At 36.5% G+C, this 72,089-nt stretch overlaps 2 protein-coding genes and 1 non-coding gene across 3 annotated transcripts; 2 read left to right on the top strand and 1 right to left on the bottom strand.

Moving 5' to 3' along the window:
- Positions 1-32,089: 32,089 nt before the first annotated feature.
- Positions 32,090-53,848, top strand: LOC129882792 (protein SPIRRIG). The gene is made up of 19 exons (XM_055957237.1): positions 32,090-32,796; positions 34,931-35,000; positions 35,098-35,183; positions 35,594-35,729; positions 35,834-35,890; positions 36,929-37,102; positions 37,307-37,498; positions 37,627-37,692; positions 39,154-39,268; positions 39,472-40,631; positions 41,363-42,062; positions 42,132-42,234; positions 43,774-44,885; positions 45,010-46,660; positions 46,765-49,806; positions 50,180-50,488; positions 50,610-50,916; positions 51,044-51,190; positions 51,806-53,848. Exons 1-19 carry the CDS (start codon positions 32,639-32,641, stop codon positions 52,982-52,984), a joined length of 10,764 nt encoding a protein of 3,587 aa, XP_055813212.1. The 5' UTR covers positions 32,090-32,638; the 3' UTR covers positions 52,985-53,848.
- A 1,885-nt stretch (positions 53,849-55,733) lies between these two features.
- TRNAE-UUC (transfer RNA glutamic acid (anticodon UUC)) lies at positions 55,734-55,805 on the bottom strand. Its single transcript has one exon. It is a non-coding gene; the product is annotated as a tRNA-Glu (tRNA).
- Positions 55,806-59,914: 4,109 nt separating this feature from the next.
- LOC129882791 (pentatricopeptide repeat-containing protein At3g63370, chloroplastic) lies at positions 59,915-64,443 on the top strand. The gene is made up of 2 exons (XM_055957236.1): positions 59,915-63,296; positions 63,881-64,443. The coding sequence occupies exon 1, from the start codon at positions 59,994-59,996 to the stop codon at positions 62,808-62,810; it is 2,817 nt and encodes a 938-aa protein (XP_055813211.1). The 5' UTR covers positions 59,915-59,993; the 3' UTR covers positions 62,811-63,296; positions 63,881-64,443.
- Positions 64,444-72,089: the final 7,646 nt, after the last annotated feature.

Genomic DNA, 72,089 nt, shown 5'->3' with positions numbered 1-72,089 from the left:
CTCAATTTAAGAAAGACTTCTCATATCATAAGGGCCGAAGGCCAGACATTTACAATCAAGACGATAATCAAAATAGGAATCCTCAGGATGACCGCTCGACCTCCTCACATCTCAGTCTATGAAGCCTCTATTCAAGTCTAAAAGGTGCCAATGACAAGCCCATGGCTACCGACAATCTAAATAAAGAAAAGACAATCAAAAACTGTACAGGAAGGCCCAATATCCTCCGGGATTTAGGAGGACTCACCTACTGGCTGAAAGTGTAAGTGGATCTTCAACGGAGCGCCGGTTGATGATCTCTAGTACCTATCTCTGCATCATGAAACGATGCAGGCCAAATGGCATCAGTACATGGAATGTACGAGTATGTAAAATGGCCGAATACAACGAACATCAAGGAAGAATAATTCAACCAACTCGGGAGCTCAACTCAAAAGGAATGACAATTCAATCAAATATCCTAAGTCTAAACAAGAGTATGATTTAGACTGGACCAATCATATATAATTCAACTCAATCTGACTCAGAGTGCTATCAAGACTTACTTGGGAGTTTCTCTTAACCGACAACCAACACTTATGAGCCAGTGAAGGTACAACGAAACGACGTCGTTGCCACGCCCGTTCATACCTTGCCAGGGCATGAACGACGAACACTCATGGATCCAATCCAACCAGGTCCTATAATGTCAGGACAAAAGCTCTCGGGGAAGCATCCGACTTTAACGGTTCATTCCCCCCTACGTTTGGCAACACAGGTATTGGGTGCGAGTATGGACTATACTCTTGCCCAATTCGGTGCTCGATACTCCTCCCAAGACTCAATGCTCATAAAACTCCATCAACTCAACTAAATCAACTCATATCAACAAGTCTCATTACAACCTTGTCGACTCATCAACTCTATCACAATCAAATCTCAATCGCAATGCTCAATCTCAATCATATCTTCAAAAAAGCTTTAAATGCACATGTAACATCATCTAGATATAAAATCAATCATTACCTCCACCTATTTGAGAAAAATCTTTGTGACTCATCACATCTCCAAGACTTCAAATCGACATTCTTATAATAGGCAACATTTTTAAGAAAATAGTATACTTTATAGAATCTATATAATTAACAAGACCAACAAAACATATTTAGCAACTCAATTCCTCATCATCTCATACTCGCATAAGGACTCATTTTAGGAACCTCTTAGCTCAACAACATTAACACATCAATAATTTGATAAGATGGGAACAATACTCATTCAAACATGTACCATACCAAGAAACTCCATTTTCATAAATATCTAACCTCAAAACAAGAATAGGGCACATGGGTGGGCTCAACCCATGTTTTGGTTAGCCTTACATACCTTAGTGAAGACTTGAAGAAAACCTTGAGGTTGGGTCTTTAATGGAGGACTCTAATCTTGAAGCTTCTTGGACTCATTTGTTGGAAATGGAGAAGAAGAGTAGAGAGAAGGGAGAGGAGCTCTTAGGGCTTTTTAGAGAGAGAGTGAGGGCTGCCAAATGAGTTCCCAAAAGGCCAAGGGCTACATATATATAATTGGGTAAGTTCCCAAATTACCCCTCCTTAAAATGTTCTGAAAATAGGCTAAAACGCCCTTGGCGCGATAGTGGCGCGTCGCGCCCTTACAGCACCAAGGCCGATTTCGCCTGAAACCTGCACAACTTTTAGTGGCGCGTCGCGCCAGGGACCAAACTACTGAGGCATGTTCCTGGCGCGATAGTGGCGCGTCGCGCCCTTACAGCGCCAGGCCTATTGTTCCAAATTCTGGGAATTTGGCCCCAAAAACCCTGCACACTTTTAGTGGTGTGTCGCGCCAGGGACCAAACTACTGAGACATGTTCCTGGCGCGATAGTGGCGCGTCGCGCCCTTACGGCGCCAGGGCCATTTCTCCAGCAGTGGTAACCCAAGCCAAAGTGAAATCCCTGTCGTGCTAGTTCGTCTTCGGATCGTCATATCTTTTGGCCCCGAACTCCAAAATCTACGTTCTTGGTGGCATTGGAAAGAAGACTCGACGACCTTTAATTTGATAGGTAATGGGCCACCCGGATTGACGTCTTCCAAACAATAGGGTCATTGAAAGTCGACCCTTACGTGAACTCGTCCTAAACTTATCCACGACGGATCCTTTGGACTTAGCTCGGTCCTAGGGGTCCTCAATGACCCCACCTCACCTCCAACGCTCTTAAACTCCTCAGGGACTCATCTTAACTCAAACACGTACTTCGAAATAAATACGATGGGCCCCACACGTGTACAAAGAAGGCCTGGATCTTAGGAAATTTTTTTTTGAGGGGTGTTACATTATCTCCCCCTTGGGACCATTCGTCCTCGAATGATGAGCAACCAAGAATAGACTCGGGGTACAAATCACAATCAAAATTCAGTCATTCAATCAATCAAATTTTCAATCAAATACCAATCAAAACTCAAAACGTACAAATGAATTCGAGTCAAGGGAATGGTCATTACCTTCAATATTCTCCTCGGCAGGCACGAATAAACGTGGATATTTATATTTCATGGCTTCCTCCGCTTCCCACGTGGCTTCCTCAACAAATTGATTCCTCCACAGAACCTTGACTGAGGCGACTTCTTTGTTCCTCAATTTGCGGATTTGGCGATCAAGAATTTGGATTGGGACCTCCTCATAGGATAAGCTATCCTTAATTCCAACGTTCCCAATAGGGACTACCAATGAGGGATCGCCCAAGCACTTTTTCAGCATTGAAACGTGGAACACCGGATGAATAGAAGCTAGCTCTGAGGGTAGGTCCAGCTCATAAGCAACACTCCCGATCCGCCTCAAAATTTGGTACGGGCCAATGTATCGAGGACTAAGTTTACCCTTCTTTCCAAACCTCATGACCCCCTTCATGGGTGACACTTTCAAATACACCCAATCATCCACTTCAAACTCTAAGTCTCTCATCCTTACATCGGTGTAAGACTTTTGGCGACTTTGGGCTGTCTTTAGCCTCTCTCGGATAACTCGTACCTTCTCCATGGCTTGATGAACGAGGTCAGGCCCAATCAACTTCGGCTTCACCAACTTCAAACCACTCAATGGGCGATCTACACCTCTTCCCATACAAGGCTTCATAAGGAGCCATTTGGATGCTTGCATGGTAGCTATTGTTATATGCGAACTCTATAAGAGGCAAGTGATCGTCCCAATTTCCCTTGAAGTCAAGCACACACGCTCTCAGCATATCTTCCAATGTCTGAATTGTGCGCTCTACTTGGCCATCTGTCTGGGGATGGAATGTTGTACTAAAATTCACCCTCGAACCTAATCCCTTCTGAAAGGATTTCCAAAATTGGGAAGTGAATTAAGCTCCTCTATCTGAGATAATAGACAAAGGGACCCCATGCAATCTGACGATCTCCTGTATATACAGCTTTGCATAATCTTCTGCGGTGTCGGTAGTCTTAACCGCCAAGAAGTGAGCTGATTTCGTCATTCTATCCACAATCACCCAAATGGAATCATGCTGCTTTCGGGACTTCAGCAAGCCTGTAATAAAGTCCATGTTGATCACCTCCCACTTCCATTCTGGAATTTCTATGTTTTGGGCTAGACCACAGGGTCTCTGATGCTCAACCTTCACTTGTTGACAATTCGGGCATTTGGAAACGAATTCCGCAATATCCTTCTTCATCCCGCTCCACCAATAGATCTCCCTCAAGTCATGGTACATTTTTGTGGAACCCGGATGAATAGAGTACCTAGAACTATGCGCTTCGGCCATAATCCTCTCTCGAACATCATCGACATCCGGCACGCACAATCTATTTTGGTGCCGTAACACACCATCTCCCCCTTGGGTAAAAACCATTACCTCTTATTTGTGAACTCCTCCCTTCAATTGGAGAAGGACGGGATCTTGGTCTTGCTTCTCCTTCACCTCTGCCACAAGTGAGGACGTAGACCCATCCTGAATGGTAACTCCGCCTTCATTATTCTCTTCCAGATGAACTCCCAATCGGGCTAATCTGTGTACCTCCTTCGCCAATTCCCTCCTTCCTTCCTCCACGTGGCTAGTGCTACCCATGGACAACCTGCTAAGAGCATCAGCAACAACATTAGCTTTACCTGGATGGTAGAGGATGCTCATATCATAGTCCTTGAGTAGCTCAAGCCATCTCCTTTGCCTAAGGTTGAGTTCCTTTTGGCTAAAGACGTATTGCAAGCTCTTGTGATCAGTGAATACATCGATATGCACTCCATACAGGTAGTGGCGCCAGATTTTAAGTGCAAACACCACAGCTGCCAGCTCGAGGTCATGAGTTGGGTAATTCGTCTCATGGAGCTTAAGCTGTCTTGAAGCATAGGCTATCACCTTCCCCCTTTGCATCAACACACAACCCAAACCAATTCTGGAGGCATCACAATAAATCACAAAACCTTCTGTTCCACCGGGCAAGGTTAGAACAGGAGCAGTGGTTAGCTTGGTCTTCAATTTCTGGAAACTCTCCTCACAAGCATCAGACCATTGGAACTTAGCCTTCTTTTGGGTCAGCTTAGTCAATGGTGATGATATGGATGAGAATCCCTCTACAAACCTTCGATAGTACCCGGCCAAGCCCAGAAAGCTCCTTATCTCTGTTGGGGATGTGGGTCTAGGCCAATTTTTCACAGCTTCTATTTTCTGAGCATCCACCTAAATACCATCTCCAGATACAATGTGGCCTAAGAAGGCCACCGATGCAAGCCAAAATTCACATTTAGAGAACTTTGCATACAATACCTGGTCCCTCAAAGTTTGTAGAACGACCCTAAGATGATAGGCGTGCTCCTCTTCGTTCTTGGAGTAAACCAGAATATCATCTATGAATACAATCACAAACATATCAAGGTACGGTTTGAATACCCGGTTCATGAGATCCATAAAAGCGGCGGGAGCATTAGTCAACCCAAAAGACATGACCAAGAATTCAAAGTGGCCATAACGAGTCCGGAAAGCAGTCTTCGGAACATCGCATTCTCTCACCTTCAACTGGTGGTAGCCGGATCTCAAGTCTATCTTTGAGAAACAAGTGGCACCTTGAAGTTGGTCGAATAAGTCATCTATTCTGGGGAGAGGGTATTTGTTCTTCACAGTGACTTTATTCAACTGCCTGTAGTCGATACACATTCTAAGGGACCCATCCTTCTTTCGCACAAATAGGACCGGAGCACCCCATGGCGAGACACTCGGCCTAATGAATCCCTTATCTAACAAGTCCTTCAGCTGCTCCTTCAACTCCTTCAACTCAGCCGGAGCCATTCTATATGGAGGAATTGAGATAGGCTGGGTATCAGGAAGAACATCAATCCCGAAGTCGATCTCTCTATCAGGAGGGACTCCAGGCAGATCTTCAGGAAAGACATCCGGAAACTCGTTGACAATCGGGACCGACTCAAGGGATGGAGACTCAATGCTGTCATCTTTCACTCGGACAAGGTGATAAATACACCCTTTTGAGATTAGCTTCCTGGCCCTAAGGTATGAAATAAACTTACCCTTAGGCACAACAGGACTACCCTTCCACTCTATGACAACCTCATTCGGGAATTTGAACGTGATAATCTGAGTTCTACAATCAATAGAGGCATAACAGACATAAAGCCAGTCCATGCCAAGGATCACGTTGAAATCAACCATGTCTAACTCAACCAAGTCAACCAAGGTGTCCCTGTGATGAATTGACACGGTACAATCTCTATAGACTCTCTCAGCTAGGACAGAATCACCGATAGGAGTGGCCACACTAAAAGGCTCAAGAAGACGTTCAAAAATTTTATTGAATTTGCTAGCCACATAAGGAGTCACAAAAGATAGGGTGGCACCTGGGTCCATCAATACATAACAATCAAAAGAAGAGACTCGAATCATACCCGTCACGACGTTTGGAGAGTTCTCCTGATCTTGGCGACTACCCATGGCATATAGGTGGTTTGTACCTCCACTCGTACCTGGAGTAGCGCCCCTCTGATTACCTCTAGCTGGTGGTGCGGTGGCAGAGGACTGGGCCCTGTTCCCCCATGTTGGGCATTCCCTCAGAAGATGGCCCATTTGGCCGCATTTATAGCAACCAACCCTTCCTGCTCTGCATTCTCCCAAGTGGAGCCTACCACACTTGCTGCATGGTGGCTTTCCCTTCGAACCTTGACTTACACTGGCCGGGGATTGAGAAACCTGAGGTCTGAAATTTTGGCGACTTTGTCCCTGCCGATCATACCTGTCCTGCGGCATCGGTGCGCTGGCGGTAGATGAGGCATAGGTGGAAGGTCTCTTCTGGAAGAAGGACCTGTTGACCTTGCCTTGCCTCTGCTCATTCTCATGCCCAGATGACCTTGCCTTTTTGCTCAGGTGCTCTTCTCTGTCTTTTCTCTTTTCCTCCTCTACCTGTTGAGCATACACCATTAATCTGGAAAGGTCCATATCCGAGATCAACAATGCTGCCTTGTATTCCTTCTTCACATGCCTCCCTAATCCGGAGACAAACTTTCTCATCTTCGACCTCACATCAGGAATCATTTCTGGAGCATACCTGGACAGCTGGATGAACCTTAGGCCATACTCCTTAGCCGACATTCCTTCCTGCTTCAGATTAACGAATTCCTCCACCTTCGCTTCCCTCAATTCTCGAGGAAAGAAGTGGTCAAGAAAAGCCCCCTCGAATTCATCCCATCTAGCAGGTTCAGCATCTTCACCTCTACTCTGCTCCCATTGGTTATACCAAATGTTTGCCACATCTTTGAGTTGATAAGACACCAACTCGACCCCCTCGATTTCGGTAGCGTGCATAGCTTTTAGAATCTTCCACATTTCATCAATGAAATTCTGCGGATCTTCATCAACCTTAGAACCCGTAAATGCCGGTGGGTTCATCCTCAGAAAGTCTCTAATTCTAGCGGCAGCAGATGGCTCCAGGGAACTAGAGCTGAGAGTCGTCGAGCTTTGATTGCTGCTTCAGGCGGCCATTAGTTGAGTGAGCATGGCAATTGCCCCTCGAAATTCAGCTTTTGATATAGGTACGGGTGGAGTAGGTGGCACTTAAGGTGCCTCCGCATATCTCGCGGGTCGGCCTCTAGCCCTTGCTGGGCGTGCCTCTGACTGTGGCATCCCTGCATTATCAATATTCCTCTGGCTAGCGGTACGTTTAGGAGGCATTATCTGTAACGTATGAACGCACGAATTAGAAAGGAAGTTTCATGGAGTTCAACTCCATCGCACGAATTTAGAGTATGAAAGAAGTGAAATAATTCCTAATGTCCTATAGCCTCCTGCTCATAAGTGTGGTGCACAACACACCCATAAGCAAGACTCTACTAGACACGGCTTCATAGACTCCCTAGGACACTTGAACTCTGTGCTCTGATACCATGTTTGTCACGCCCCGGGAGGGTACCCTAGACGTAACCGGCACCCAAAGGCCATCTCTGACCTCCGAGCGAACCACTTGTTACAATCACTCATTCATTCAAGCACATTCTATCAGCAGAAAACTCAATTTAAGAAAGACTTCTCATATCATAAGGGCCGAAGGCCAGACATTTACAATCAAGACGATAATCAAAATAGGAATCCTCAGGATGACCGCTCGACCTTCTCACATCTCAGTCTATGAAGCCTCTATTCAAGTCTAAAAGGTGCCAATGACAAGCCCATGGCTACCGACAATCTAAATAAAGAAAAGACAATCAAAAACTGTACAGGAAGGCCCAATATCCTCCGGGATTTAGGAGGACTCACCGACTGGCTGAAAGTGTAAGTGGATCTTCAACGGAGCACCGGTTGATGATCTCTAGTACCTATCTCTGCATCATGAAATGATGCAGGCCAAATGGCGTCAGTACATGGAATGTATGAGTATGTAAAATGGCCGAATACAACGAACATCAAGGAAGAATAATTCAACCAACTCGGGAGCTCAACTCAAAAGGAATGACAATTCAATCAAATGTCCTAAGTCTAAACAAGAGTATGATTTAGACTGGACCAATCATATACAATTCAACTCAATCTGACTCAGAGTGCTATCAAGACTTACTTGGGAGTTTCTCTTAACCGACAACAAACATTTATGAGCCAGTGAAGGTATAACGAAACGACGTCGTTGCCACGCCCGTTCATACCTTGCCAGGGCATGAACGACGAATACTCATGGATCCAATCCAACCAGGTCCTATAATGTCAGGACAAAAGCTCTCGGGGAAGCATCCGACTTTAACGGTTCATTCCCCCCTACGTTTGGCAACACAGGTATTGGGTGCGAGTATGGACTATACTCTTGCCCAATTCGGTGCTCGATACTCCTCCCAAGACTCAATGCTCATAAAACTCCATCAACTCAACTAAATCAACTCATATCAACAAGTCTCATTACAACCTTGTCGACTCATCAACTCTATCACAATCAAATCTCAATCGCAATGCTCAATCTCAATCATATCTTCAAAGAAGCTTTAAATGCACATATAACATCATCTAGATATAAAATCAATCATTACCTCCACCTATTTGAGAAAAATCTTTGTGACTCATCACATCTCCAAGACTTCAAATCGACATTCTTATAATAGGCAACATTTTTAAGAAAATAGTATACTTTATAGAATTTATATAATTAACAAGACCAACAAAACATATTTAGCAACTCAATTCCTCATCATCTCATACTCGCATAAGGACTCATTTTAGGAACCTCTTAGCTCAACAACATTAACACATCAATAATTTGATAAGATGGGAACAATACTCATTCAAACATGTACCATACCAAGAAACTCTATTTTCATGGATATCTAACCTCAAAACAAGAATAGGGCACATGGGTGGGCTCAACCCATGTTTTGGTTAGCCTTACATACCTTAGTGAAGACTTGAAGAAAACCTTGAGGTTGGGTCTTTAATGGAGGACTCTAATCTTGAAGCTTCTTGGACTCCTTTGTTGGAAATGGAGAAGAAGAGTAGAGAGAAGGGAGAGGAGCTCTTAGGGCTTTTTAGAGAGAGAGTGAGGGCTGCCAAATGAGTTCCCAAAAGGCCAAGGGCTACATATATATAATTGGGTAAGTTCCCAAATTACCCCTCCTTAAAATGTTCTGAAAATAGGCTAAAACGCCCTTGGCGCGATAGTGGCGCATCGCGCCCTTACAGCGCCAAGGCCGATTTCGCCTGAAACCTGCACAACTTTTAGTGGCGCGTCGCGCCAGGGACCAAACTACTGAGGCATGTTCCTGGCATGATAGTGGCGCGTCGCGCCCTTACAGCGCCAGGCCTATTGTTCCAAATTCTGGGAATTTGGCCCCAAAAACCCTGCACACTTTTAGTGGCGCGTCGCGCCAGGGACCAAACTACTGAGACATGTTCCTGGCGCGATAGTAGCGCGTCGCGCCCTTACGGCGCCAGGGCCATTTCTCCAGCAGTGGTAACCCAAGCCAAAGTGAAATCCCAGTCGTGCTAGTTCGTCTTCGGATCGTCATATCTTTTGGCCCCGAACTCCAAAATCTACGTTCTTGGTGGCATTGGAAAGAAGACTCGACGACCTTTAATTTGATAGGTAATGGGCCACCCGGATTGACGTCTTCCAAACAATAGGGTCATTGAAAGTCGACTCTTACGTGAACTCGTCCTAAACTTAGCCACGACGGATCCTTTGGACTTAGCTCGGTCCTAAAGGTCCTCAATGACGCCACCTCACCTCCAACGCTCTTAAACTCCTCAGGGACTCATCTTAACTCAAACACGTACTTCGAAATAAATACGATGGGCCCCACACGTGTACAAAGAAGGTCTGGATCTTAGGAAATTTTTTTTTGAGGGGTGTTATAGTCATAAGATGTATGAGCAATCATAATGAACATGAGTATAGCATAAAAGCAATTTAAAACAGAAGAAACTCTTGGTTAATGCATATCATAAAAATTCAACTTTCAACTTATAACTTGACACCCCATAGCTTAACTTGAACTTGAACTTGCATAGGATAAGACTGTTAACCGACAACTAAGACCATGCGAGCTACTACATAGAGTCTAATGACTCTTGCATCAAAACTTGGGAGGCTACCTTGCTAGGGCATACTCCAAGATAACTCAACTCAACTCAGTTGGGCAATGTTGATCCACTAGCTAGGCAATGAAGGCAACCTACGTGGAAAACGTAGTTTGGACTTTAGGTTGCTACTAGAATTCCCTTGGATAACCAATTGCGTTATCCAACCGAACCCCACCTAGAAATCTTCTCGGTGCTTAGTCAATATCCCCACGGAAACTCATAGAACATAATTATAACATAGTAAGAAAAGATAGTAACTGCCTATCAATCCATCTTTAAAACATTGAGGAATAACTCGTCTAACTTGGTGATTCATAAGAATCTATAACTTTGGTGAGAATTGTCCTTATCACCATCTCAAAATATCTAATGATCTTAACTCTGATCACCATCTCAATCTTTAACCTTAAAATCATAATTTTAGTTGTAACTCATTGAAAACTATCTTTATAAATCATTTAACTCATGATTAACTCATAAAATTATCTTTAACTTTGTTCATCATTATAACTTTCATCATAAAAATCAAAATCTCAACTTAAACCATGAAAACTTTACTTGAAGATCATTGAACTCATGATCTATTCATTAAAATCATCTTTAACTTCATAATCTTAACTTGGAAATAGCTTCATACATGGGGATTTATAATTCAACTTAAAATCATGCAATTCATATGAAAAACATGCATATGATGACTATTGATAACATCTAAAAATAGAATTAAATTAGCCCAATGCAATTCATCAAAACTAGGGTTCATAATTAATTATAAATTGAATGAAAACTTGATAAATCTTTGGGAATTCATGGGTGAAAAGGGACCATGAATCAATCCCCACATACCTTTCTTGAATTCACTAAGAATTGAAGAAGAACCTTAAGAAAATCTGGAAACCCTAGCTTGAATTTGGAGAGAAACCTTGAGAGACCTTGTGAGTTCTTCCCTTGGGAATTTTGAGAGAATGAATTAAATAGCAAGGGATTTTGAAGAATAGAGTATTTATAGACTTTGAACTTGGCCATAAAAGTATCTAGGTTTATTTAATCAAAATTGAGAAAAGACACAATTGTCCTTCATTAAATCTAAAAATTTGGCCCAACGGACCCTTTATATTAATCATCTTTGAGATAACGAGTCATCTAAATGACTCATCCTGCATTTCGGAGAAAAGCGCCTGTAAATCGAGTCTTTGTAGTTTAGAAATGGATAAGGTTTATGACTCGTCGTCAAGGAAATAATTCATCTTTTGGGCTCATCCCGCAGGTCTGAAAAACTGCAGAACACAAGTCTCTGAAGTTTTGTGAAAGGTGGTATTTACGGCCCGTCCTTATTTCTATGACCCGTCCAGCAAGTTCGTACACGTGGCCCTGAGGGATCCTTGAAACTTGGCCTCTGAACTTGGTTTACGAGGGTTTTCTACGACCCTTCATATTGAGGATGACTCATCCTGACAAGCCGTAGAACCTCTCCTGAGGGCAACTTCAACTTTGCTTGAAGGGTCACTCTACGACTCAACTCTACGAGCCGTAGGGATCTCTACGAGCCGTAGAGGGACTCGTTCACCTGGACAGGTTCATAATTTTGAGACTTTTCTCCTTGGTTCCATATTTCCGACTTACAGGGTCTTACACCTAGGTTGCCATACTTACCTTAAATACGGAAGACATATAAATGCATTTGGATGAATTTATCATACCCTGGCTCAACGATATAGTTGTGAGGCTATAATCTTGGTAGAAGATTATAACTAACGAGACCATGACCATATTATCAATTCTATGACTCGACAATTAGATAGATATCTTAAATATACTTAATAACGGCAAATAGATATGACAGAAATATGCAAGCTCCATAGCCCTATGCTCTAAAACTCTTTGAACAACTCATGTAATATCAATATTCATTACTTTACTTGCCCTAACACAATAATCTATCACAAATAAACTACCCAAACTTTTTTGATATTGGAAAACACTAATTTGCATAATTACAATAGTAATCAATAGTCTATCAACAACTAAGTACATGGGGGATCGACAAATTCGATTGTCTCAAAATAATCTCTTTACACTTGCAATCAAGTACACTTGCGTGTGTGTAGAAGAACAATAATACATTGAGAAAGTACTGAGAAGAAGTGATTATGCAAGACATGACATTGCTTCAGCTAGCCTAGGACTTGACCTTAAATAACAGGTTATGAAAAGTACAAATAAAAATAGAAAGTTAGGCAATTGATTGTTGTATCACTTATACTTCCACACTACTAGTTGTAGTATTACTCTAGTAGTTTCTTGTTATTCGATCTTTATTACTATTTTATATATATTATACTTCAATTATAATATTATTTTGTTGTAGTTATTGTTCTTCTATAAAAATGCTCAGGCGTGTTTTCTTTAGTGTTGTCATGACATCTCCATTTTCGTTGATTTGAAATATTTTTACTTGAGTCGGTGATCTATTCAAAACAACCTCTCTATCTCCCAAGGTAGGAATAAAGTCATTGTAAATTCTACCTTTCTAAACCCCACTTGTGAGATTATACTAGGTATGTTGTCAGGGGTGAACCCATGGTATCGTAAAAGGGTTCACTCGAAGCGCATTTGTTGAAAACTTACACTCTATATATATAAGTTCAAAATTATTTATGTATATAAACTACAGTTGAATGCCTTAGTTTATTTGTACTGTGTGTTTATTTTTTATATTTAAAATCTCCCCAGTTAAACCTGTCAAATGGGCCGATCAAACCGATCTTTGGCCCATTAAGACCGTCTCACTAAGGGCTCGGCACGAAAGGGTCCAGACCAGTGACCGGCCCACCCTAAATAAAAATTGAACCAGTCAGGTGAATTTTTAAGCCTAGACCAATTAGACAGGCCTGGTAGGAAATCGAGACACGGTCCATCGGTCCACCGGCCCGGACCAGCTGGGGTTAATTAAAAAAAAGGTCATTTTTAATTTTATTTTTATTTTTTTAAAATGATTTACAAAAAAAAATTCTACAAACAAATTATTTTTCTATAAATACCTCTAACATTTCATTATTATTTCCTACAACAATCACCTAATTCTCTCTCAATTTCTCAATTTTCTTTTAAAGTGATAGCAATACTTTATTATTTTTTGCAATTAAAAATATCAAGTGGAAGTTTACAACTTTCAAGTGTTCAACATAATCAATTTTATGATTTTTTTTATTCCAGCAATTTGATATAATCGTTCCTTGTCTTGCTTTTATTTAGTATATTAATTCTTGAATATTTAAATATTTTATTTTTGTATTTATAATTTTTATTATTTTAATTTATATGATGGATAAATTAAAAAAAAGTAGGTCCCGGAGGGAGTATGGTAGTAAGAAAAAGTGGTTTCGATAGAGGTAATGCAAGTAGATTTTATTTTCTTATATCTGAAGTACCACCTAATGAATTTGGAGAAATAGGTGCAAATGATATTACTGAATATAAATATCAAAAAACTTACGATATAAAAGAACCAAATGAACTTGAAGTAGAAATAGAACAAAACAATAATGATAATGATAATAATGATGATGGAGATAATACACCAACTAGGCGTGTTGTTGTTATAGGTAATATTCAAGCTCGAACTAGTAATCTTCTTCCACGACCTGTAAAACAAAGAAGAAAAACTTTTTTAGTATGACATTATTTTGAATGAATAGCCGGAACAACTAAAATTTAATGTTAAGTTTGTCAATAAATTTTTGAGCATAAAATCGGGGGTAATAAAGGTGGGACAGATCAATTGATTAGACATCTAGATAATGAGCATACTGGTTGAAGAGAACGATACAACAACCAGAGGTGTTAGTGAAACAATTCAAGGTAGATTAAACCCACAGGCCGAAAAGTTAATTGAAATGTATAGTAAAATGAGGGAACGTGAAGAGTTAGCAAAAATGATAGCTTGGTGTCACGTCCTTAGATTTTTACTAAGAGCACGTACGACACTTGACAACTTGATCACATTCTTGCTATGCCAAGTCAGTCTAAGACTCTAGGAATCGCTAAGAGAATGAAAGAGAGAACACAAGAGCATTGCTAGAAAAGATTGTATTGTAGAGAACATTAATTTTTGCTTGATGATTTTTACAAATAGATGTCCCTCTATTTATACTACTAACTTAAGGACTAATATAAAAATAATAATTATTGAGTAAATCCTAACATATTTACAATCAAGTCTCTTCTCTAGAATGCTCTACAATCCTAGAAGATTCCACTAAGTCTACTCTTCTTTCCTATGTAAGCTTCCACATAGACAACTTCATGCCACGTGGTACCTATGTGGTTTGATGATGTGGCGGGTCATCACACTCTCCCCCACTTAATATTTAACGACTAAGGCACATTGTTGTTGTATAAATTCTCGAATCTTATCTTTGAATTGCCACAAATCTTTATATTGCTCCCATGTGGCTTCCTCTGGTAATTGTTCCTTCTAATGGATGAGGAACATGGCGGTCTCCTTTTGCCCTTGTCTCCCTCTAGCTTGATAGTCAATGATATTCTCAATCTCTCGATCATGCGAGACGGTGATAGTAATGGACACACAACTCGATTGACCTCTGCTTGGGTCATCCTTGTCTTCGTGGTATGTCTTAAACATGTTGGCATAGAAGACATGATGAATCTTAACATGTGGAGGCATGTTAAGCTTGTATGAGATCTTGCCCACCTTAAAAAAGATCTTAAATAGGCCCTCATATTTGCGAAATATATTATGGTGCATGCTTCATAGCGTCTTAAACTGTCTTAGGTTAAACTTCAACATGACCATGTTGCCAACTTGATATTCCATGGAACGCCTCTTATGGTCCGCAAATTTCTTCATTCATTTAGCTTCCTTGTTAAAATAAGACTTAGCAGTGTCAAGCTGGCCCTACCATCCGTTGGCCATATGATAAGCTCCAATGCTCTTCCCTTCAAATGCGGCTGGTAGTGAATGTGGAGTTTGAGGCTATTGACCTATCGCTAGCTCAAATGGTGTACGCCCTGTGGATTCACTACACTACAAGTTTTAAGAAAATTGGGTGATGTCTAAGAGCTTTGCTCAATCCTTCTGATGCGCGCTTACATAATGCCTCAAGTAGCACTCTAATAAGGTATAGACCCACTCTGTCTGTCCGTCTGTCTATGGGTGAAAACTAGTAGAGAAGTGTAGTTCTATGCCAAGTATGTCAAACAACTCTCTCCAAAAATTCCCAATGAAGAAGGGATCTCGATCACTAATGATATGCCTCGGTAAGCCCCAATACTTTACTATATTCTTGAAGAATAGCTTGGAGGCTTCCCTAGCTGTGCAACATGATGAGGCATGTATAAAAGTGGAACATTTAAAAAATATATCCACGACCACCATGATAGTTCCATAACCGTCGGACTTTGGTAAGCAAGTGATAAAGTCCATAGTCATGCTCTCCCATGGATGCTCTGCAGCTGGTAGTGGCTCTAAAAGTCCTCAGGGTTGTCTCTGTTCAACCTTATCTTGTTGGCATAGAAGATACATCTGAACATAACACTCTATGTCCTCTCGCTTATGGAGCCAGTAGTAGATCGACTCAACCAAGGCTCTAGTGTGACGATGACTTGGATGGCCAGCCCACAAGGTGTCATGACTCTCCTTCATGAGACGTTGCCTAATATCTCCAAACTTAGGCACGTAGACTCTGTATCTAGTGGTGAGTAACAGATCATTCTCCACCCAAAAGCTTCTCGTCTTTCCTTGGGTGGACAACTCCATGAGTTACTTGGCTACTGGATCATATTGCATACCCTTCTTTATAGCGTCTCAAATGTCCCAGCTTGTTGTAGTAATGGCAACAAGTTCAGCTTTTTGTCTCAAGACATTAGCCACGATGTTATCCCTGCTCGGCTTATCCTCTAGTACATAATCAACCTCGGCTAAGAAGTCTTACCATCTAACCTGCTTTGGTGTAAGTTTTTTCTGTGTCTGAAAGTAACTAGTGGCCATATTATCAGTCTTGACCACGAATTTTGATCTAAGCAAGTAATGTCTCCATGTGTGAAGGCAATGTATAATGGTGGTCATCTCCTTTTCTTGTACTATGCAACATCATTCTGTATTATTCAATTTACAGCTCTCGAATGCTATGGGATGCTTATATTGCATAAACACACCTCCAATGGAAAAATCAAATATATCTGTATGTACCTCGAATGTCTTGGTAAAGTTGGGTAATGCCAAGACTGGCTCCTCTGTAACAACTGTCTTAAGGCCTTCAAATGCCTTTTGATGATATTCCGTCCAAACCCATGGCTTGTTCTTCTTTAGCAACTCGGTCAGTGGTGTTGCCTTGGTTGAATACCCACTGGTGAAATAGAGATAGTAGTTAACAAGGCCAAGGAAGAATCTCAATTCGGTTACCTTTGCAGGTGCTTCCCACTCTTGGATAGCTCGTACTTTAGCCTTGTCCATGCGTAGCTCACCATTTCTAATGACATAGCCCAAAAAGCGTGCCTTTGCTTGTGCAAACTTGCACTTATCCCTCTTAATTCAAAACTCATTCTCCCATAAGAATTGGAGAACTTTTTTTAAATGCCCTATGTGCTCCTCCAAGGTGTTACTATAGATAACTATATCATCTAAGTATACTACCACAAACTGATCAAGATATGGATGAAAGATCTTGTTCATGAGGGTGCAAAATGTAGCAGGTGCATTGGTTAAGCCGAAAGGCATTACTAGCCACTCAAAGGCTCTGTATCTCATCACACATGCTATATTCGACTCATCTCCTTCCGTAATGCGAACTTGGTAGTAGCTTTTCTGAAGGTACACCTTGGTAAAATACTTGGCTTGCCCAAGTCTATCAAATAGGTCAGCTATGAGTGGGATCGGATATTTGTTCTTTACTATGACTTTATTTAGTTTCCGGTAGTCTATGCATAATAAGTACAATAATCCATTCTTCTTCTTTAATAATTACACCGGCGCGCCAAAGGGTGCCTTCTATGGTCGCATATGACCGGCATCCAATAGTTTTTTCAATTATTTCTTGAGCTCCTCTAACTTAGTTGGTGTCATACGATAAGGAGTGAATGCAGATGGTTTAGCTCCTAGCTCCAACTCAATCTTATGATCTACTTCACGCCTAGGAGGCAGGTGCCTAGGTAGCTCGTTAGGCATCACATCTTTATTCTCTTCCATTAGCTTCTCTATGCAAGGCGGCAGTGTCTCCTCGAAACCTATGTCTTCCTCCAAGCTTGCAATGGTTGCCATGAATGTCGGTTCCCTTTCTTGAGCCCCTTGACTAAATGCATAGCCAAAAATTGTGCTTGTCTCGGTCCATGCAGCATAGTAACGGTAAGCACCATGTAAGCTCCTTCTCATTCCATTACCAAGAGAGGTTGGAGGTAGGGGTCGATCATGGTATGATAATGCCTAAAGAACTCTTGCCCTAGAACAATATCAAAGATATCAATTATTGTAGCAGTAAAGTTTGTCGTACCTTTCCAACTGCCCAATTTGACACCAACACCATTAGCAACACCATGAGCATTTTAATCCTCAACATTCACGGTCTTAACATGAGAGTTAGTTGGAGCGAGCTTCAACTTGAGTCTCTTTGCTGCAGCCTCAGTCATAAAATTATGGGTTGCTCTAATATCCACCAATGTACGAGCTGGCTTATTATTGATAGTGAGGTCCACGTACTAATTTGCATTATCATCGGGTTGGATATGTTGCTTCTTGACAACTCCATATAGTCCTATTGTACCCAACCGTATAGTGTATATACCCTCTTCTTGCTTTTTGCCATTCTGCTCATGCACTAAGGCACTGAGGCTCTTTAATTCGGGATAATTTTTGAAATTGTGTAGTCATCCGCATATGTAACATCCCTTCTTCTCGTCCTGTGATTTCTTCTCGTCATAGCTCTAGTGGTCGCTCAAGTTTTTGAAATTAGATTTATTGACCTCTTGAGTCTTTGGGAGTTGTTGGTGGGTCTCTTTTCCTTTTCCATGGTCTCCCCCACCTTTAATGTTGCTACCTTTCAAATTCTTACCTTTACCCTTATCAGACCTTTCATGTCAAAAATCCATTAAATACTCGGCCTCAACTATGGCTTGGTCGATATTCATGACTTATCGACGTTGCAACTCTTGCTTTGCCCAATTTTGTAACTCGTCCATAAAGTGGAATAATAAGTCATCGCTAGTGAGGTTGGGAATTTGGAGCATAAGGGTGGTGAACTCTTTGATATAATCGCGTATGCTCCTTGTCTGCTTCAGCTCTCGAAGTCTACGTCTTGCCTTGTATAAGATATTATTTGGGAAGAACTACCTCTTGAACTTGGTCTTGAACTGATCCCATGTGCCAATAGTGCACAAACCTCTCTCAACATCGGTCGACTTTTATCTCCACCATAGCAGGGCAGTCTCTGACAAGTACAACACTGTGGTGTTGATCTTGGCATCGTCATCCCTCACATTTCTATGTCAGAAATAGTTCTCTAAGTGCCAAAGAAAGTTTTCTACTTTTGGTGAATCACGAACCCCTTTGAACACTGATGGCTTGGGAGGCTCGATCTTAGCCTCCTTCGTTACGACAACATTTCTGGCGGTCTCAGTTATGCCAGTGTTGATCTGCTCTTCGAGTGTTTCTATCTTTGACTTCATGGCATAGATAGTGCTCAACGCCTCCATGAGTCTGCACTCTAAGGTAGCGATGGTCTACCTCATCTCTATCTTAGTCTGTGTATGCCCATCCAAGGCATTTCAGATGTTCTCGATCTATTCAAGAGTATTCCCTCAAGAATGCTTAGAGTGCCCTCTACCTTCCCTAAGCGTTGGCCAAATATCTCGATTGCATCCATCCCCACATTAACCTTCATCATCCACTCTTTACCAAGCAAGACGTCCTCAGGTAGGACCTCCACATCATCCTCGCTCGCCTCAGTAGTAGAAGGTTCTTGGAATATAAGCCCTTCATTTGGCTCAATCTCAGGCGGCACCTCCTAGTTCTTGTTGGCGTCATTCCTTTTTTTCTTGTAGTCATTCTTGCTAGCTACATCCTGGATGACATTGGCTTGGGTGTTAACAGCGTTGATTTCTCCATCGTTTACCATTCCCTTAGTTATAACCTCGCTCTGATACCACGTTGTCACGTTCTTAGTTTTTTACTAAGTGCACATGGGCACTTGACAACTTACTCACGTTCTTGCTATGCCAAGTCAGCCAGTTATCAAATATTTTAATTTGCATGTGGGACAAGTCTTTTACTTGATATGATACCGAAATAGTTATTTGAGATGAACTTGCTTTTATATGACATGTTTATTGAAAACCAAGACATGATTACCATTATCAAAAGGATTCAACATTTACTTGAAAAAAATATTTTGATTTGTGTTTTTCGTTAAAGTTTTATATAATATGATTCGATAAGAACTTAAGTGTCTTGTACTATTTTGAAAATGCTTCTACTGTTTACAAAGAAAAAGTATAGATGGGAGTAGACCTTGATGGATCCCATAGCTAACGGTGGGTTCGTTAGACCTGGTGCACCTTGTATTTACAGATTACCGATATAGCCTTCGCTAGTGGAAAGGTAGAACTAGCATATCGTTACCGATATCCCTTGAGAAACAATCTTTTGATATGAATATTTGACTCATTTACGAGGGGCCACACCGATTACATGATTCATTCTTTAAAATCTCCCAAATATAAGATTTCATATGAAAGTGTTTTATTGAATTTATTACTATATGTTTACATTCATTTTGCTTACAGGAGGCAAATAAGATTGAGTATTGTTATCTTTTTCTCTGAAAAAGGCATTTATTTCATGATGTTGATTATCATACTAGCATGTTTTCTGACTTGTCCCTCATTAAAACGGTTGTGGTTAAGTTTTATTACTAACTGAGATAGCGTCTCACCACCTCCTCCCCCTCCCCATCTTGCGCAAAATGAAAAAATTGAATTTATTGCCTAAATTCGAAAACAAAATGTCAAAATGTCAAATATGTATTGAATCTAAGTATTTTAAACATCCTTATAAGTCAGTTGAAAGGAATTCAAATCCCTTAGACTTAATTCACATATATATTTGTGATATGAAGTGTTTTTACAGATAATTCATGTGACATTGGCGAGGATTTCATTACCTAGAGCTAACGAGTTGGCAATCCATGGTGAATCCGCACTTGTTCGCGTGGCATCAATTTATTCATTTGTTGAGGACTTTTCTTTGAATTATTAGAGTTGCTCCGTAGTCATTCAATTATATGAGTCGTGAGTTTCTTTCATTATCATAGACTTGTGGTCAGTTTAGACTTCTTTTCATATTTGGAGATGAATTGATATTATTACATGACGATTGATTTATTGATGGATATGGTGTCTTGTTTTAGAGTCGTTGTTAGTTGTGTTGTTGATTCTGAGACAGAATTTTTTTTGGATAGGCCTAAAAACAGAGAAAACTCTGCCCGATTTTCTGTAGAATTTCTGGTAAGGCTTGCTTTGGGACTCTCCCCCTTATCGTCGGTCACGGTCTTAAATTGGGTCGTGACAGATAAGAGACTCCAGAGGAAACTAGGTAGTTGGTTTTTCTATGAAATCTACCACCCTCAATGCAATAAATGCAGAAATTTTAGCAATATATCACGGACTAAAACTAGCAACTATAATAAATCTATCAAATCTAGAAATAGCTACAGATTCGGATGAAGTAATACGCTTACTTAATCCAGGTAATGATCTAGTCTCTAACATCATTGTTGAATGCATGGAATTAATCCACCGGTTGAGGAACCCGCAAATCAAGCACAATCCTAGACAACATAACTAGGTAGTTGACCTACTAGCCAATCATGGAAAGAAATGGTATTTTTGTTACATGGAGTACACCTCCACCTTTTGTACTTAAGGAACTGGAAGTAGACAAAAGGGGAATCAGTTTTGCCTTTTTGAACGACAACCCCAAAATCCCCGAAGTATCTAGCATTAACGGACTAGAAATGCAGCCTTACTACTTTAATGTACCTATTAGTAGTTTAAATAGTGCAGTAAATTGTATGAATCTCAGTAGGCAATGTAGCCACCTGGTTGATATAGATGCTACTTAATATAATATATATATATATATATATATATATATATTTGTTTTAACCAAAAAAAATAAAAATAGATAGTAATTTTGTCATGCAAAAACGTATTTTATCATTTCAATATGTGAAGACTATAGACATACTGCACAATTTATTTTTGATTCTACATCAATAGTTGTAAAATATTACGGTCTTGAACACAAAATTTTATGTATTTCTTTTGACAATACTTTTAACAACACTGTTGCTATTAATTCTTTAAAAACTGAGTTTTCATCTCCTTTAGCGGATATTTTTCATATTAGATGTCCATATCATATATATAATTTAATTGTAAAACGCGATCTTTATTTTTTTAGCCAATAATTGAAAAAGTTAGGCACACAGTTGGTTTTATTCAAGGAAATAATAGAAAAGCTAGACTTAAAGAATTTAAAAGAAAATGTGAGAAAAATAATCTTAGACCAAGATTAATGCCAGAAGAAATTAAGACTAAGTGGAATTCTACTTATGATTTTTTAAAGACTTGCAATATTTATATAGCCCCTATAACTGCAACTTTTAATCAATATGCATATAAATTTTTCGAAGTCATGTTGCAAGAATCTGATTGGACTAAAATTAATGATGTTGTTATTTTTTTAGAAAAATCTTATACGGCTACTGTTGAATTTTCTGGTGCTTATTATCCTACTGTTTGTAATATTTTAGCATATAGCCGATCTTTCTTTATTGTTTATTGAATATAAACTTAAACAAGATAAAAATAAGTTGTAATTGAAATGATTGAAAAACTTTTAAAATATTTTTTTTCCTATTCCTCTTATTTATTTGATTGGTGTTATGTTAAATTCGTGTATAAAATTTGCTACTATATCTGAATTTTTTCGCATTATATATAGTTCTTTAGAAGTTAAAAATGAAGAAGAACCTAGTATGCTTAAGACAATTAATGATACAAATGATCAAATTCAAGCATTATGCAATCATTATGTCACTTTACTTGACAACGTTATCCCTACTCATACTGTTCTTCTATCTCGTCCTTCTGACGAGCCATCACTTTCTAAAAGACAGGCACAAGGTATGCCTGTCCATTGTGTTACTAATTTACCTGTTTAGAATAGAATACAACCTACATCACAAAGGAGCATAAATCGAGATGAACTTGATTATTTTTTGAGACAGGCCCCAAAGTCCTATCAAAACAATGTCAGCACACTGGAATGGTGGAAGAACAACCAAAAATAATATTCAGTATTATCAACCATGGCCAGGGATGTGCTAAATATTTCAATGTCAACTGTTGCATCGGAGAACGCATTTAGTCAAGGAAGGCAGCAGATCAGAGATAATAGACATTCATTGGGGAACAATGCCATAAATATTTTAGTTTGCCTCAGGATTGGATTAGATTAGAGCGAAGAAATAAAGAAAGACCACAAAATACAAAGAAGAAGAAGAACTTGAAGAAATAATGTCAATTGGAGATTCTTCGGCATAAGCTAGTTCAAATTACTGATTAGTTGATTTTGAAAATTATGAGCCAACTCTTGTTAATGTTAATACATAAGAATTGGAAAAAATAATTTGAAATATGTAAAACTTACAATTTATTATATACAACTAATTGTAAGTTTATAACTTTATATGTTTTGAATTTTATCAATATATTAATAAAGTCAAAGACACGTTGCGTCTTTGCATTTCTTAATTTTTTCCCCATAAATTTTGTATGATTCATTTAAATAATTTTATTTACTTTACATAATCATATATTGAAAATTAAATTTGTAGTCACTATAAGATTTTAATACTTGAAAATATATAATTATAATAGATAATATATTGTGAGTATATTTGGTATACATTATAAGTATATATATAATTTAATGTAAGTATATCATTATAATATATAGTATATTATGAGTATATTTTGTATTCGTTGTAAGTATATATAGTATAATGTAACTATATCACTATAATAGAAAGTATATTGTGAGTATATTTGGTATATGTTGTAAGTATATATAGTATAATGTAACTATGTCACTATAATAGATAGCATATTGTTAGTATATTATAATAGATAGTATATTTTGAGTATATTTGGTATACATTGAAAGTATATATAATATAATGTAACTATATCACTATAATAGATAGTATATTGTGAGTATATTTAGTATACATTATGAGTATATATAGTATAATGTAACTATATCACTATAATAAATAATATACTGTGAGTGTATTTGGTATACGTCGTAAGTAACTAAGTATATATAATATAATGTAAGTATATAATTATAATAGATAGTATATTGTGAGTATATTTGATATACATTGTAAATATATATAAGATAATGTAAGTATATCATTATAATAGATAGTATACTATGATTATATTAGGTATACATTGTACATATATATAATTTAATATAAGTATATTGTGAGTATATTTTGTATACATCATAAGAATACATAAAACATACCCATTTACTATTGAAAATAGTTTAAATATACACCTCGTTATACTTTCGAGCTAAATATACTCCTCCTGTTATACTTTTAGTATCTAGAAATTTCATGTATTAGTACTTAAAATCATGCAATGCATTTTGTATTGTCATTTATAAGAAAAAAAACTCAAATTAGTACTTGAAAATTTTATTTATTCCTAAAAAAATTAGATATTTAAAATTGGGGATGATTTTTTTAATTTTGAGCTTTTCAAATGCTATTCCGTTAAAATTAAGTTTTTTTTTAATTTTGAGCTTTTCAAATGCTATTCCGTTAAAATTAAGGGCGAATTTGTACCAAAGTATAATGAGAATGGTATATTTGAACTGAAAGTATAACAGGAGGAGTATATTCAGCCCGAAAGTATGACGAATGATATATTTAAACTATTTTCAATAGTACAGGGTATATTTGACCATTTTCCGTATAACGTAAGTATTTCATTATAATAGATACTATATTGTGAGTATATTTGGTATACATTATTCGTATATATAATTTAATGTAAGTATATCATTATAATAAATAGTATATTTGCTATACATTGTAATTATATATGAAATATCATGTAAGTATATTATTATATATTTTAAGTCTATAAATTGTTATCTAAATTAAATAAATAACGATATACTATATCTATGATTGACTCAAACTTTCAAATGCATAAACGTTGAAAAAAAAATATCGATCAGTCCAACAGGCCAAAACCCGACTCGATCAGTTTACCCTTAATGGGTGGCTGGGTCGTCTGACGTTTTGGTACTGTTGGGCCCGGATTAGACCGATCCAATAAAAGCAAGACCAGCTTAGCCCGATTAGGTAAATCGATGGCCATTCTCTTTAGTGGGCCGGTCTAACCCGGCTCCGCCCACTTAACAACTTTATCCCTAATAACAATTTTTACTTTGCCAATGTATATATGTTGTTATTGATAAACATTAGTTGTCAATATGATAAAAATGATAACTAATATGATACTATCACACGTTAACTATAGTGATTGTGTAAAAAATAAAAATACACCGGCAAGGTGTATAATTAAATCATACTCCCCATGTACTACTATAGAAAGATTTCAGTGCAATGCTAGTTTATCTTTTTATTTTTTTCATACAATCAATCACTTCTAAGGTAATTAAATATACATTTTTATGACGTACGCAACCCGATAAAAAGGGTAACATGGAATGATGATGTTCGAAAAATCTTTACATTGATTATGCATATAATTTAAGTCTTTTGTTTAAAATAAGAAATTTCTTGTGACATTACCTTTCCATTTTGTGTAGGTAGAAGTTTTTAGATGTATTTTTTTAATTTTAATGTTGAGTAAGAATATATCCTTATTAACTTCAAAATCTTGTTTAATTACAAACGTAAATTTTCTTCTAAATTTTTGATACACACTTTACCGATGATTGAACTATTGGCAAAAAACAAACAGAATAACAAATTAAAAACCAAGAAAAATCAAACATCGCCAACAGACTAGAATGATGTTATTGCACATTAGCACATAAAAAGAAATAAATCAATTTTATATTCTTATATTTGAAAAATAAGTTGGATGAATTTGACTTTTTTTAAGAGCCCATATTAATTATTATAGTCAATTAATGGAGTTATAAGAGCCAATCATGGGCGAATTTAAGGCTGGGGCACGTGAATCCATGAGTTCGTCGCAAAACTAGATGTTTTATCTAAAAATTGATACTCCTTCTCTTGTTACTTTTTACTTATCAAATTTTAACGTGACACACCTATTAAGAAAATAATGATTGATATAAGAAGTTTATTATTTTACCCCCATTAACTGATAGAGTTTTAAATATATTTACTCAGTATATTTTTTAAAGATATTAACTCAATGTTAATAAATTGAGGGTATAATAGAAAGAAAAAAATTGTCATTTCTTGATCTGTCAAAATTGATAAGTCATAAGGGAAATCAAATCATGAAATATTTGACAAGTAAATAGAAATAAAGGGAGTATGATATTATCTGTTGGTATCCATATTATTTAAAAAAAAACTAAATGACACATTTGGTTAAGTATTGAATTATTTATCTAGAATTTTAGGGATTCATTTTCATTTAATACATTTTTATTTTTATTTTTATTTTTATTTTTAGTGGTGCACTTATTTGTTACGTATTCTAGATTAGCCATCGGAGCCAATACTATTGTTTTATGTTATAAGCTATTTTAATTAAAGAAAAAAAAAACACGAAGAAGGATGCTAATTATACTGTTTAAGATAGTATTAGATTATTAGGATAACGACGGAGGCCAATTGAATACTTAGACATTTAAAGGGCTTAATTTGCTTTCCAGCAACTCATCAACGGTGAGTTAATGTGAACATATTGTTGTTCACACCATATTACACCTAGTCTTCTAGTTGAAACATTCAGCCATTCACCAAACATTGTCATCACTTCAGCATAAAGAAAAAGAAAAAAAAAAACATGCAGTGATGTTCAATTAATTGACCTAATCCACTTCAACTAGATTGCTTTATCAATACAAGTATAGGTTTCTTCTTGTGGAAAACTTGGATAAATTTGTCACAAAAAAAAAAGAGCATTCAAAGTGTGACCTAGTAGTTAGGTCTCAAAGGAGATAAAAAAATACTAGCTAGACCGACAATTTTTTATGGACAAATTAGTCAAATATAAGTAATAGTAAAAAGTAACAAGGTATTTATAAAATTAATCGAGATTATGATTATTTAAAAAAAGGATGACTTGTATTTAGGGCTGAACACGAAAAATCAAAAAATCGAACCAAACCGATAACCAAACCAAATCGGAAAAAAAACCCGACATTTATTTGGTTTGATTTGGTTTGGTTTTTAAATTTAAAAACCGACTATATTTGGTTTGGTTTTGGTTTCAAGTCTAAAAAAAACCGAAAAAAACGAACCAAACCGACTTTATATATACATATTTTAAAAATTAAATTTGTATATATATGTGTGTGTATTTTAATTTTTTTATGAAAAAAAATATAATTTATATTGATTTTTTATATTTTTGATCTTGGGCCATTCTTTTGAATTATACTAAATAAAGTAAAAATAAATAAAATATAGACTTCATACACAAAAAAGCTACTCACAATTACAAATAGTAAAACTTTAGGTGAGTCATTCTCTATTGTTAAACATGTATGCGTCAATCTTGGCTAGTAGCTACTGGCTACAATGAAATTTATAATAAGAAAATACTTTTGAAATTTATTTTCTGTTTATTTAAATAGTGACTACAAGGTATTTTAAAAACCGAAAAAACCGATAAAAACCGACAAAAACCGAATAGTAAAAACCGATATCGTTTGGTTTGGTTTGGTTTGACAATTTGAAAAAACGACTCAATTGATTTGGTTATTTTTTAAATAAAAACCGATCCAAACCGAACCGTGAGCACCCCTACTTGTATTGGATCTCAATTCTCAGGTCAATCTCCACTAATTAATGGACCATGTCAAGCTATACGACGTCGGCTTTGATTTTGACTTCTCCAATATGACGGTTTGGCTTTTTTTTGAAATCTTAAAAGGGAGCCAATGTACTTCTATTAAAAAATTGGTAATGACAAATTTGGAATAGACATTATAGTCTCAATCTTCTTCCTAGTGGGGCTAGTGCTAAATATCTACTTCCAGCATAAAAATAAAATTAGAAGCACTTTGATCCCCACTTACACTTTGTTAAATTTCAGCCGCGAAACCTCTATTAATTGGGGGCAAGTTATAAAATATGAGTTACGAATTTGGTTGAATTAAATTGTTTTGATTTAAATTTTATATTTGACTTACGAAATTTATTAAATATATATAATTATTAATTCAAAATTTAATCATAATTTAAATAAACTAAAATTTTAAATTTTATAAATTGTTGGAGCAAAATACATTTTAGTATTAAAATAATAATATTAATTTATATGAGTTAGTAGTAGAATGTGGCAATAAGTTTATATGTAACTCCTATAACCTCTAACTCTTTATTTGTCCATAATCCTACTTCATTATGTCTGGTAACTTATGTAACCTCCGAGATATTATTCCTCCATTCATTTACTTACATTATTATCCATTTTATTTTTATTCAAGACAAGAAAGAATTCATTACCTATAAATAGCGGTGTTTCTTCCTTTGTGAAGTATATATCAAATGAGATGAAATATGTTTAAGTGTGAAAAAATATTGTAGTATGAAGTAGTGAAAGAGAGAGTTGAGACAAGAAAATATTCTAAATTTTCAACTATATCCATATACAAAAGAAGGTATCTATATGTTGAAGGAAAGTGCTTTTTTGGTGGAACTTTTGACTTTTCAATTAATCTGGAGTTGATTGAGTTGTACAATTTTGTTGAACTGTTGTAACTTGGAGGGGAAAAGTCAAGAGATATATTGCTGGATCAGTGTAGATTATGCAACAGTGGACTTGAATCTCCTTAAAGAGAGCGAGATATCCATGCCTCAGTCTGAACATATTTTTATTCATTTTTATTATTTTATTTTCAACTATAATTTAGTATATTTATGGTATATTATAATAACATAAACTTCTGATTTTGCTTTTACAATATTAACTTTGTTATAATAACAAGCATGTTACTAATAATGGACAAGTAGATACGCTTACTTTTTTTCCAACTTAAAATTCGACACATTTACTTAAACAATGAGCTCATCAAACGAGAGAGTATGACCCAACAAATTCAAACCTTGAAGTTAATTAATTTCGAATCCTTTCTCTTTTGAGTACTAGATTTTAGATTAACAATTTATATATATTAAATATTTTTTTAAAAAAAATATTTGAACCAAAATTATCAATGCATTATGTTAAATTCATATCATGTATTGCACTGCCCTATTTATAGATATCAAAAATAAACTCATAAACTAGTGACGTTGCATTTAAATTCAAATCATACTGTTCAAAATATTTTATTTAAGTATCTAAATTCAATTTTCAAGTCCATGTATCAAATTGAAATAAGTAGTATAAATTCACATTAAATTCCATTAACATGCAAGTTTTGCCTACCGCGAAGGTGCATGAACGCCAAAGCAAAGCAAGTGAATAGTACCATCGTTATCTCCAAGCAATTCAAATCATAGAGGGCATCTATAGTTGCTATATAAAATCTTGTCATGTTTAATAAATAAATAGGATATATTTCTTTCCCTTTAATAGGTACTGTAATAGAAATTTATATTTTTGTTCTTGATAGGTGACTAGACAAAAACATTTAGCATTTCTTATCTTCTATTTCCTCATAAGAAAATACGCAATTGTACAGGCAACAACCCCTCCACCCCACCCCCCAAAAATAGTCCAATGTATATAATATATCGATATTATATAATCGTGTATATATGATATATAATTATGTATCAAAAATATATATACATTTATATGTTATTATACATTGCAACAATTGATCATCTTCCTCAACGAGCTAACTTTTTCCAGTAAAAGCACGTAAATATTAGTATAATTTAACCTAAAGTTAAAAAATATATTTAACCTTCATGTATGTTTCAAAATTTATCTCATATGCCAATCTGAAAATTATTATTAAATATTGAAATGCACAAAATAAAAAATACAAAATACACAACAAAAGAAGTAAAATAAAGAAAACGAGGAAGTGAATAAGAAAGAAGTGTTATCTCATGTATTAAAGTTAGCAAATCAGAAATATTAAAAATGAAAAGAAAAAAATAGTATCCGAATCTACAGAATTCACTGTGTGTCCTTAAGAAATTTATAGCATGTTTGGCTTAACTTATTTTAAAGAGTTTATAAGCTGAAAACAACTTATAAGCTGCTTTAGATAAGCTAAGTCAAACAGATTCAATTATTTTTTGGGGCTTATTGTAAGCACAAAATGACTTTAAGTTGGTCACCCTAATATTAAAAAAAGGTGACAACAACTTATAAGCAGGTTATAAGTCAATCTAAAAGGGCTTTTAATCTCCTCACTGTACCCGAGGTTATGGATTATTTCCTTGCAGGGTAAAATGGATAAACCATTAAAGAAGTGACGGTACCTCAAACTTCGATAATTCCAGCGAACTCAAAAGTCAACAACGAAATCACACAAAGACAACTTTGTTTGTAAAAAAATATATGCAAAAGAGAAAAAAATTTCAATGTTGAAAAATGAGAGGAAGTCTCTCTATTTATAGCCAACAAAGGGTGCGAACTCACCTGTTCCGAACAGTCTCATATGTTTAGAACAAACATAGTGTCTTTTGGGGAAGGAAATATTTGTTCGGAAGGAACAAATCCTTTTCAAATCCGCAAATTTCAAATTAATTCCGTTTCACGAATTAATTAGTTAATTCTATTAATTAATTAATTCCACAATTTAATTATATGAATTAATTAGTTAATAAATAATTCAGCGGATTAATAATTAATATTAAAGAAAAAAAATCAATTAATGAGATTGATAAATAAATTTTATCTAAAAAATTATCAATCAATCACATCTGAAGTCGAGCGACGACGCGAGGGGCCGCTCTTGCTGGTGTTGTTGGAATAATCACCCTCTACTTAACCCTTTAAGAGCTAAATGAAGTGTTTTCTAATATAATGACAAAACTTTTTCTTTCTTCCATTAATGAGAGAGAAATGACTTTTCATTTTTACTTCACTAGGTTCCCCACATTTCCAATTCTTATTTTTCATTCACAGCTCACTCAAACCCAACAAGAAGCACCAAGTGATAAGCAGTGCACTTCGCCCGCAAGATGGATAAAGTAGATAAAGTGGGCAAGGTGAACTTTGGCAGAAACAAGTTTTGTCTACTTTTTCCGTTAAAACTCATGTATATGCACTTAATAGCTATATGTATAAGTAGATTTAGATGAATTGGAGACAAGTTTTGAATTAAATAATTCAATTAAGTAGATGGTACGATTCCTAAAGATATTGTTTCATAGACACAAAGACAACACATAACACATCTATAATGAATATTGATAATTGCTGATTATCCGCATATGAATCTATTATTGGTAGTATTATTCATTTCACGAGAATAATTAGGCAATCTTATAAGCAATAGTTAATTAAAGGTATCAATATGTGTTCTGGTGTAGTAGTAGGACTGCTTCATCCTTAATCAGAAATTTCGAGTTTAAGCCATCGCTGTGGAGAAAATTCTGTCGGGAGTGTCATTCCCGAATGGGCTCTGCATTGCGCAATTCAGATTTTATCAAAGCTCCAATGCGACTCCAAATATCGAATGGAGGAAAAAAAAACTTAATTAAAGGTACACGTAGATGGGCTAAAAAATATTGAAAACTAGCAAATACGTAGTCCATGGACAATAATCAACTGCTCTTCCAAATCCGGCTTCCTAGTTCCTTCTGCTTGAAGCATCATCAACGAAGACCAATAAAAGGCAAAACGCACACAGGAAACAAACTCATATGCCGAAAGACGGAAAGAAACAAAAAACAAGAAATCAGTTTTCCACGTCAAAGGAATAGTCAGTACTATGCTTTTGTAATTTTTTTGATCAGAAATATTTGGTGACACAAATATGAACCATATTGTTATCATTAACAACAGCAAATATAAACCATGTCATCAAATATTCGAATTAGTGACATCGAAACAATTGTACAGTTCAGGTTGTTCTATTCCCTTTCTATATCCATAAATCGAAATCTAATAATAGAAACCATGTAAATTACTTTCCGTTATTGTAGGCCATTTCATTTGAATATTTTATTCACGTTTTATGCAACACCATATATCAAACTATTTTTCAAATTTGAATGTAAAAAGATATAATAATTTAGCCTCTAAATCAAACTCAAGAATTAGATGTCTTAGGAGGAGTGGTTTGGTAGCTACTAGCTAGTTAGGAGAAATATTATATATGTATTAAAATCCGCATAAGTAATATCATGTTTGATAATTGATTAGGACTACTATATAAAATTAATATGATATTTGATTTGCAATTTAAAAACTTACATAAATAATATACATATAAGTTATGTATAATTTTATGTAGAATAAAAAGTAAAATAATTAATACTTAAATAACTAATTTTTACATAAAATTCTTCATAATTAACGTATATATTACTAATAAATTTACAACTCTAACTATTTACCAAATGACCCCAATACTTTTGAAATAAAAAAGGGGTAGTAATAGTATAATATATGCTTTAATATTCAAAATTTAAAATGTAGGGTGAGAGAGAGGCCGTCACGTTGGGGTTAATCATCGCATGAAGCCACGTGGAGAACTGGTAGACGTGGATCCCACAGCTGACGTGGTAATAGAAAAAAGAGATTTATGGTAGAGGGTTTAGAGATAGGGGAGAAATATTAGGGAGCGATTCATGTTATATTGATAGAGAGAGAAAGTAAAAAGAGAGGAGGAGCAGACTTTAGAGCGAGAAACAAGGCGCGGAGAGGCCGTCCGAAATCAAGCACGCCGAGAGGAGAGAGAAAGAGAGAAAACTCTTTGCCATTTTTCTTCTTTCCTTCTTCGTCTTCGTCTTCCTTTTCTTCCTTTCTTCTAGGGCACAAATATTCCTCAAACTTCTCATCCCCCAGAAAAATAACGTACATATTCAAAGCAGCAACAAGCTAGATCACTATAATTACAATTTACTCACTAAACTAATCTTTTTTATTTTTAATTTTGTTAATTAAATAGATCTTGCTGCTTTGAATCTCCTATTTTTAGTTCAATCAATTGATTGATATTGTACCTATCACATTTTGTATGTGCGATTCAATCCGTAGGATTGATTGAGCTAAGCTAAGGAGATCTATCTAGAAGGTTCCGGACCGGATCTGTGGGAGATATTTAATCCGCTGTTGGTAGCGTCTGATGATAGAGGTAGTGCAGGTTTAAGAAATCCGTCGGGAAAACGATGAAATGGGCAACATTGCTTAAAGACTTCAAAGAAAAAGTCGGTCTCGCTGCTCAGTCTCCTTCTGCTGCATCATCTCCTTCATCTCCGGCTTCCTCACCTTTTCGGGATAGCAATGTTTCTTTTCCCATACAAGACTTCACCTACTCCCCTTCAAGGTTTGACATTATTAGTTTCGTGTATATTGATTTTTTTAGTTTTTGTATTTGAATTCATGTTGCAATTAGTTTTAATATTTTTGACTAGTTCTGATTTGCCGTGCAATCCATGTGCTGAATTGGAGGAGTTATTTTTCATTAATCTTTGTTCAATCGGATGATAAATTTCAAATGCACTCTGTTGAAATTGGCTCGTTAATCTTAACCTGTCAATGATCAGAATTATTTATATTTCCCATAGAATTTCATTTATACTGAGGATAGTAACCAATTTATCTTTATAGCCAAGCTCGACTAGTTTGGATTGAGGTTTAATTTTTGCTAAACAGTAGGCCTGTTTCAGTTTGTCGAGGAAATGGTTTCTGAGTGCCAAATGAAGCTGCTGCTCGATTTGGCTGGCTAGTTTGTGGGTCATGTTTTGCCTACTTGTGCACTTTATCGTGCTGCTTATCGTTATGACATAGATGCGATTTGCTTCGATGAAGGAGTTTTCACTTGAATTTATTGATCAGTGATAAATGAGAACAGAACATTTTTTTCCTCCAATCAAACAAACTACATCAAGTCCATGCAATTTGTGCACTCTTTAGTTCAATGATTTTTTTCTCCAATCAAACAAACTACATCAAGTGCATGCAATTTGTGCACTCTTTAGTTCAATGATTCCTCCCCCCTCTCCTCCACAATCAAAATCGTGGGGAAAATTTGTTCTATGGTTACTGATAAAAAAGGCTCAATGACTGTTCAGGAGTCAATTTCTACTGGTCCCTACCTTCTCTTTGCTTTTGAAATCATTTAAATCTGCAAGTGTCATAAATATTAGAGAACTGCTTACCTAAAAATTGAAATTAAGATGAAATTGGTGTATGCTTTTTTTCTTCACAAGTAAGGACACAGTGTATGATTGATGATTTTACATGGAATTAGTTGTGCTGTTGGCTTTTACCTTTGTTAACTGGAATATGAAAGATTTCCCCGAGAGCATTTTGTCACTGTCGCTTGTGAACTAATGGAAAGAAGTCTAATTTACCAATAAGAAACCTATGTGGTAAAACAACTTGAATTTGTAGGTGTCACTGGATTTCTATTTTTTTTAATGTAGGTGTTGGTGAATCAAACTATAGTAGCAAGTGGATCTGTAAAATTAAATTATTGACATTATGGCCTGAAGTATGGGTATGATCTAAATTGCTTGTACTCTTCACTTTCGGTGCCACACCCGTGTCGACAAGACGTGTGTGTGGGATCCGTACCCGATCTGGTCAACTTGGTTTGGATACTTTGACCAAATTCGAGGGAGAAATTTTGCACAAATTCAATGATTGATGTAATCAAAACAAAAACTAAGGTGAAATAGAATGTAACACCTTGTATATATAAATTTCTATGCACTCCCTTCCCTTTTATCTCCTTCCAGGATTCTCCTCTTGATCAATATTAGTTCCTCAAGTTTTCCACATATCTCTCAGAATTTAGGTTTTATAACTCTATTTTTAGATATTTGAATTATTTTTAGCCAAATCCCCGGACCCATATCCATACATGGATCCGTATCCCCGAATCTTAAAATTTAGATCATAGAGGATCCGACTTCTAGATCCGCACCTGTATCGGACACCGGCACCCGAGTCTGAGCAACTTAGGGTATGATTATATGGGGCATTTTTGAAGTACATTTGCTAAGTTTCAAGGGTTTTGTAGTTGAATGGTTCCTCCTTCATGTCTGTCCTTGAATAATATTTTGTATATGTAGTAGTAAATTGGACTTTTGTTGCGTGTTTGCCTGTTCCTAGTTGCACTACTGAGTGAAAAACTGGTATAATTATTATCACAGAGAGTTTTGCAAATGACAAAGCATATTAGTCCTATATTACTTCTATCTCCTTAGAGGTGGAATGATCTTTGCCGTAACTATCCCGTCACTACACTGTACACCAATGACTTCAGTTAATGTGTTTAACCTGTTGTAAGTTCCTCCAATCATGTGGACCCTTTTTTTCTCGAGATTGTACTATGATTTTTCAGGTTAACTTTGAGTGATTTTTCATACGAAATAAGCTCCTGTTGAATAATGTTTAAGGAGTGTTAGATCTGATCTTCCATTACCTTGTTTTTGTTCTGTTATTTAAAACAGTGACAAACATGAACTGGAGTTGGATTTTAAGAGATATTGGGAAGAATTCCGCTCCTCAAGCTCGGAAAAGGTTATTTATATATATATATATATATATATATGAAATAAAGTAATGCTTGCTCTATTCATCAAAGTTATTAATGGATCATTTCTTTTCTTTGTTTCAGGAGAAGGAAAAGGCCTTGAACTTGACTGTTGATGTTTTCTGTAGATTAGTGAAGCAACAGGCAAATGTAGCACAGTTGATTACTATGTATGGAAGTTGTAGTTATAGCTATTTGTGCAATTTCTTTTTTTGACTTTTATTTTCCACTCCATGCACCTGAATCTGCGCTGCTGTCAACACCTCTCTCTCTTCCACACTGAAAAAAATAAATGAAAATTAGCACAGTTGATTACTATGTATGGAAGTTGTAGTTATAGCTGTTTGTGCAATTTCTTTTTTTGACTTTTATTTTCCACTCCATGCACCTGAATCTGCGCTGCTGTCAACGCCTCTCTCTCTTCCACACTGAAAAAAATAAATGAAAATTACAGCTGCCCATGGTTATCTTATTATTAGTCTAACCCCGTCAAATGCACTGAAACACCGATGATATTTTTATATGCTTTATTCTGTTGTCAGCATATGGTTGTTAATCAGTACTTTGTTTCTTTTTACAGGTTAGTAGAGACGCACATATTTTCCTTTGTTGTTGGAAGAGCTTTTGTAACAGATATTGAAAAGCTGAAACTTAGTAGCAAAATAAGATCTTTGGAAGTTGAAAGAGTGTTAAGTTTTTTCTCTGAAGTTACCAAGGTTGTTTACTTTTCTGTTTATATCGGAAATTCTTGTTTCCTTCTGAGTAAATTCCTAGTTTGATTTATTTGTCTATGGATGTATGTTTTGATTATATTAAGCAGGATGGTATCCGGCCTGGTGCAAGTCTGTTGTATGCAATTGAGGTCCTTGTCTCTGGTGTATGTCCTCTAGCCTCTTGACTTCTTAATATTTTGATTACTCTCTCATGCTAATGAATTTTCGTAGTATTTAGACTTTAGGTAATTTGTGTCTTTAAATGTCACTGGCATATGTAATATCTTCATCAAATTGGCAACCTTAAATATAGATATAGATACACTTTTACCAAGGTAGTAATTTGTGACTTAGTATTGTAGTCTAAATTTCAGTCGTATATGAATTGTGTTGCTTGGACTCTTCAATATCTTTTCGCACCCATGTCGACATGACATGGGTGTGAGATCCACATCAAATTTGATCAACTTACCTTGAGTGCTTTGACTACATATATGAGCGAGAAGTATAGATTGCTTGGATATGTGTTTTGATTTTTGGATTTGTCAACAACGACATACCAAGTATAGTCCCACAAATGGGATCCGGTGAGGGTGGGATCTACGTAAACCTTATCCCTACCTTTGCCAGGTGAGTATGAGAATGTTTTGCTATTACACGAGATATTTTATGAATAAATTTAAGGTATTTATAAATAATTAAATTTTTATTAGTTTTAGCTCAATAGCTTTAATTAATCGAGGTATATACTTTATATGCCCTACATTTATCTACACTCATTGGTGTAGCCTAGTGGTCAATGACGTGGGTTAGGAACCATGAGACAGGTTCAAATCCCAACAGAGACAAAAAAACTAAACTAGGTGATTTCTTTTATCTGTCCCACCCTTGGTGGACAGAGTTATCTGGTACTTGTTGCTGGTGAGAGGTAGCAGATATCTCTTGGAATTAGTCGAGGTGCGTGAAACCTAGCCCGAACACCCCGGTTATAAAAAAAAAATACATTAATTGGTCGCATCCCATGATCTGTATATGTACCCGAATCCTATGTGATGAAGAATCCGACCTTTAGATCCACACTCGAGTCCGAGCAACTTAGGGATGGTTTGGTGCTTAAGGTTCATGAGAGGATAGAGAAGAAACTTAGTTCTTTGATGTAAATCAAACTTTCCCAATTGTAACAAATATATATGTATCTACAGCCTGTCGACAAACAATCTCTCCTTGATTCTGGAATCTTGTGCTGTCTCATTCATATTCTCAACTCTCTTCTTGGTCCTAATGAGGGATATCTGAGGCAAAAAGTTAGTAATGATGAGGAATTGATACTGACAGAGGCAAATCAGGATAACATGGAATCAAGCCGCCGGCTTGAGGTACCTTCCTTGAATGTTCTTTCTTTGTTATAACTTTTTGAATTTTTCCGGTCTGTGCAGTTCAAAACAAACATTGTATTATGTTGTCAAGAGTTGTGATTTATTTGAGGATAATCAGACCTTCTTGAAGCTAAATTTCAATATTGTCTCTTCATTTGCTTAATTGTATGAATTTTCAGACGTCAGATATTCTCATCCATGCAGGTTGAAGGAAGTGTGGTGCATATTATGAAGGCATTGGCCGCCCACCCTTCTGCTGCACAAAGTTTGATAGAAGACAACTCCCTTATGTTACTTTTTCAAATGGTTGCCAATGGTTCTTTAGTTGCTTTTTCTCAGTATAAGGAAGGCCTCGTGCCACTGCATACCATTCAGTTACACAGACATGCTATGCAGGTAAAGCTTATCTTTGCAGCTGTAAAAGAGATTCAGCATGCTGAAGCAGTGGGAGTAATTCTTTTTCAATTATATGATCAAATTTCAGTTCTTGATTCTCTTTCTGTTCTATATTGTTTACTCTCCAGATTCTTGGTCTTCTTCTGGGTAATGACAATGGTAGCACTGCCAAGTATATTCGGAAGCATCATTTGGTATGCCTTTCTAACTTGTACTCTAGCTAATGATGTGTTTAAATAGTTTGTTGTGATCTTATACAGTTCTTTTTGTTACGTTTTGGTCCTTTGCAAAAGTGGATTTTTTTTTTCCTTTGCGGATCTATGAATAAGGTTAGATAAGGCTTAATTATGTATCCTGCTTTCCAGAGCATAAGATCATTTGATTGATCTATACTATCTCTGAAGGTGGTACACAAATTTCATGAGCATTTACAAGCTTTTTGCCAGACTCTAGGATTGCTGTTTCATAATTGATGAAATGCTGTTATATTGATTTGTTGTTCAATATTTGAGGCGTACATGAAATATGGAAACACATATCCAAAGTGAACTTCAGTGTGTGTTTAAAAATCTCGTTTGTGAATATGAAAACTAACAGTTCAATTGGATATCTCTTTATTTTCATTTAGATTTGGTATTTGTTCTCTGTTGAAAGGTTAATGCAGGTTATTTTCTCGGGATGTTGGATAAGAATTTGGTTCAACCATTTTAGATCTTTTCATTGATGATTATGTTCTGTTTCTCCGCAAGGGTTATTCCTCTCTTATGTGTGGATAAATTCTAGTCTCTCCTCAAGAAGGCTTGGGTTCCGTGCAACAAATTTTCATTTTGAGAAGTCCTTTATAGGATTTCTTTACCCTTAGGTGCTTGTCTCAATCATCATATGTAACCATCAAATTTGGGAATCTTTTCTATACTTGTGTTCTCGAAGGAAAACATGCTTGTAGTGATAGGTTCTTGAGAAACTACTTTCTGTAGTTGTTTCTTGAGTGCTTTTGAGATTCAAGAAAAGCTATCCCATCATTATACTGAGGGCTTAATATCTGATAACAAGTGGGCTAATATTCAGAAGTCCTTGTATTGTCTGCATTTTCTTCAGAACGCGTTGAAATACTCTTGTTTGTACTTGTCAAGAGATTTAAAGCCTTTGTATGCTTAATCTTTCTTTGGGGTTTGTGTCAGCAGGTAATATGCACAATTTAGTAAAGCCACAGTGCACACTTGGTTGATGATGCTTTTAATTGAAACATTGATGTCCACGGCTTGATTGTTAAGTTGGATGCATTAACTTGGATGTTGTACTGTCATGATTCAGTGTGAAGTCTCTTTTTCTTTTGTTCTTTCTGATTTTAATAATAAAGGAGTCACTTTGAGCTTGTTCAGCGTTCAAGATACTCATATATAATTTACATGAGCAATGTGCCTCTTTTCATTCTTTTTGAGTCAGGAATTACTTTCTTTTTTCTTGGTGACTTGCTGAATATATTTTACCATTTGTAAAATGAATGTCGGAATATTGTGGTGAAGTTTGTGTATACATCATTATCTGTATCATTGTTTACAGAGTTATTATCATTTAGCACTGCACTGTTTGTACTCAGGAATTTGATATTCTTTGCGCTTCTTTGCTGATGCTCATCATCTTTGATGCCTCAGATAAAAGTTCTTCTCTTGGCTGTTAAGGATTTTAACCCTGATTGTGGAGATTCTGCCTATACGATGAGCATTGTGGACTTGCTTCTTGAGTGTGTTGAATTGTCGTATAGGCCAGGTAACTCACTTACTTTTTCTTCTTGTAGCCAATGTCCTCATGTGATTATTGAAGGCTTGAAATGTCCTCTTAAACTGTTGGGCCACCGTTCCGCGGTTCTGCAGACTATACTTCCAGAAAATAATCCGTTGGGTCCTTTATCCGTTCATAGCCTTATTTTTTGTCTCTGTTTGTTGCTGATTCTAGAAAACTTTGACCTGTAGAGGCTGGTGGGATCAGGCTTAGGGAGGATATTCACAATGCTCATGGTTATCAGTTCTTGGTTCAGTTTGCTTTAGTTCTCGCAAAGGGTCAAGATCAGAATTCCCATTTTAAGTTCCTTCCTGATCAAGGAGTTACTTCAGATCATCCACATTTGGCTAATCATGTGGGTAAAAGCGATTTGGAGGAAAAAGGAGGGGAGACTTTATCACAAGATGTGTCCCCTACACTCTCTAGGTTACTTGATGTACTAGTTAGTCTTGCTCAAACTGGACCTACTGGTGCATCTGGCTTAAAAGCTTCTCATGTTAAGCCTAGTGGGCATGGTAGAAGTCGTACGTCATCATCTGACAGAATCGTTGATGATGTTTGGGATAAGGATAATGACAAAGTTAAAGACCTGGAAGCTGTTCAGATGTTGCAAGACATTTTTCTGAAGGCTGATAGCCGGACGCTGCAGGGTGAAGTACTCAACAGGATGTTCAAAATATTCTCAAGCCATCTTGACAATTACAAGCTTTGTCAGCAGTTACGGACCGTGCCTTTGTTGATCCTTAACATGGATGGCTTCCCACCATCCTTGCAAGAGATAATTTTGAAGATACTTGAATATGCAGTGACTGTTGTAAATTGCATACCTGAGCAAGAGTTGCTTTCACTTTGTTGTTTGTTGCAGCAACCAATCACACCCGATTTGAAGCATACCATTTTGTCTTTCTTTGTTAAGCTCTTATCCTTCGATCAACAATACAAGAAAGTTCTAAGGGAAGTTGGTGTATTGGAGGTTCTGCTGGAGGATCTGAAACAACACAAGTTTCTTTGTGGTTCGGAGCAGCATGCTAATGACCCTAATCATTTAGAGAGGAAATCAGGTTCAAGCTCAAGCAGTTTTAAGAAACACTTGGACAATAAGAATGCTATACTTTCTTCACCCAAACTAGCGGAATCTGATTCAGATAAGTTCCGTCTTTTTGAAGTTGAAGGCATAGTAGGAGTTGCCTGGGACTGTATGGTATCATTGTTGAAGAAAGCAGAAGTAAATCAAGCATCATTCCGATCAGCTAGTGGGGTGACTATTATACTCCCTCTCTTGGCATCTGACATTCATCGTCCAGGTGTCCTTAGGGTGTTGTCATGCTTAATTATTGAAGATGTTGCACAGGTAAAATCTGAATATTTATATTGTAGTAATCACCAAAAGTGCTCTTATATTTTTTGTGCCTGGCATTTGATGAATTATCAATGTTAAATCTTTAGAGTTACTTTTCTTACAAATCCTAGTTCCGTAAGTTACTATTCTAAAAGCTACCAAACTTTCAAGTCCCGCCTAAAATTGATGGATCTTACTTACTTTGATGCATATTGTTTGTATTATTTCTAAATATGTTCTTCCGTAGTTGATGAAGTGAACTGTACCATTGGTGAAATTTCAGATCAGGTTGCTTAGCATGAAATCATTTGGAAAATAAAATTCCTGCTGATATAACCACGTTTCTTGATTGTCGATATGCTTTTGCAAGTGTGAAGAGGATGCAGACAGAGCTAGAAATTACTTGGAAACATAAAGATTGTTGAACTGTTATATTAACCAACAAGTAGCTTTGGTATTCTTGTAAGAACATGGTGCCTTCCAAAATAGCTGCTATCTCTTTAAGTTTTAGTTTCTGGCAATCTACCTCTTCAGCAGTTGGTTGCTAGTATAGTCCTCTTAGCTTATAAGTTCCTCCCTTGTACTGTAATAATAGATTAAGTTCATACTGGCGTGTATATCTGATACGTCTTTTGTTAGTCATATAAGTTGTATTGGTTCCCCTGCATATTTTTTGATCCTAGATTATGCCTTGTTTTGAACATTTGCTGCAAACAAAGGTTGACGGTATCTGTTTCTGTTAGGCCCATCCGGAGGAGTTAGGAGCACTGGTTGACATTTCAAAAAGTGGGATGATTACAAGTGCTTTGGGAACTCATTACACACTTCATAATGATGCTAAGTGTGACACTTTCGGAGCTTTATGGCGCATCCTAGGAGTTAATAGTTCAGCTCAGAGGGTCTTTGGTGAAGCCACTGGGTTCTCTCTTTTGTTGACCACACTTCATGGTTTTCAAAGTGATGGAGAACCCGCAAATCAGTCAAATTTGACAATTTACTTTAAAGTGTTCACATACTTGTTACGTCTAATTACAGCAGCTGTTTGTGATAACACTATTAACAGGACAAAGATGCACGCAGTCGTATCTTCTCAGACATTCTACGATCTTCTGTCTGATTCTGGTTTGATAAGTGTTGATTGTGAACGACAAGTTGTACAGCTATTGTTGGAGCTTGCTCTTGAGATGGTGCTTCCTCCCTTCATGATGTCTGAGGGTGCCACATTATCTAATGCCTCTGATGAGGAAACAACTGGATTTATTCTAGTTACCCCATCTGGAACTTTTGTCCCTGACATGGAACGTGTCTATAATGCTGGTGCTGTGAGGGTGCTCTTGCGTGCTTTGTTGCTGTTTACTCCGAAGCTGCAATTAGAGGTACTAAGCCTTGTTGATAAGCTTGCTCGTGCTAGCGCCTACAACCAGGAAAACCTTACTTCTGTAGGTAAGAAGAGATTTTACTTTCTGTCAATCTTTCTGTTCTAATCCCATATTAATAGTTGATGATCGTCAGGTTGCGTGGAACTTCTCCTTGAAACAATTTACCCCTTCCTATCGGGGTCATCGCCGATACTTTCTCACGCTTTGAATATCATCGAAGTTCTTGGGGCATACAGGTAATGACACTCGACTGCTATTGACCAAGTCATAAAGATGTAAACTACTCGTGTTGGGACACAGAGACAGGTTTTGGATAAGTGCAAAATTAGTGTTAATATTAAAGGAGTTTAATTTGCAAATGTATCTAAAATAGTCTCATCTTAACAAGGAATACTAAATTAATGACCATCAAACCAATGGTGTAAAGAACATACTCCATATATTTAATGTATCTCAACAGAAATTTTAATGACTATCACACCAAAGGTTAATTAACACACTTCTTTCTAAAAAAGGATTAATTAACGTACTCCATATATTTCGTGTATTGTACAGATAGTGGTATTGCTCATTCCTTTTGAATACAAAGACAACAAAATTTTCAAAATAGTACTATCAATAAAACTTGAAGTAAGCAAGACATAAGATTTGGTGGAATCTAATCCCACATTGCATCTGGGGGACAGTGTGTAAGGAGAGGAATATCAAATTTTTTGAAGATATATCCAATTCCATTCACAAGGTTAAATGGAATGGCGTTGTATCTCTATTTTTTGGTGTAAACAGATAGGATTAGAGGATTCTGATCAATTTCTAGAATTCCTAGGATCCTTGTAAGTATTACTTTTCTGTTTTTTGTTCTTTTTTAAAAAGGTCTCTGGCATATCCTTAAATGCTGAAGTATACAAAGTTGCCAATTCTAAAAAACAAACAAACAAACTTGAAGTATAATCCTTATGGTCAAGTCTAACCCAGTGTTATGCATTATGAAAGACTCGTTGGATGAAATTTTTTCCATGCTGTGTCAACACCATCATCATTGTTGAATTGGCGTACATTGGTGGGATGTGGATTTCTTGGTCTCCTTATATGGTCTTAGGCAATCCTCACCTCATGAACTATTTTTTGGGGTTGAGTTAGGTCCAACGTCCATTTATTATCATGGTTTTCGGGCCTGACTCATCCCAATGCTTGGTTCTCAGTTTTGGGCCCTCAAAATATGTTGTCCAAGCTCTATTTTGCAGGCCTGGGAGTGTTGAATTGTCCCACATCGGTGGGATGTGGATTTCTTGGTCTCCTTATATGGTCTTGGGAAATCCTCACCTCATGAGCTAGCTTTTGGGGTTGAGTTAGGTCCAAAGTCATTTCTTATCAATCACCATGACCATCCTTTTTTTTTTTTGATCAAGTTCATTCAGACATATGACCAAATGGCCGTATACAAGGGGTATGCCAATAGGTAAAGAATCAACAAAAGATATGATACTCTACAAATTCCACTCAATCTAGCCTCCCATCCTTCTGAGTGCCGGGAAGTGTCTTTTTTTCTGTCTAGTAGAAAGACGGAGGTGTTCTAAATGAATGAGCTGAGGTTCTGACTTTAAAAGCATTTCAGGAAGGAACATGCCTATTTTGTTTTTGGACACTTTCTTTGTTTGTCCTTGAATATGTAATATCGTTTCTACCTAAAGTGTTGTCCATGCTTCCTACATTGCTGGCAACTGTTGTTTGCGTTAGTGTGCAGATACATAAACTAACAATAGTCATGATGGCAGGTTGTCTGCATCTGAACTTCGAGTGCTTGTTAGATACATTCTGCAGATGCGACTAGCCAATTCGGGTCGTTATCTAGTTGATATGATGGAAAGGTTGATTCTTACAGAGGATATGGCCTCAGAAGATGTCTCCCTAGCACCGTTTGTCGAGATGAACATGAGCAAGATTGGGAGTGCTTCAATCCAAGTGCCCTTGGGAGAAAGGTCTTGGCCACCTGCCGCTGGTTATTCTTTTATTTGTTGGTTTCAGTTCCGAAATTTATTCAAGTCACAGGCAAAGGAGAATGATGCTTCAAAAACGGGATACACTAAAGGGCAAGGCGTAGGTGGGCAGCATCATGGGCCACATGTCCTGAGGATATTTTCTGTTGGAGCAGTAGACCATTCAAGCACTTTTTATGCCGAACTTCGTCTGCAGGAGGATGGTGTTCTCACCCTTGCAACTAGCAATTCTTCCTCTTTGTCATTTTCAGGACTAGAATTGGAGGAAGGGAGGTGGCATCACCTCGCTGTTGTGCATAGCAAACCAAATGCGCTGGCTGGCCTCTTTCAGTCTAGCTTTGCTTATGTTTACCTCAATGGAAAGTTAAGACACACAGGTCGATTAGGATATTCTCCTTCTCCAGCTGGCAAGTCATTGCAGGTGATTGTTGGTACCCCGGTTGCTTGTGCACGGGTTAGTGACTTGTCATGGAAGCTTAGATCTTGCTATCTTTTTGAAGAAGTTCTTTCCCCTGGCTCAATCTGCTTTATGTATATTCTTGGAAGAGGGTATAGGGGTCTCTTCCAGGACACAGATTTGCTGCAATTTGTTCCTAATCAGGCCTGTGGTGGTGGCAGCATGGCAATTTTAGATTCTTTGGATGCTGACTTGCCTCTGGCTTCCAACCCACAAAAGCCAGATAATGCAGGAAAGCCAGGGAGTGTTCAGTGTGATCGGAGTGGATTTGTGTGGGATTTGGACAAATTAGGGAATCTCTCCCTTCAACTTTCTGGTAAGAAGCTCATTTTTGCATTTGATGGGACAAGTACAGAGTTACTTCGAGCTTCTGGGACATTCTCTGTGCTCAATCTGGTTGATCCAATGTCAGCTGCCGCTTCTCCTATTGGAGGTGAGTAGATTAATTTAATCTTTGTTTTTTCTTGTTGCTGGTAAATTTCTCAAATCAAAGTGAGAATTACAATTTATTTCATTGGTTTTCTCTCTTTGATTTCCTAAGTCCTGATTATCCACAGGTATACCACGCTTTGGACGACTTATTGGGGATATCTATATTTGCAAGCATTGTGTTATCGGTGAGACAATCCGTTCCATTGGTGGCATGGCTGTTATTCTAGCTCTTGTAGAAGCAGCTGAAACGAGGGACATGCTGCACATGGCTTTGACATTACTTGCTTGTGCTCTTCATCAAAATCCACAGAATGTTAGAGACATGCAGCAATACAGGGGATACCATCTGCTTGCTCTCTTTTTGCACCGGCGAATGCCATTATTTGACATGCAATCGCTTGAAATCTTTTTCCAGATTGCTGCATGTGAGGCCTCTTTCTCTGAACCAAAGAAGTTCTATAGTTCCCAGAAGACACTGCCACCTGCCACACCCGTCAATGAAGGAAGCATTGAAGACCTTACTTTGTCCAAATTCCGGGAAGAATTTTCTTCAGTTGGATCTCATGGAGACATGGATGATTTTTCTGCACCTAAAGATTCCTTGAGTCAAATTTCTGAGCTTGAAAATGCTGAAATGCCAACTGAAACATCTAATTGCATTGTTCTTTCAAATGCTGATATGGTTGAGCATGTTTTATTGGACTGGACTGTTTGGGTAACGGCCCCAATTCCAATACAGATTGCTTTACTGGGCTTCCTTGAGCATCTGGTTTCAATGCATTGGTATAGGAATCATAATCTGACAATTCTGCGCAGAATTAATCTTGTTCAACATTTACTAGTAACTTTACAAAGAGGTGATGTGGAAGTACCGGTGCTAGAAAAATTAGTTGTATTGTTAGGTGTTATATTGGAAGATGGATTCTTACCCTCTGAACTGGAGCAAGTGGTTAGATTTGTGATAATGACATTTGATCCACCAGAGCTAACATCACGGCATCAAATTATGAGAGAATCTATGGGGAAGCATGTTATTGTAAGGAACATGTTGCTTGAGATGCTGATTGATCTGCTAGTGACAATAAAATCAGAGGATTTGCTTGAGCAGTGGCACAAAATTGTTTCATCAAAATTAATAACTTATTTTCTTGATGAAGCTGTACATCCTACAAGTATGAGGTGGGTCATGACTCTTCTTGGCGTGTGTCTTGTGTCTTCTCCAACATTTGCACTTAAATTTCGCTCGAGTGGAGGCTATCAAGGTTTGGCAAGAGTACTTCCAAGTTTCTATGACTCCCCTGATATATACTATATCCTGTTTTGTCTTATTTTTGGCAAGCCTGTATACCCAAGACTACCTGAAGTTCGGATGCTAGACTTTCATGCCCTAATGCCAAGTGATGGCATTTATGGAGATCTGAAGTTTACTGAGCTGTTGGAATCTGTGATTGCTATGGCAAAGGCAACTTTTGATAGGTTGTCTATGCAGGCAATGCTTGCCCATCAAACTGGCAACCTTTCCCAGATCAGTGCTGGAGTTGTTGCAGAGCTGGCAGAAGACAATACTGACATAGCTGGAGAGCTTCAGGGTGAAGCTCTTATGCACAAAACTTATGCGGCACGGCTGATGGGTGGAGAGGCTTCAGCGCCTGCTGCTGCTACCTCTGTCCTTAGGTTCATGGTTGATCTTGCAAAAATGTGTCTTTCTTTCTCAGCCGTTTGCCGAAGAGCAGATTTTCTTGAAAGTTGCATCGACCTTTATTTTTCTTGTGTCAGGTTCATTCAAAATTTCCTTCCTGTATGCTTATAGTTATTTATATTTGACTTATTGAAGGAATTCTTTGCTTGCTTTTCATTTTTTTCTGTTCTTTGACATGTAGGGCTGCACAAGCTGTGAAAATGGCTAAAAAACTTTCTGTAACAGGGGAAGAGAAGACCTTAAATGATGGTGATGAAACTAGTAGCTCCCAAAATACTTTCTCTAGTTTGCCTCATGAACAGGAACAGTCGGCGAAGACCTCTATAAGTATAGGAAGCTTTCCTCAGGGACAGACTAGTACAAGTTCTGAAGATATGCCGGTGATGTCGAACAATGTAGGTACAACAGATATTGATGTTACTTCATCCCAGCCAGGTTTTGACAAAGCAGTACAGGAAGAAGCACAAGCCGTTGCAACTATAGACAATGATGTTGTTGACCATGTGTCTGCTGTAACATCCAGCAGCAATCATCATAGCTTCCGCAATGTGAGCCTCACAGTAGATCCCGTCCAGCAAACTGATTCACTGAGTTCAGCATCCTTTAATATGTTGGAATCACCTATATTGTCGGAGAGATCCTACTCCCAAACGGCGCTAACCTCTTCCACGTCTCCAGTGGTGACATCTTGGATGGGAGGTGAATCAAAAGTCAACCTAGCATCAACCCCCCTGATGGAGTCTGCTGCATCTATCAGTGAATTGGATTCCTCTCCTGAGATGAAATCCGCTTCTCAAGGACAATCTGCTGCAAACACAATGTTTATGATTGGTTCAAATTTGCTTCTTGAGGTAGACGACTGTGGGTATGGTGGAGGGCCATGCTCCGCTGGAGCTACAGCTGTTCTTGATTTTATGGCAGAGGTTTTGTCTGGTTTGGTAACTGAACAAGTGAAGGCGGTACCTGTCATCGAGGGTATTTTGGAGAGTGCTCCATTGTATGTTGATGCTGAATCTGTTTTGGTATTTCAGGGATTGTGCATCACTAGACTACTGAACTTCCTCGAAAGGCGTCTTTTGAGGGATGATGAAGAAGATGAGAAAAAGTTGGATAAGGGCCGTTGGTCTCTTAACTTGGAAGCATTATGCTGGTTGATAGTTGATAGAGTTTATATGGGTGCTTTTCCTCGGCCTGCTGGTGTACTGAAGACTCTGGAGTTCTTGTTGTCTATGCTACAATTGGCTAATAAGGATGGGCGCGTTGAAGAAGCTGCTCCAACTGGGAAAGGGATCCTGTCCATTGGTAGAGGAAGTAGACAACTCGATGCCTATGTACATGCGATTCTGAAGAACACCAACCGAATGATTTTATTCTCTTTCCTCCCATTGTTCTTGATAACCATAGGAGAAGACGAACTACTTTCTTCTTTAGGTTTGCAAGTGGAACCAAAGAAAAGAGTACCCTTGAACCCATCCTCAGAGGATAGTGGAATTGATGTTTGCACGGTATTACAGTTGCTAGTAGCTAATAGAAGGATAATATTTTGTCCCAGCAACATTGACACTGATATGAATTGCTGTCTTTGCATAAATCTAATTTCTCTTCTTCGCGATCATAGGCGTCATGCACAGAACATGGCTATTGATATTCTCAAGTATCTCCTAGTACACCGAAGGGCTGCACTTGAAGACTTTCTTGTCTCTAAACCGAATCAAGGACCTCCTTTGGATGTTCTTCATGGTGGTTTTGATAAGCTCTTAACTGGAAACTTACCTGCATTTTTTGAGTGGCTTCATAGTTCTGAACATGAAGTTAATAAAGTGTTGGAACAGTGTGCTGCCATTATGTGGGTTCAGTATATTACTGGGTCAGCTAAGTTTCCTGGGGTGAGGATTAAAGGCATGGATGGTCGACGTAAGAGAGAAATGGGGAGGAAACTAAAGGAGATCTCAAAGTTGGATGGAAGACATTGGGAGCAGATAAATGAACGAAGAATTGCTCTTGAGTTGGTTCGCGATGCAGTGGCCACTGAACTAAGAGTTATTCGCCAGGATAAGTATGGGTGGGTGCTACATGCAGAGAGTGAGTGGCAGACTCATCTACAACAACTTGTCCATGATCGAGGAATCTTCCCGTTGACTAAGTCCTCTCATAGTGAAGAACCTGAGTGGCAGCTTTGCCCCATTGAAGGTCCATATAGGATGCGGAAGAAGCTCGAGCGGTGCAAATTAACAATTGACACTATCCAAAATGTTCTGACTGGACAATTTGAGTTAGGAAGGCTAGAACTTTCAAAGGAGAGGACTGAGGATGAAGCTAATGCCTCTGACGGTGAGTCTGATATTTTTTTCAATCTCATGAGTGAAAATCCACAACAGGACTCTTTCAGTAGCGAGCTTTATGATGGATCAACTTTCAAAGACTCGGATGATGTTAGAGATGCAGCTTCTAGTAGAGCTGGATGGAATGATGACCATGATAGTAGCATCAATGAAACAAGTCTCAGCTCTGCTCTTGAACTTGGACCCAAGTCGAGTAGTGCTTCCATTCAAAAAGCTGAGAGTGTTCAACGGAAGTCGGATCTAGGATCTCCCAGGCAATCTTCTTCTCTAAAAGCTGATGAAACAAGAACACAGGAGGACAAACCGGAGAAGGAACTAAGTGATAATGGTGAATACTTGATTAGACCTCATCTGGAACCTTCTGAGAGAATAAAGTACAAATATAACTGCGAGAGAGTGGTTGGTCTTGATAAACATGATGGTATATTTCTGATTGGAGAACTATCATTGTACATCATTGAGAATTTTTACATCGATGACTCTGGGTGCATATGTGAAAAAGAATGTGAAGATGATCCATCTATAATTGATCAGGCTTTAGGTGTAAAAAAGGATTTTTCGTGTAGCATGGACTCCCACTCAAAGTCAAGTTCTTCCTGGGCTGTAACAACAAAGGCCTATGTTGGGGGACGGGCATGGGCATATAATGGTGGCGCATGGGGAAAGGAAAAGGTTTGTAATAGTGGTAATGTGCCCCATCCTTGGCATATGTGGAAGCTTGACAGTGTTCATGAGATTTTAAAGCGTGATTATCAACTTCGGCCTGTTGCCATTGAAATCTTTAGCATGGATGGCTGCAATGATCTTCTGGTTTTTCACAAAAAGGAGAGAGAAGAGGTTTTCAAGAATTTGGTGGCCATGAATCTTCCCAGAAACACCATGTATGTTTTACTCTAATTTGCTCAAGTTTTCTGCTTCTCTCATCTAACAATTGAATTGCTGGTTCCACTCTTATTTTGATTACTTTTCAATATGGTCACCAAAGATTAATTATACATAGCTGCAAACCAACATGGCTCCTTTCTGGAATGCTATGATGGTATTAAGTACAGTGTTGTGGATGGTTTCCTACGGATTAGGTGTACCAGTTTGTAGGTTATTTTTGTGATTAAAGAACACAGGGTTAAATCAACTGACTTTGTGCTTAATTGATTTATCCTTTTGCTTTAATCAATCTTCATAAATCTTTCTCTTTGTTGTCTTTTAAGTTTGACAAGTGTTTGAGCTTCAAGGAAGTCATTACCTATTTTACAGGTTGGACACGACAATATCAGGGTCCGTAAAACCAGATGGCAATGAAGGGAGCCGTCTTTTCAAGGTTATGGCAAGTTCATTCTCTAAGAGATGGCAAAATGGTGAAATTAGCAATTTCCAGTACCTCATGCACCTCAACACGCTTGCAGGGCGTGGTTATAGTGATCTCACCCAGTATCCTGTGTTCCCCTGGATTTTAGCAGATTATGAGAGTGAGAATCTGAATTTCTCAGATCCCCAAACTTTCCGAAATCTTGATAAACCAATGGGCTGTCAAACTGCGGAAGGTGAAGAGGAGTTCAGGAAAAGGTTGGTGCTTTACCACTCAATTAGAAATTCTGCTGAGTTTGCATTTTATTGGAATCATTTGCCCTTCTTGATCATTTAACTTCCTCGTGATTGTTATATTTTATGTTTGTCCATGTTTCAGATATGAGAGCTGGGATGATCCCGAGGTTCCCAAATTCCATTATGGTTCTCACTACTCTAGTGCTGGAATTGTCCTATTCTACCTTATACGCCTTCCTCCTTTCAGCATTGAAAATCAGAAACTGCAGGGTGGTCAATTCGATCATGCTGATCGTCTTTTCAATAATATAAAGGACACATGGCTAAGTGCTGCAGGGAAAGGCAATACATCAGATGTTAAAGAATTAATTCCAGAGTTCTTTTATATGCCAGAGTTCCTGGAGAATATGTTTGATCTTGACCTTGGTGAGAAACAGTCCGGAGAGAAGGTTTGTCTTGCTTCTCTGTATTCTTTTTAGATAGTCTTCTTTTTGTGAGAAGTAATTTGTCTAAATAGAAGAACAACTTCCTTGTTAATCCAGACAAGTCTCCTAATAGTGTATGGTTCTTCACCAGGTTGGCGATGTTGTATTGCCTCCGTGGGCTAAAGGTAGTGTTAGAGAGTTTATTAAAAAGCATAGAGAGGCGCTGGAGTCTGATTATGTTTCAGAGAATCTGCATCACTGGATAGACCTAATCTTTGGTTACAAACAGAGAGGGAAAGTAAGTGTTTAGATATTCTCTTCTTCTGTCATTGCATCTCGATTACATCAATATGTGAATATGAGGTTCTTTCAATGTTTTCCTCCACCAAGTAATAAATTTTTATTGATGAAGGGAAACAAACGCCCATATACAAGAAGTTTACCAACATGTAGGAAACTTCACAAAAACATATGATTCTCTAGAAACGATATCCGATCTTGTACACATAGGAACCTCATGGATGCACCAAAGTGAGTTAAGGAATAAGAGGTTACTCCTCAAATGATTAAAATCATTTCTGTTCCATCAAAAGCTTTCCTATTTCTCTCTCCATACAGTCCACATAGGTTCCTTCTATGCTTTACTTGTTAGATTTGAATTTTGATTTGCTTTGTGTTTTATGCAAGCACTAAACAACATATTGCTTGGAATACTGATCAATTCTTTCACTGTCAATTATTCGTCTTTCTGTGTCAAAGTCATTGCATTTCCTAGATAAATTATCGCATTCTTTTTACCATTTCTCAAATTATTTGTAAGAATATGAGAGTCAAATATTATTTTACCCCTTTTGGTATGGCTCGCTCTCTTCTTGAATAGAAAAATAAGCTGTAAATGTTTTGTTGTTGTCAGGCAGCTGAAGAAGCAGTTAATGTGTTCTATCACTACACTTACGAAGGCAGTGTTGACATTGACTCGGTTAGTGATCCAGCAATGAAAGCCTCAATTCTTGCTCAAATTAATCACTTTGGGCAAACACCAAAACAACTATTCCTCAAACCCCATGCCAAGAGGAGAACTAATCGGAAGCTTCCTCCTCACCCTTTGAAGTACTCTCAACATCTTGTTCCACACGAAATTCGTAAAATCTCATCTTCTATATCTCAGATTGTCACATCTGGTGACAAAATCCTTGTGGCAGGAGTAAATACCTTGCTGAAGCCTAGAACATTCATTAAATATGTTGCCTGGGGTTTTCCTGACCGCAGTTTGAGATTTATTAGCTATGATCAAGATAGGCTTCTCTCCACTCACGAGAATCTTCATGGAGGGAACCAGATTCAGTGTGCCAGTGCTAGTCATGATGGCCACATTCTAGTTACAGGGGCTGATGAGGGATTAGTCTGTGTTTGGAGGATTGGTAAAGAGGCACCCCGTTCTGTAAGGCGCTTGCAGTTGGAGAAGACTCTCTGTGCTCATACGGGCAAAATCACATGCCTACAAGTTAGTCAGCCGTACATGATGATTGTGAGTGGATCAGAGGACTGCACTGTTATCTTGTGGGACCTTAGCTCCATGGTTTTTGTTAGGCAGCTTCCTGAGTTACCTGCTCCTGTTTCAGCAATTTACGTGAATGATCTGACTGGGGAAATTATTACTGCTGCCGGTGTAATGCTTGCTGTTTGGAACATCAATGGGGATTGCCTTGCTGTCATCAATACATCACAGCTTCCGTCAGACTTCATCCTTTCACTTGCTGGTTGCACATTCTCTGATTGGCTGGAAACTAACTGGTATATTTCAGGCCACCAGAGTGGAGCCATTAAAATTTGGAGAATGGTGCATTGCTCTTGCGAGGACAGTGCCCAAAGTAAATCAAGTGGGAATCCTACCGGAGGGTTAGGACTCGTGGATAGAGTACCAGAGTATAGGTTGATCCTTCACAAGGTACTAAAGTTTCATAAGCATCCTGTAACTGCCCTCCACCTTACTAGTGATCTGAAACAGTTGTTGAGTGGAGATTCTGGAGGACATTTGCTTTCATGGACACTCTCTGAAGAGAGCTTGAAAACCATGATTAGTCGGGGGTGATTCTGGGATTAGTAATGTGTGTTTTGTATTCTAAAAATATACTTGGCTTCTTAGGGGCAATTAAAGGACAACCTGAATGGTTTCAATCCGCTTGGGGAGCAACATGAATTTGTGATATTCCACGTTGCACAGTAACCGCTGATAAGATTGCTGGCTTGGAACAGATCCAAGGAAACAGAAGGATCTGTGTATTGGCGCTTCCCGGAAGACATGGAGCATATGATCTTTCGTGTGCAAGTGCCTAGTGGCTCCAGATGTAGGACTCGGGAACAAGTTGGTCACATATGTTGTTGTCGGTCATTGTAGAGGGATTTTGGCTTTTGGGATGGGAGATTGGTGGGTCTCTTTAAGCTGTTGTACATAGGAAGGTAATTGACAGTGTATACTGAGGTTGTAAATGTGCAAGTTTTTGCCAGGAACATCATGTTGGCTGAAATTTGATCCAGCTAACTTTAGGTGCAGATGTAGCAGTTCGTTTTGGCTTCACTTCATTTAAATGATTGCAAGGGGAAGTTGCAGGCCTGTTTTTGATTTGTAAAAAAAATTCTCCCAGGTTATTTATTAAGATTGAATTGGGGTCATATGCTCCCTTGGTTTTCCTGTTAGAAAGGGAGTTGCTTTGCTGCTTATTTTTTCCCCTTCTTTTATTATTCTTTGTTGGTCTCTAGCATTTATTTAGTCAAAATCTGCATGTCTCAAGAGCGGTTGGTTATGGTAGTTCAAATGCCATAGTCATTTTGAACTTATAAATGCTTGTACAGATATTTCTGCATCAGATTGTCCAATACGAAGTTCTGCTGAGAGTAGTAAATATTAGACCGATAAATTATTGGGGAATGCTAATAATTTCTCGTTACTAGTCCATTTACTAGTTTTTGATGTTCATGTTTCTGGTATGCTATATATATTGTTTTTCTATTTTACTTGGGACTGTGACTTTTAAGCCGATGGTCTTTCAGAATCAGTTTCTCTATTTCTATGAGGTAGTGGTAAGGGTTGCATATATCCTATCCTCTCCAGACCCCATTTTTGAGATTTCACTGGGTATATTGTTGTATGCTATGTGATTTTGCTATTCATTTCCAAGAATGGTTATTCAGTGTTTGTTGTTTTCAAATGCACACACAAGTATATGTGGAATATCCTTCCACAAAGACTTGTGATAAACTATTGATCAAGTTAAACGAGAATTGAGTTCCTTAAAAGTAATATTTTTTTTAAGGAATAAGATTTATTTATTTTTCAAAAAAAAAATTATTCGAAAAAGGGCATTTTGACCCATTTTGTAATAATAGGGATATTTTTGACCCATTAAATAACAATAAAAATATTTCTGAACAAAAATATTAACGACAAGGACATTTTTGGATCAAACTATAAACAAAAAATATTTTTATTCCTTTCAAATAGTTTAAGGACATTTTTGACCCTTTTTCAAAAAAAAAATATAGAGAAGCGCTGGAGTCTGATTATGTTTCAGAGAATATCTTTGGTTATAAACAGAGAGGGAAAGTAAGTGTTTAGATATTCTCTTCTTCTGTCATTGCATCCATGTGTGAATATTCAGTCGTAAGAAATTACACCAAATGGTTTTGAAAAAAGAGTGGTTTTAAACTTTTGACTCTCACTTGTTTTATGGACAAACTTGCAAAATCAAATTTAAAATATTTAAAGTTTTGCCCACAAGAAGAGAGGTCAAAACTTCAAGATCACTCACTTATTCGATTATTTTATAAATTATCTACTCTTTGATTCAAGACTCAAATTTACTTAAATTGACTTCTCCTTCTATTTACATTTATTTGTCTATTATTTTAAAAATAGATTTCGATTTTTACTTGTCACTTTAACATATCAAGAAAAAATAATTTTTTTTATATTTTACTTTTAATATTAATTATTTTTTTTCTAAAATATTTTTCAAGACCTAATACTTATCATCAATTAACATGGGTATTGCGATAAATATACTCATATCAATAATTATTTCTTAAAAGACATGTAAAATTTTAAGTGATAAGTAAAAATGAATGAAGAGAGTATATTAAATAGTGAATGCAGATTCTAAACTAAAAATAGCCCGTCAAACTGACATCATTAAAATAGTGAAATAAAGCTAAATATATGTAATGGAAAAAATATAACAATGTATTCCGTCCGATTAAAATTATTTGTTGTGTTGCTTTTCTATAAGTCCCTTAAGAAAACATAAACTCGGAAGAGTTTGATTATTTTATTTTTATTTATGTCTTATGCTATAATATTTAATATTTACTTCATTTATGTATCATTATCTCATCCTAAGATGTTTATAGTTTTCAAGAACAATTACTTTAAGAATAAAATGGAAAGAATAATTAATTTTATGTTAAACTTTAAACAAGACAAATAACTTGAAATAATTTTTTTGAGAAAGCATAACATATAATTTGAAACGGAGGGAGTAGATTGATACTTTTCCAGTCCATTTTAATTGTCATTCATGCTAAAAGTAATTAGTCCAAAATAATTATCAAAATCAAGATATTATTAATTATTAATTATCTCTTTTATCCTTAATAAATATGAAGAGAAATTAATGTGGTAAAAAGGAGAATAGTACTATATTGAGATAAAACAAAAATAAAAATACTTTAGTCAAATTATCTTTTTGATTAATATTTTATAGTCGTGTAGATCGAGAGTAGAAAAGAAGAATAGAAGTTTTAATAACTTTAATTTTGCCATTTTAGAATAAATTTTAAAAAAGTTCCGTTACCGGGAATCGAACCCGGGTCTCCTGGGTGAAAGCCAGATATCCTAACCGCTGGACGATAACGGAAGTGACGACTGATATTCTCTCTTTTATTTATTTACTGAATGATAACACTAAAGTGCGGTCGATTAAATTTTTAGCTATTCCACCTTAGTATTACTCCATCCGATGTGACATCCTTTTTCTTTTAATTCATCTTTAAAAAATGTAATCTTATCATAATTCAAAATAATTTAATTTTAAAATTTCACCTCGATAAAGAAATGATTTATAGATACACAAGTATCTCAAAAATATTTTAAACCAGAAGTTTCAATTCTTTTTTTAAAATATCATACAACGACAATAACATAACCAGTGAAATCACACATGTGAAGTTCAGGGAGGATAGAGTGTACGCAGACCATACTCTTACCCCTTGGAGGTAAGAAGATTGTTTTCGAAAGACCCTCGACTCGAGTATAACATATCCGAATAATGAAAAAATGGAACGACATTGTAGAAACAAAACAACTAACCTAAACACAATCAACAACAAGTGATGGTGGAATCAAAAGCAAGACACTATAAAAAAATGACTAAACACTCGAAAATCAAGACAACACTCCATACCTACTAACCTTCTACCCTATTATGCGAGTTCCAAACACTCTTATCTAAAGTCATGTCCTTAGTAATTTGGAGCTGTGCCATGTCTTGTCTAATTACTTCTCTCCAATTTTTTTTAGCCTACCTTTACCTCTCCTCGTACCAGCTATATCTAGCCTTTCGCACCTCCTCACTGGGGCATTTGTGCATCTCCTCTTCACATGTCTAAACCATCTTAGTCTTGCTTTCCTCATATTGTCCACCACACAGGCCTATCACTCCCCGAGAGGGTACCCAAGGCGTGACCCCCACTCGGAGACCATTGCTAGCCCCAAGCGAACCATTTGATCGGATCACACATTCAATCACTTAACGAAAGACTCAATATACCGATAGAAGGACCCAAGGGGGAAACTCAAACATCATCAACAATATAAAAATAATAGGGTTAAAATACTCTAAGTATAATGCAACTCAATAAATAGAAGTATGTTAAAAAACAGACTCTGAAAAGACTTTTCTATCTCAACTCTGACTCTGTCTACGGAGCCTCTATCAACTATCCAGAAGGTGCCGAGACAAGTCCACAGCTGTCTCAAAATAACTACTCAATCAACAAATGAATAAAATAACTCCTCCAACAGCAAGGAGGTCTCATCACTAACAGGAAGGAAATAGAGCTTCAATGAAGCGCCTGCTGATGATCTCTAGCACCTATATTTGCATCATAAAATGATGCAGGCCAAATGACATCAGTACATAAAATGTACGAGTATGTAAAATAGCTGGAAAGGAATACAATCAACAATACTCAACCTCATGCAACTCAACTCCAATGACTATGTTGAAATGACTCAACTCAATAAACATGCAAGTTTAAAAGTAATTAACAATTCTTTGAAAATAGATTCAACGACATGTAACTCAATCAAATCAAACCATTCATTTTAAGAGAGTTTCTCTAACCGACTACCATCACTTATGAGCTAGTGATGATACAATGCTTTGCACCGCCATTGCCGCAACCTTTCAATACCTTGCTAGGATAATAGATGATCAACCTCATTGGATCCACAATCAATCAAAGTCCATCGTTTTAGGACTTAAAGAGGCATAACCTCTATCCTACACTAACTACGTAGTTTATGGGGTTCGAGTTGTTAATTACTCTTACCCAAATCGATGCTTAAAACTACTCCTATAAGAATCAACATGCTCATATACTTAATCAAATCAATTCATTCAAATCATCTCATCTAGTCTCATTGGACTCTTATCAATCTCAATCTCATCTCAATCATCAACTCTATCATTTAAAGCATACTTTCAGACTTATTTACAATCAGACTCATGCTCAAATCAAATCCCTTTCAGTAAAATATGCTTTCAAAAACATTCACAACTCATTAAAATTCTTTCTCAATTTCAATCAATCATACTAGAATCTCATATTCATTTTTGACTCAATAATATATATTAACAATAGTAATTCAAATCACTCTCTTCATTAATGCCTAAAAGACATTATTTTAACTCAAAAATATGCATGTCAAAGTCATGATCATCAATTTAATTAGGTTCATAGAAAAGTAGCCATGAAAAAAAATTGCAATCAATTAAGAGACAATAAGCAATGATAATCTCAAGGCATAATTAAACATAACTCAATAGAAAAAGAATTAATCATGAACTCAATGTATATAAGGACTCAAACTCAACTCTAGACTCAATCTCACCTCAATGAAGATGGAGGGAACGTGAACGAACTTAGTCCAACGTTCTTCTAAGCCTTACATATCTGAAAATCGAAGCAACGATCGATACTCAAATGAATTGCTTGAAAACCTTGAACCCTACCTTTCTTTCCTATGTCCAATCTCTTCTCCCAGCCGTACTAAGTGTTAATGAGAGGAAAAAATCCTATTGGGTATGATAAGGAAATTTTTTGTCCATATATATATATATAGGGTTCAATTGGGAAAAAGCTGGGAAAAGATCGAAATAGCCCTCATTAATATTGAGTCGGGCAACCCTTCACGAAAAGCCACCATGGCCTGTGAAGCTCACACGAATCATAGTGGTGAGGGTTGGATTGGGTCAAGAGGGGGTCAACGTCACAGAGGTCACCACGACCCGTGAAGCCCTCCACGGCCCGTGGAGCCTGTCGTGGTCGTCACTCCACTTAAGGGGGTCTTGGGGTCAAGTTCACAGACGGCGTCACGGTCCGTGAAATGCACCATTGGTCGTGAAGCCCTCCGTGGACCCTTCCCTTTTCTTCTCACGTGTCTCGATGCCAATTCGGCTACTCTACACGGGCCGTGAAGCTGAGTACGGCTCGTGGTGGATTTTGTGGTCCTTGCATGGTGAAATTCTCAGATCGTTTTAGAGTTAGTTCAGCCTAGGAACTTTAAGGGTGTTACAAGGCCACTCCTACATTGTCCCGGATATCTTCATTCCTAATTTTATCTCTCCTAGTATGCTCATATATCTATCTCAACATTCTCAATTTCGCGACTTATATCTTTTGAATATGAAAGTTTTGACTGGCCAATACTCTGTCAATACAATAAAATCGGTCTAATCACTACTTTATGGAACTTACCTTTACGTTTAAGTGGTATTTTTTATCACACAACACTCTGGAGGCAAGTCTTCACTTCATCCACTCATCATCAATGATTAGTGACATCATTGTCAATGTTTCCACTTCTCTGAATTACTGATCTGAGATACTTGAAACTATCTCTCTTAGAGATAACCTATGTGTCAAACCTCACTTTTATGCCAACCTTACGTACTATATCGCTAAATTTACACTTCAAATATTTTGTTTTGCTCCTGCTCAACTTGAACCTTTTAGACTCCATGCTTTGTCTACACACCTCCAACTTAGCATTAATTCCATCACATGTCTCATCAATCAGTACTATGTCATCAACAAATAACATACACCATAACACCTCATCATGAATACACAGCGTCAATTCATCCATCACCAAAGCAAATAAAAATAAGTAAGAATTAATTTCTGGTGCAACCCCATATCAATCAGTACTATGTCATCAACAAATAGCATACACCATAACACCTCATCATGAATACACAGAGTCAATTCATCCATCACCAAAGCAAATAACAATAAGTAAGAATTAATTTCTGGTGCAACCCCATATCAATCAGTACTATGTCATCAACAAATAACATACACCATAACACCTCATCATGAATACACAGAGTCAATTCATCCATCACCAAAGCAAATAAAAATAAGTAAGAATCAATTTCTGGTGCAACCCCATATCAATCAGTACTATGTCATCAATAAATAGCATACACCATAACACCTCATCATGAATATACAACGTCAATTCATCCATTACCAAAACAAATAAAAATAAGTAAGAATTAATTTCTGATGCAACCCCATATCAGAGTCTCCTCCCACCATTTTAATCAAAATCTTAACTATATCATACATGTCCTTTATTGCTCTAATATAAGCCACTGATAATTTTTAGCCCTGGAACATCCCCAAAGGGCTTCCCTCGAAACTTTTTACCATGCCAAGTTAAATGGTGGGAGATAAAATGGGATAGATGGAGTACCATTATCTACTCCATTTTCCAACCGCTATATTTGATTCTTGGAATATTCTTATGCAACAATATGGCTGCCAATGGGATATTCCAAAACATTTCTATGTTTTCCTCATCACCACCTACCTTAGCAACGAATGCTCATAAAGTTCCAACATTCAAAATCTCACCCAATTCTCAAAAACCCGCCATAACCCCTTCTCTCAAACAAATTTGCCGGCAAGGCAACTTCAAAGAATCAGTTTTTTCCCTCTCTAATTTAATTGAGATTTGTGCATCTGAAAAGGCTTTACTACAAGGCCAACAAATCCATGCCCATGTTCTCAAATTGGGTTTATCATGTGATGATTCAGTTTTCTTGAACACCAAGATTGTTTTAATGTATGGTAAGTGTGGGTCAATTGGTGATGCCCAGAAGGTGTTTGATAGAATGATTGAAAGAACCATTTTCACTTGGAATGTTATGATTGGTGCTTGTGTTGTAAATGGGGCACCTGTGAGAGCAATTGAGTTGTACAGGGACATGCGTTTCTTGGGTGTTACGTTAGATGCTCACACTCTTTCTAGTACATTGAAGGCAACTAGTCAGCTTGAATTTTTGTACTGCGGAAGTGAAATACATGGCGTCGCAATAAAACTTGGTCTTATTTCTAATGTTTTTGTGGTGAACTCACTTATGACTATGTACACCAAGTGCAATGATATCAGGGCAGCAACATTGTTGTTTAATGGAATGAGTGAAAAAGAGGACAGTGTTTCATGGAATTCTATGATTTCTGCTTATACTATAAATGGGATGAATCAGGTAGCTTTAAGTCTCTTCATGGAAATGCTGAATGCCAGTGTTGAACCTACCACGTATACTTTTGTTGCTGCTATTCAAGCATGTGAGGAGACAAAATTTGGAAAAGTTGGGATTGAGATTCATGCTGTTGTTCTGAAATTGGGTTATTCTCTTGATACATACGTTGTGAATGCTTTGTTAATGATGTACGTTAAAAACAGTAAATTAGATGCAGCTGCTAAAATATTCTTCCATATGCAAGAAAAGGACAACATTTCTTGGAATTCCATGATATCAGGATATGTACAAAATGGGCTTTATGATGAAGCGATTAATTTGTTTCATGAGATGAAGAATGTATGTCAGAAACCTGACCACGTCTCACTTATGAGTATGCTTGTCGCATCTGGAAGACAGGGAAATTTGTTAAATGGGATGGAAATTCATGCCTTTTCACTGCGCAATGGTTTGGATAGTGATTTGCAGGTTGGCAATACTCTTGTAGATATGTATGCCAAGTGTGGTAAATTAGATTACATGGACGCCGTCTTTGGTAGGATGCTGCATAGAGATAATGTCTCTTGGACAACAATTATTGCTGCTTATGCTCAAAATAATTTTCCCCCGAAGGCCGTGCAATTATTTCGCGAGGTACAGGTAGAAGGAAGCAATGTTGATGCCCTTATGATTGGAAGTGTCCTCCTTGCTTGTACTGAGTTGAGGTGCAACTTACTTGCAAAAGAAATTCACTGCTACGTGATTAAAAGAGGAATATATGATCCCTTTATACAGAAAACTCTCGTGAGTGTTTATGGAGATTGTGGGAACGTGGACTATGCAAATAGCATTTTTAGGTTGAGTGAAGTTAAAGATGTCGTGTCCTTTACAAGCATGATGTGCAGTTATGTTCAAAATGGACTTGCAAATGAGGCTCTTGGTCTCATGCTCTGTATGAATGAAATGGGAATTGAGGCAGATTCCGTTGCAGTCCTAAGCATGCTCACTGCTGCTGCTGATTTATCTTCCTTACGGAAAGGAAAAGAGATTCATGGATTTTTGGTTAGAAAAGGCTTCCTCCTGCAAGATTCCATTAGAAGCTCTCTAATAGATATGTATGCCAGCTGTGGGACTCTGGAGAACTCATATAAGGTGTTTAATTATTTAAAGAGCAAAGATATGGTTTGTTGGACGAGCATGATAAATGCTTGTGGATTACATGGATGTGGTAGGAAAGCAATTGATATATTCACGAGGATGGAGAAGGAAAATATTCTCCCAGATCACATAACCTTCTTGGCTGTTCTCAGTGCATGTAGCCATGCCGCACTAATAGAAGATGGCAAAAGAATTTTCAAAATAATGCAAAGCAAGTACGCATTGGAACCTTGGCCAGAACACTATGCTTGTTTAGTCGATTTGCTTGGACGTGCAAATCAGTTGGATGAGGCATTCCAAATTGTAAAAACAATGAACTTGGAGGATATACCTACCGTTTGGTGTGCTCTCCTTGGTGCTTGTCAGGTATACTCCAATAAAGAGTTAGGAGAAATTGCTGCAAAGAAGCTTCTTGAATTAGAGCCCAAGAATCCAGGAAATTATGTTCTTGTATCTAATGTGTATGCTGCGACTAATAGATGGGATGATGTGGAAGAAGTCAGAGTAACAATGAAAGGGAAAGGGCTGAAGAAAGATCCTGCATGTAGCTGGATAGAGGTAGGAAATAAGGTTCATACATTTGTTGCTCAAGACAAGTCGCACCCAGAGTGTGATAAGATTTATGAAAAACTAGCTCATCTCACTGAGAAATTGGAGAAGGAAGCAGGTTATGTGGCTCAAACCAAATATGTTTTGCACAAGGTGGACGAGAAAGAAAAAGTCAAGTTGCTTAGAGGACATAGTGAAAGACTAGCTATTGCATATGGTTTACTTGCTAGCACTGATAGAAACCCCATTCGAATCACAAAAAATCTTCGTGTCTGTAGTGATTGCCATACTTTCAGCAAGCTAGCTTCAAAGTACCTAGAGCGAGAAATTATAGTTAGAGATGCCAAACGATTTCACCATTTCATGGACGGGATATGTTCCTGTGGAGATTTCTGGTGAAACTAGTAATTGGTTATTCTATTAAGATCTTTCTGATGATAACTAACTCTACTGCTTGGTAACACCCACTTATAAGACATGCTCAGCATATTTTTCAATAAGAGATATGGAGCTAGCTGAAATGTCCTCTTGCAGTGAGCCAATGACAATATTAGTCCCGTGGCCTTGACCTGATGATGTTCAGAGAATTTGGAGGTGGTTTGAGTCTTTGGCAACTTCTGAGGAGGTCATGAGCTCTACAACAATCAAGACTCCTTTTCTAAATAAAGGTGTGGTGTTCATATGGATATTCCATGTCAGTCTGTTGGAAGACAACGTATGATTGCTGAGAATTCAGAGATTGGCGAAATTTGCCATGGAGATTTAGATCTATTGTCCTGCTTGTGCTCCCAGTTTGAACTTGCTTCAGATCACTTACAGCAACACATCCTCTTTATTGCTGCTCTCGGCACTTTTTAGCATCCAAATCAGAGTCAGGTTGAAAAGGTGAGAATGAAGTCAAAACAATTGCAAACTATGATAACTGTTGTTTGAGTGTCAGAGCTGTCCAACTTGTCCTCTCATTAAACTATCAACATTGGGATTTAGTACTCATGGCATGAAAAATATAATCCAAGTTCAAGAGCCAACAATATGAAAAGGTTCAGGAAATTGGAAAAGAAAAGAAAAAGGCATATAATGAACTGTTAAATTGCATTAAAGATTAACTCATTAACTAAAGCAACTGATGCTGGAATATAATGTGAGATCTTGTAGTAGCATAATACAACTTAATCTAAAGAAATTTCATGGACCACTGTTTGATGGTCAGTAAGCCAATGTTTTCTATTCGCATAGGCATGTTTTATTAATACAGTATGATGAGATCAATATGTTATCTGATTTGAAATACATTCTCTTGTTACCATATTGATTTCATATTTGGTGGATTATATCTAATCTTCCATTTCTGCATCAGAATTTGATATCATAGCCTGATTTTTCTTATATAAGTCAAAGGGTAATAACAGAAACTGCTGACATTGAGATTGAATAATTACCAAATTGCTTAATGAGATATCAGTTTGCAGGTCAGCGTTTTTGTTAAAGTGCAATGTCAGCAACCAATCATGTAGCTGGATTTGGTTCCTTCCTTGGCATAAGGAAGAGGGTCGGGGCAGTCCTTCGTCTACATTGTAAGTTTTAGTGACCAGTTGAAGTTGGTGAAGCTGTTTAGTGCTCATACATACACTATTTCAGAGAGATAAAGAACTTATTGGAGAAAGACATTTTTTTTTTGTTTTTCACCCGGTGTCCAGTGCCCATATTGGAGCTTCTACTAAATTTAGAACGCTCACTTCAGGGCTCATTTTTTTGGAGAATACTTTTGATGTTGCGGGAAACCAGTTTGGAGTGTTATGAATGTAAGGGCCTGTGATATAATTCTAGTGGGGAAGTGTTTAGTCTCATCTCTGCACTTCCTCTCTTCTTGCATTTTCTTTTTATGATGCATTTGCATGTGTTCCTGCATTTGTAAGCTGAAAAAATAGGAGATTTTGTATATGCAGCCGCCAGAGAGGGATCTCATAGTGGAATTTGTAAACAGAAAGTTATGGATCCTCATACATGAATTATTATTAATATTATATATATACATACTTCCATTGGTAGATATATTATATTAGCTAGCTGGGAAATGTTTTTTGAGTTGAATATATTTAATACGGACTTAATTAGTATTTCAAGTAAGAAGAAGATGATATGATTCCACTGCCAATAAACTGGAACAGAGGAGAGCCGTCCGTGCCGACACTATTTTTAAATATAAGCAATTTGTTGTTTTCTTTTTCCCTAACTTACTTTTAAAACAAATCAGATTCAATTTTTAACATAACAAACCAATAATAAATCTTGCACCTGCATAACTAATACATATAAAACTTTAGCTAACCCTTAAAGTCTCCAACTTATTCACTATACAAAATAAAGTAATTTTATATTAAAGAAATATGTTCTTTTAGTGAAACTTTGAACTTTTTAATTAATTTTAGCGATATTTTTTATTTATTATCATTTATAACAATACATAACAATATTATGATAAATTTATTATGTATTAAAAGTGAATTATGCATTAATATGAATGTATTATAAGTGCTTTAAAATATATTATACTTGTTTGGTAAGAAATTGACACAATGTATTATAAACGTATTAAAGTGTGTGATAAATGTATTATCCATGAATAAAACTTGTATTATATGTGTTTTATAAATTATTCTCTGTAATATGTATTAAAATTATATTATAAATATATTATAAGTGTCTAATGAAAAAAAATCTTATTGCTATACATTATAAATATTTTCTTAATATAGTATATTTATGTAAGTTTTTCTATTTTATTGGATCGAAAAAGATTATACCGTAATGTACTTGAATCTTCTTATAGAAAAGAAGATATTTGCGTATCAGTCTAAATATTTGTTTATTCATTTTTGTCCATTTTATTTCTCAACGGTAATTTAAGGTATATTCATCAACGATCTTGCTTTCCTCATTTTGTCTACGCGGGGTCACTCTCATCTTTTCCTTGATAACTTTATTTTTAATTCTGTCTTAGTATGCCCACATATTCATATGAATAACCTCATCTTTGCTACATTCATCTTTAGAACGTGGACATTCTTGATTGGTCAACACTCTGTCTCATACAACAATGTTGGTCTGATTACCACTCTATAGAATTTATTCTTAAGTCTTGACAACACATTCTTATCACATTATTTAGGATGTGAGCCTCCATTTTATCTACTCCGCTCTAATATAATGTGCGACATCATCATTAATCTCTCTGTTTCTTTAGATTATAAACCCAAGATACTTGAAGCTCTCTTTTTTGGGTATGATTTATATATCGAACTTCACTTCTATCTTCCTTTATATATGTGTTATGTCACTGAACTTGCACTCTATAAATATGTTGTGAAAACCCTCATAATTATAGTATAAATGATATAAATAATCTCAAAAATACTAATTTCAAATTTAAAATTGTACCAAACATAAAATAAAATATTTCCACAATTTATCTCGGACCCTAGTCCCAAACAACCAAACCACCCCTTCAAATATTATTAAAAATTTGTGTTTTCCAATTAAAAAAAAGTAGTAGTATTTGATAAGAGTGAAAGCTCTAAAGAGAGAGAGAGCGACTTGAGGTATCATTTAGGTCTCTGCCTAAAAGATTGTGAAATTAGCCAACCAATGCACATCTCTCTCTGCCTCTTCTGGAAAAAAGAATAATAAAGGACCACTCTATATAAGCTTGTAGACTTGTAGGTGTTTTTAACATTTGTCTCCTCTAGTACTTATTATGACTCCTTTCATCATTTCATTTGCCTTTTGAGTTTTGACCAGCAAGCTAGCTAGCTAGTTAGTCCTGTGTGATTAACAAGTATCATCATCATATGTTCAATACAAGTACAGTATGCAAAAGCTTAATTCATTATTGTTTGAGTAGTCAACTTCAATTCCATTGTAGTATCACCTGCTTCCTTATTTCTACATAGGGATCGTTTGATTGCTTTATGTATTAAAATCAACATAACTATCATGTTTGATAGTATTTTAGTTGTTAAGTGTTAGTGTGACATTTTAACATTTTATTAAATTGTAATTTTAGTAATTGTCCATTAATGACATTTAAAGTCATCTTTATTCTATTTTTTATTAGTGCATATATTACTCAATCCATTATGTTTTTTAACATAATTATCATTAGTAAGTGGTGCACTAAATGATAATTTATTTTAACTTAGTTATCACTAGTAAGTGATGCATTAGATGATAATTGTGCACTAAATGTTAATGATGACATTTTATTATTTTTTCATCTTTTGAATGCTTTCCTCTCCTATAAATAAAGAGGTCTTCTTTGTTTTGAAATGGAAGAAAACATTAAGTGCATTAAGTTTGTCAAAAAAGAGAGTTTTTATTAGTTGAAGGAAAATATTCTTTTTTGTGAAGCTTTAAACTCAACTCTTGTCCAGAGTTTGTTGAGTTACATTTTGTGATAAGGTTGTTGTATCCTGGAGGGGACAAGTCAAGAGTACTACTGCTGGACTAATGAAAAGATTTGTTGCAATAGGCTTGAATCTCCTTAAAGAGAGCGAGATATCCGCGCCTAAGCCAAGAAGTGAATCTATTTTCTTCATTTTATTTTTCAATTGTAATTTGTAATCTTGTAATTTCAACAATATTATGTATAAAATTCAAGACACTATGTATGGTGTTTGGTTACTAATTTATAAAATTTGCATTACTAATACATATATAAGTTATGAGAGAATTTAAATTTTTTTTTATATAAGATAGAAAATGAAATAACTAATCATGCATAATTAATATCTGCATTATTAATACCTACTTGTTGCAAAAATAGAAGAAAATAATCTCCATTTTGAAACTAGCATAACTTATACAAAGTTATACAATTTAATTTCTCGCATTGTTGCCAAAGTACTTGGATTAATTCCTCCATGATAGAATGGAAAAGAAAAACGTAAAAGAAAAATAAATTTGGTCCAAAAAATATACTCATAAATATATATATAAATCTTTATCTTTATATCCAATAAAGGACAAAGTTTCTTTGTAAAAGGAAGCATTTCAAATATGTGTTTTGTGTAAATAGTCACTCGAGCCTGGTCACTGTGCTCCCTTTATAAGGAAACACACCTTCTCTCAAAGTTAAGGGGTTATTTTGTTGAGTTCCTTAGAGAGAATTGTCTCGCGCCTTAGGCCAGGGGTAGAGCTACAGCCAAATAAAGGTGGTCAGCCGAACAGATATATAAATAAATGAACACCCTTAAGCACAATAGATTTTAGTAGTCTAGCGGTAAATTCGCTCTTTTAATTCTGCAAGTTCTAAGGTCCCTGTTTCAATCCATGCTAACTGCTATCTTTTTGATTAATTTTAAACTATTTTTTTCGAAAATGTAAAATATTTAAAAATCTCATTAAAAGTAAGGGTAAATATGAGGGGAAAAGCCTCAACAATTTTCTTATACTTTAAAAAATTCACTTATTTTAAATTATAAAAAAAAATCCTATCAATTTACTTTATATGAACAAGAGGGAGTGTATTCAACTAGTAGCTAAAATTATTTTTCTTGACTTTTCTCCATTTGTTTTTATTTATACCATTGATAGTTTTATAATTTAAGTTTTCATATGATTTAGTTAAATGATATGTAATTTAATTTTAAATTTGGGTGCACTCACTCATCAGTAAAAAAATGTTCTGTGCACCCACTCCGTTAAAAAAATTATTCACTCTTTTAAAGTTTGAACACCCTTGACGAAATTCCTGGTTTCGCCACTGCCCTAGGCATTTTCTACCTACCCACATGTGTCGGTTTCGGGTTCATGTATCCTCTTGCTTAAAGTCATTTGAGCTTTTCCTGAGAGTATGTCATGGGTTACTTTAGCTCCATAGCGTCTGACATCGAACATTGGCTCGAGGCATTTTCTCTACACCTATTTCATTTCTTCGGACCCTGCGCATAACGGAAGATTTAGTGCACCGGACTGCCCTTTATTTGTCATTCATACCTTAATAAAAAATCCAACAATTCCCAATCTAAAAGGGGAATGGTTATGATTAAAATTTTACATGAATTTTTTTTATGTGATTCACAAGTAAGTAGGATTGTTCAAAATCAAATTGTAACCGATAAATCAATAGTAAAATTAGCTTACTAGCTTATTGGTATTGGATTATCGAATTAACGGTTGGTGAACGAATAAATTTTTGGGATAATACAATAGTACCCCCTCAATTATAACTGAAATTGCTAGGACACACCTAAACTAAACTAAGGTTCTATTACCCCCCAAAATTATTTTAAAGTGTAATAAACACACCATAAAACCTATATAATCACTCATATGAAGGGAGATGCTTTACACTCACCTCCAAGTTAGCGCCACGTCAGATAAAAAAAATAAAAAATCTTCCGATAAAAAAAGAATTAAAAAATCACGTCAGATCTAAATTGTGCTCACCATATATTGCCTAAACTAAATCTCTAATATGTATTTTTTTTTCGAATTTCATGTTAAGTGTTTGAGTAAAAAAGAAAAAGAAAAATTCTTCCGATGTTATACAAATTGATGAAATATTTGAAAAAAGATCACCGGCAATTTAAGAATGTTGTGAAAAAAATATTTATATTTCTAAAAATGATAAAATTGGGCTCTATTTCATAATAAAAAAAATTAATTAAAAAGTTATCAACTTAAGTTTTAATGTTAACTACTTATGTGTATTAATTAATATTGAAAATGGACATATGTCCAAATTAGTCAGATTTTATATTTTTCTTTCATCTTTCTCTTGCCTAAAGAGAGTGAACACACTCTCTGTGCCACTTAAGCACTGAAGGGTGTGTTTATTACACTTTAAAATAATTCAGGGAGTTAATAGGACCTTAGTTTAGTTTATGTGTGTCCTAGTGATTTCGGTTATAGTTGAGGGGGTACTTGTGTATTATCCCTAAAAAAATTTATAGTTAACGATTTATTGGTGGGCGTGGATTACTCAATTTTCTTATTGGGTAAATCGTTAATCAATTAAGAATTATTGTAGTTAGATTTTTAATGAAAGTATATTTGTTAAATAAATACTTATGTGCATGCACACTCAAAAATTTAGATTTTCATATGTTTCTCACTATGATTTACAATTACAGAATTACCAATTTAAGTAGAGTTAAAAAGAATTATTGTGTTTGATTAGAGATCAATATATTGGTGAGTGAAAGTGAATAAGAGAGCATGAAATGATTGAGCCAATACACCGTTTGATAATCGTCTGTTAATCACTAATCCACTATCGAACCAACCAGAGGCGGATTTAGGATTTTGAATCTCTGGGTGCCACGTTGCTTTGAATAGTAACCTATGGCAAAAACTACAGCATAGAGCAAGATAATACTTACCAAATATATATACACTAATATACATGTATATACAGATTTTCAATCGAGACTAGGGTGTAGAGTGGCACCCCCTACGGGCTACGTAAATCCGCCCCTTGAACCAACCGATAACTTATTTGTTGGCTAGCGGATTAGTATATTTAAAATGTGATATCTAATAAGTCAAATCGTTAAGCATAATTATCCTACAAATAAGGATTAATCGTATATGAATAATTCAACTAATTTAACTTAATTCAAATCTAAAGCTAACAGAGAAATGACGAAGTGCGAGACTTGCTCTTTTCTCAACTCTTTAAAAACTAGAAGAGGGATTTCTATATACAAGCACAATAACCTTTCTCTTCTTATCCACCAAGGGACAAAGTTCCTTTGTAAAAGGAAACATTTTAAATATTTCATTTCCCTCTGTTTATTTTTTACTCTATGTACCATTCACACTTTAACTAAAAATCTAAGAATTCCTCACATGAATGGGGAATGATTATATGATGAAACTATGCATGAAAAAGTTTATGTCATTCGCAGGTAAGGATTAATTACATTTAAATAAGTAATTTTTTTTTAAAATTTTTCGTAGTGAACATATGTCGGATATATCTAAACTTGTAATTTTGTAGATACACTATTTTATAATTTCATATCAAATTTACAAATTATTAAAAATTTTAACATTATATCCTTAGTACTAAATATTGTCTCTATCACAAGAATGGATCACAATTTTATTTGAAAATGTCGAACCATTAATCATACCTTTATTTTCTCCTCATATTTAAATCTTAGGATCTTCAGTCTCCTAGATAGAGCTATCTGTAACGATCGGAGCCGTCATTAATCATGATTAAAAAAAAATCGCAAAAATTTAGCTTGATTGGGTTCCACCATCCTGATAGAGTGGGATGGTCCCGTTGGGGCGGCGCCTCCAAAGCGGGTATAAGGCCGCCAGAGCGGAAAGTCGTGGGAAAGAATTTAAATCATGCATTATTTTTTTATTTTTCCCACTTCTTCCAAGTGGAGGTTAGAGGCGAGGAATTCTGCAAAACCCTCCAAAAAGGTTGCTCTTGAATGAAGAAAAAGAGGGGAGGGAATCTCATCTTTTGGAAAGCTTCAACCCGTGGAATCCAATCTGGTCTTGTCCGTGGAACATCTGGAACCAATGATTTCAACAGTGTTATCTCTCCGCGAATTCTTGGCGCCCAGGTAGGCTAAGCTTCTATTTTTTGAGTAGTAAACCTATACCTACTGTGTAATATAGAAGGAAAATTAACGAGAATTCATATACTAAGTTGTGGATCATGGGTTACGGGCATAGATCCTATTGTGATAGGGTCAAATTCGAATGTGACATGAGTAGAAAGGTGTTGCAGTGAATTGAGAAGTTATTGATTGTGATGTTTTTGTGTGCAACTGGTTAATCTATATCAGACATAGAATTTTGTACAAAAAAGTAAAACTAGTAGATTTTGAGGTCAGATCTGTAAGGTTGGGGTGATGGAATAATGGTAAGGTGGGTCCCTAACCCACAAGTTTTAAGTTGTGACTAGGGTGGCAGTGGAACCGTGTTGTTTATGGTGGTGAATACCCTAAGGGTGAGAATAAGGAGTGCCTTATTGGGCTGGGGTGATTAAATTGAGAAAATTTAAGTATTATGATGTCTCTTATTTCTCTGTTATATATTATGTGGTGGGTATCAGATTGAACGATGATGCTTATCAGTACGTGTTGTTTGTACTGATACTATTCTTGCTATGCCACTTAACATAGTTTGGTTGCAGAGTCAGTTATGTTTCTTAAGTGAAGACGAAGGCGATCCTCCAACAGCTTTTATTTTTCCCTTATTTTGGTGGAAGCTGGGTCATTGGTCTTTTATTTTATTTCTACTCTTAGTAGCTCTTGAACTTGTTTAGACTAGTATCCTTGGGGGATTTGTATAATTCTATAAGCTGGTCTTTAATATAGTTTTCTTTAGAAATTTTGGTATAATTATTTAAGTTTGTTTTAAATTCTGCAACTGTTCTTATATAAGGGGTTAAGGGTTTTCCTGCACAGGTCATAAAGTGGGTGCCCGCACGGCCCGATGGATTGGGTCATGACATATCGTCATGATGACTTGTCTTCGGTGTAGTCCTATTTCTTCTGAATCGTTTCTCTAGTAAATAACCCAAAACTATTTCCATCAAACATGCAAACTTTCTTTGAAAAATGTTTTCAAAGTATCAAATTCGTGATCCGTGAGAATAAATATGAATGCATGATCACTGTAATAAAGAAAAATTTCAAATCAATATGTATA

This window comes from Solanum dulcamara, chromosome 3 (genome assembly GCF_947179165.1).
Source record: "Solanum dulcamara chromosome 3, daSolDulc1.2, whole genome shotgun sequence".
In the NCBI taxonomy this organism is placed as follows: Eukaryota; Viridiplantae; Streptophyta; class Magnoliopsida; order Solanales; family Solanaceae; genus Solanum; species Solanum dulcamara.
The sequence above is the reverse complement of the archived record's forward strand: the minus strand, read 5'-3'. Positions and strand labels throughout refer to the sequence as shown.

Excerpts from the sequence above, each read along its gene's own strand:
- LOC129882792 (XM_055957237.1), top strand. The coding sequence starts at position 32,639 with ATGAAATGGGCAACATTGCTTAAAGACTTCAAAGAAAAAGTCGGTCTC. Across the intron at positions 35,001-35,097 it reads GCTCCTCAAGCTCGGAAAAG|GAGAAGGAAAAGGCCTTGAA; the intron begins GTTATTTATATA and ends TCTTTGTTTCAG. Across the intron at positions 46,661-46,764 it reads CTTTATTTTTCTTGTGTCAG|GGCTGCACAAGCTGTGAAAA; the intron begins GTTCATTCAAAA and ends TTTGACATGTAG.
- LOC129882791 (XM_055957236.1), top strand. The coding sequence starts at position 59,994 with ATGGCTGCCAATGGGATATTCCAAAACATTTCTATGTTTTCCTCATCA.